Source organism: Notothenia rossii (genome assembly GCF_949606895.1).
Source record: "Notothenia rossii genome assembly, chromosome: 7".
In the NCBI taxonomy this organism is placed as follows: domain Eukaryota; kingdom Metazoa; phylum Chordata; class Actinopteri; order Perciformes; family Nototheniidae; genus Notothenia; species Notothenia rossii.
Genome location: NC_136905.1, coordinates 71753888 through 71818483, shown reverse-complemented (window position 1 = coordinate 71818483; position 64596 = coordinate 71753888). Strand labels below are relative to the sequence as shown.

Below are 64596 nucleotides of genomic sequence, written 5' to 3'. Positions count from 1 at the left end.
CCGTGAAGTTGTTTGCGGCCTGCCATTAAACCCAAAGCAGAAGAAGAAGAAGTGACGTCAGCGGCTTCATTTGCCTAATCCACCCCCAGGGATTTATTCCGGTGTGAACGCGATCTGTACTTAGTTCACCAAAACTAAAGAGTTCTGATGAACTAAATTCTCATGAACCTTTGTGGGAAAAGTACTGCGGTGTGAATGCGCCTAATCTGTGACATGTGGATTTTTCAACTTTATGTACATCCACTCTGACCGTATCACAATGTTTACCTAACACATTTAGCTTTCAGGGTTCATTTTTAACACAGGAGTTTAGCAAATAGTTTCCTTTGTGTGGTTATGAAGTTGTAAAATTGTTCTGCATGCAGTTTTAAAGTGAATGGCCTTCAACTTTGGAAAAAGCATTGGAAATACCAGAGGCAGAGTACACTGCATCATGATCTTTAAAACACAAGTCTGTCTTCCTCATTATTCTCATGAAAGCCAAGAGCACCCTGTTCACCCAAATACTGTCAAATACCTCTTCTTTATTCGACAGAAAAAAACAATGTTTACCAAACAGTAGATATGTAAACTGCTGCAATATGTTTAGTGTTCACAGCTAAATGAGCCTGTGTCTCTCCACAAACACAACACATTTCAATTGTTTCAGAAATAGCGAGACAATTTCTAGAATGTAAAAACAGCTTTTTTGTGTGTTTGTCTGCGTGTTGAGTTTGAGTGTCATTTCCCATGTTGTATCGTAGCAACAACTAGCTAAAGGAGTGGATGACAAGGGTCTGGGGGAAGACAAGCGATGCATCTGCTGCTCCCACTGACCCTCCCCCAGTGTCACCCACGCATCCTCCCGCGTCACCAAGACACAAAACTAACACTTATGACTCACAACAGGAACAGCTACACAAGAGCGGCTGCAGCTCCACCCGGTTGTTTCTATTTCTGGGCCTTTGTAGTGTTTCTGTCTATAAGTAGGTTGCCCTCTCCCCATGATTGCTTTGTGATGCAAAGTAAATTGCGTCGATAAGTGGAAGTGTTGAGGGCACTTGATGGCAGGAAACACAAGAGTGGTACCTTCTCATCTAACCATCGGTGTGAGAGTGGCCAAAAATGTTGCTCTGAAATGTCAAAATACAGTATTTTCTGCAAGTGCAAGTAGGATAGGAGAAGAAGTAATTGTATAAAGGAAGTCATTAAGATGTCACTTATGACGAGGGATTACAGATTAACCTGATGGGATCTTCATTAGGACTCCACAGCACCGAAGTATCTGGACTGTGTTCAAATCCATCATTTCATTCTGTTAATTGGAGCAAGTCATCGTCATGGCCTTGTTTCAGACTGCCAGCTTCTTTTTTAATATACGGTAAATTGAGGGAAAGAACAATTATCGTAGGTTCCCAGGGAAAGCAACACATAGCAAAGATTCCCTTTCTCCTTTTCTCTTCTTTTTCTCTTCTCTCAGCTCAGAGTCACTTTTGATATTAAATTGATAAGAGCCTAATTGTGAGTCCAGATGGTAGCCCAGTATTATGGCCTGTGTGGTGGCTATTCATAAATGATGCCGTTTCTGTTGGAGAAAATTCAATGACAAACGCCAAAATACTCTCCAACTACTCTACATACATTTGTGAAACACTATTAAGGCATTTATAGAATTTTTCACGTTCCCAGGAGATTGAATAAACAACTACACAAGCTGATAATTCATAGTTTATCTAAATATTTTAACGTTTACGGCCAATTAACAAAAATATGACCAAAGATCTTGAGAGCCATGAGCAAAATGTCTCCAGGTCAAGATTAACCTGATGGAGGGCCCAAGGGAAGAATTAGCATCTTTTGTGAAACATTCAACATTTCAGTTTATTATGCTTAAGCTTTAAATATTAACATCCAAATCTGTTGAATGAACATAATTGCTAAAAGACATCATGAGGCCTTCAGGGCCGATGCCCTCTTTGCCTTCGAATAAAAGCCTTTCTAAATGTTATGGTATGGAAGGTGGTGCTTAAAAGGCAGCAACCAGAAATTAAACAACTGGTTCAAGATATGTGATTAAAGAGATATGGTTAAAGGGAAAACCAGAATATGAAAAATAGTATGTCATCATTAGCGAATTTCCATTTAAGGACTGGTTATGGGTATTGCCTCCCTATTGCATCTGATTGGCAGCACTGAAATAGAGATGTCTTCAGGCACATGATGAGTATCTCCAGAAAAGTGTAAATACGTGTGAATCAAAGGCAGCTGAGAAACAGGCTGCTAACTAGCTCCCTTGATACCACAGGAGTTGCATAGCAGCCAGTAAAGCCTGGCTAGCCACGTTTTATGGGGATTAACAGCACGGTTGGATCCCGTCTTCATTAAATCAGATTGTTTGGCTGAACCGACCGGTGGTATAAATAAAACATCTCACTTCAGGCAAACCATGTGAAGAAAAGACTGGTGGTTCTGCATGAATTGCATGTGTGATGAAGTGTGAAGCCATTGATCAAACTTTAGTTAAATTACAACAGTCAGCTGAAGGCTTTTGATCCAATATTCTCGAAAACAAGAATTAATCCTGTGTAGCTTGTTACTCTGTGCAAAAGACCAAAATCTTTAATGCACATCAATGTTACACAATGCACAGGCAGTTAGATCCACAGCATTGAAGCCAATGGGATGGGGGACACAAGTCCTTATTACATTTACTACTGTTTGTGTAGCATTTTTGTGTAACAAGTATTTTTACATCTTCAGAAATAAACAGGCTGAAAACCCCAGACAGGAAACTCACATCAGAAAGACGGTCTTACAAATTATTTTTCTTCCTTTTATGGGGCTCGATAACAATAAAAAAAAGCCAGAGTTATGTCAGCCCTCTCCTCTAAAATGGTGGCGATGATTTAAAGTGTTATGAAGCACATTGTCTGCCATACATTTACATACATTTATAAATACAGATAAACAGTGTTGTTTCTCGGGCATACATTTTTTGATTTGTTAACTAATTGATTCATCGAGACAAAATGTTATCTAATAACGAAACAGGACTTACGTGAGGCAATGATTCATGAAGCAAATTCCTATTGTGTCACCCAAATAATTAACTGATCTTGATTCGTGAAGGCACTTTAGAAAAACATGTTGAGCCCACAGTTGCCAATTATCTCAATTTACAGTTTACAACATATATAGAAAACATGTTCAGGAATAAAACTTACAAAGGCAAACCCTCTGTAGCTCTGACATAAGGTCAACCTGCCGGGGATGTGATGCTCTCATGAGGAGGAGGATCAGCTGTGCTGTTTTTAGCCTCTGCTGTCTCATTTGCTGTGAACAGCTGGAGACCAGTCACACATGGGGGGTCAGCACTGCAGCATCCAGAGCAAATACACTAATGATGGTACGATCCACCAATCTGAACACTCGATTTAATAAGTGTCATGTGAGGGAAATGCTTTGCATTTCAGTTCACACCTTTAAAGTGCTAATAAATCAGTAAAGACATGCTGAGAAAAAGTTTGTTTAAAAGCCTTTAGTGTTAATATCAACCTGCCACTCATATCTACTTTCGTTCCGAGGGTTTGATGAGATGATCATCACAGACAAACACGAGGGTAGTGTTGATCATTGCGAACAATCTTTACAATGTGGTGATGCTATTGTTAATCGAGCAAATGCAACATCAGTGGAAATGGTTTATTTCAAGGATTTGTTGAAGTTTTGGAATAAAAGAAAATCAGATCATTTTAAAAACATTTTCGACGATTATATTTTGGCTGTTTTGGCTTTAAATTACATCTCACCATGCAAATGAACACACAAAAAATGGATACGCCATAATATGACTTTTTAACCATACAAACATTTTTGAAAGCTCTGACTCTCTCTCTTTCTCTCTCTCTCCCTCCCTGTCTCTCTCTCTCTCACACACACACACACACACACACACACACACACACACACACACACACACACACACACACACACACACACACACACACACACACACACACAGCCATGGCCATAGACTATGTATACTCTCTCATTACTTGTCGTGCTCCCTGCAGAGGCTATTTCTAGGATGTCTCATAATAAAATGAGCTAATTAGCTTTGGTTCCTAGGGAATCAATTTGCCCATTACTGTAAGAATAGAGTGTGTGTGTGTGTGTGTGTGTGTGTGTGTGTGTGTGTGTGTGTGTGTGTGTGTGTGTGTGTGTGTGTGTGTGTGTGTGTGTGTGTGTGTGTGTGTGTGTGTTTAATGTCAGGCTCTGTCACTGGTAATTGCTAACATTTTCAGGTTTGCTTGGCGCTGGGAATAATGAGAATACATTGATGGTGTAGAGTTTTAGATGACAGAGGTTAAAGAGCCGCATGTTTTTACAATTTTATATACTTTTAGGCCACTTTTAGACGGAGACGAAACAGGCTTTATCCGCTACAGTCTCTATCGTCCACACGAGGCCGTAACGGAACCGCGGAAACGGAGCCCTCAAACGATGACGGCTCCCAAGGTGGGTAGATCTGCGGACGAAACGCTCTGGGCGGCCAAACGGCTCCGTGTGTATGTTCAATACGATCATTTCCCGATAACGATGACATCATAGCCCCGCCTCTCCCCACCTCTGCTGCTCACCCCCGTGTCACCCGCGTTATTGCTGATGTGTTTCGCCAACAACAACAACAACAATGGCGGATCACAGGGTTGCTTTCGTGCTCCAGATGCTACAGATGTTAGTGCAAAATCTACAGCTCCTCTACCACAACCATCAGCAACAAGTGGACATGGAGAACTACATGAACTACATGTTACTAAATCCGCCGTAGAGAACAGAAGGGGGCAACCAGGCAACCATGGCAACCATGCTCGGGGGGTCTTCTTCGCTGCTTTTGGTGTATTTTGTGGCGGAAGTACAGCACCACTTACAGGCCCGGCATATATACTACAGCGTCTCCAGCGGGTCGAGCGGTCTCGTGTGAACAGACAATGTTCTTGAGCCGATTCCGTGTGGACAGAAGACTTTCTTGATATCGACTAAGGTTCGTTTTCGTTTTTGTCTCCGTTTCGTCTCCGTGTAAACGTGGCCTTATTCTCTATATGCCTCCATTCATTTTCAGTAAATACAATCAAATTAGAGTTTACATTATTTTTGCTTCACATTTTGCTCTGAAATTATTCTATTGATAAACCTTTGCAAAAAATGTTTTGCAATGCCTTATGATCCATATTAATTATCCTATATCTGCTGGAAACTTTAAAGTATGGTTTAGCTGAAAGAAGAGAAATAATGAGTCTAAAAAGGGGCTAACGGCTAAAAATGATCATTATTATGATGACTACAATCATACGTTAGCTTGACTCCTGCCATGACTGGGATAATGTTGTTTCAAACACATCATGTTTTCTTGGAAACTGACACGAACACAATGTGCGTGTGCAGAAAACTTCACACCAATAGCTGGCTGCCATGTTGAGTCTCCCAGAGTAGCTGAGAACAAACCAGAAAGAGGCAAATATGTGGAGTTTGGAGTGAGACAAAGCTTGAGGGGGGGTTTCATAACCTCATGAGACATAGATGAGCGGATATGGCATGGATGGATCAGGCAGTGTTTACAACAAAAAATAACCTCTTCCAACCCAACTGTTGGGATTGGATTAGATATGTTAATCACACATTACCTTATCACTGACACCTAAAGAGTTCCAGTCAGATAATCTGCAAAAATAAAATCTGCAATAAATCAATGAGGATCAGTTTTTTTGATTGATCTGCGTTGTTGATTATTTAGTCCAGACTGAAATACAGTAACAACTTTTTAATTGATTATGATTACATATTGTACAGAGATTTATGATTTCCAAATGATAACTTTTACTGACTTTGGTAATTCCCTGAATTTTCATTCTAATGCCACCGTATGGGTAAACAGTCAATAGTCCCACACTGTTTTATGATAAATTACGTACCAAACGACATTCCCATCAACCTTTACTTTGTGTTAAGTACTAATCAGCCAATGTTTTGCAGGCTTAAATATTAAAAATATTTGTTTTACAATATCCCTTCATAGTGCTCATAAACTTTAACAAATAGCTAGCAGTGGAAGATGGAAGGTGCTGTATCCAGTTTCAGTCCAACCAGCATAAACTCAGACAGCTTGGGATCCTTGTAATCCTCCAAAGGCAGAATTTAGCTGCAGTGACGTGTTTTTGTAACCAATGCAACACATTCATGTGTGAAATCATTACATATGCAGCGAGGAACGGCAACAACCACTTACAACTCTGTGGAATCAACCTGCCAACAGCTTGAAGTATCTGCAGAGAATCAATCGCACACATTCAGCACATTTAAAAATACATATCAACGTGTCTTCAATACACACATTGAAATGTGATTCTGACAAAGTCACGGTTTATTGCGCAAATTACATTGTGGTTTGGTTTCTTTATTTGTTACGTATGTACATTTTAAAAGTATGGTGATGGATCATTAATTCAGCTTTTGCATAAGTATGCAAATGTAGTGGGTAATACTCAATACCCAGAAAAGTGCAGTGCTCTTGAATGCAGCACAGGGCCTGACTCCTCCCCCAACCACTCCCCTCATTAGGGCAGGTATAAAATGCACCTGTTGGCCTTTTGTGGTTCCGTTTGACTCTATCTGTCATGGACGGTGGTACAGGTAGGCAGTCTATTTTAAAATGGATGAATTTGTCTCCTTAGTGTCTGCTATGTTATTCTGTATGTATACCAGTGATTGGTTAAACCCCAGACCTGTGAGTGGGCCACAACATCTAAATGAATTGTTTATTCTAATTTTTCCCTGTTTTATCCGTTTTTGTAGGTTCACCTGCTGCTGTTTTCGCTTATGGTTTTTGTTTATGTTTTGAGTATAATGGATTTGCTTCGAGTAATTTTGTTTAGCTTTAGCTTCGGTTAGCTTTTAGCCTTCACTTTACTGTTGCTTTGATTTATAGTTTGGCTCACTTCAGTCTCACTTACACCTTCTGTTTTGCTTTTGTATTTTGCCCCTGTCCACAAGGTAATTAAAGCTCTGGGATCTGTTTGTTTGAACGCTGTCCTTTGCTTTTGTTGGAGTTGAATTTGGACTGGGCGGACATAATGATCAGACATCAAAACAGACCTGCAGAGTTTACGCACATGTGGAATCATCATATTCCCTGAGGAGTGTGGATACAGTTTTTAAAAATGCATGAAAATTACAAGAGCAGGTTATAAAAACAAATCTGAAAAACAGTTTCTGGAAAGTTTGACTGTGATCCTCCAAGCGGAAATGTCTGCTGGGATGGAATGTACTTTCTGATATAATCTACTAAACATTTCATGTGTATTTTACAAGCTGTCCTCTGGTGGCAGCAGGTAAACAGAGGGAAATGCCTCAAGGTCAGAACAAAGGAAGTAACTCTGATGTCTTTAATAACTAGTCTTAACAGGAAATCTCATAAATTGTTAAATAACCAGTGCCATGAAATTGCATGACTTAACATTTCCTCGCTGAAACCCTGTTAAACCCCTATCGCTCAGTCTTCCTCCCATCTCTTCACGCCACCCTTCCTCTACCATGGTCTGGAACATTTGGTCCCCTCTGGCTTACTGGCGCAACTGGTGGTCATGCATTTGGCTATTTGTGCTGACATGATTCACAGAAACCACAGACACCACATGGACACACACGCTCAAATACAACATTGAGTCATGTTCTGATTGTCTGACTCAACCGGTGGACCGTTGTGCAATCTCCTGGTTATGTGTTGTGGTGAGCTATCAGCGAAAGCAGACCACTTCATCTTGTGGTCTCAAATGTGTTTTCATCTTAACACCATCCTTCCTACACTACACTGAAGAAACAACAACTTTTGCAGGTCTCCCTTGTAAATGAGATCGATGATCTCAAGGGACCAATCTGTCTAAATAAAGGTTTTAAATGAAATGAAAACAAATATATCCTTCCTTCATAAAGTCACGCAAAGTGGCTAAAATAATTTGGACAACATTTTCAACAGGTAAGCATCACTGCTCAGTAGGTTGGAGAATAGATCCACAATAAAGATCCACTACATGGTGTTTCAACCCTGAAGGCATTATCACTGGATGAGTTTCCTCTGTTATCATAGTTGGATTGACATGCAAACTCGGAAACAAATTCTTCGAGGACTGTAGACATGTCATATTTAATGGCTTCTCTAGAAGTTTGACAAAGGATGCCCAGCTCAAAACTGCTAAATGTAAGAGAATGACAAATAAAACTTAACAAGCTGCCTTTGCTCATGAAAACCATGTTTAATGGTTATAGTAATAGGTCAAATGACTTCCATTTGGGATTATTGGATTGCAACAGTGTTTAGTGGGGGGTTCACCTTGATGTAAATGTTTAGAGCTTTAAGGCAAACTGCGGAGCCATTGATCTCCCCGGATACATTTGAAATGCATTACATTATTTTGGAATAGCATTTCAGCATTGATCCAGAAACCTCTCAGCTGTGGATTAATAACCCCTTATGTTCATGTTTTAAACTTAATAAGCACATGACAAACAACCTGTATCTTTAACTCTATTACCCATTTACCGTAGATATAATTATACACAGCATCATCCAGAGAGGTATTAACTGTCATTATGCACAGTTTCTCTGATGCCTGGCTCTAAAACACTAGATGAATCATCTGTCCCTGAAACCTTGTCATTTAGATGGTGCTTTTTTGATGATAAATTGTAGAGCGCTTGTTAATAACAAGTGGCTGAGCAGTGTTTTTAAATGACACAACCAAATGTTTGGCAAACTGTAATCTGACAACGTGATAACTAGCCTCATAAAACAAAAGAGCATCATCAGGGGGTGTAGCTGACATTTTGATGAAGGAATCCCCTCTAAACTCCAGCAGAAAGTGAGCTGGATATGAAGCCTCAGCACCTGGGATGTGTTGGTGTTTGCTTTCCTGTCAGAGTGAGGAGGCTGCAGTCTGGCGCCTACCTCCTTTCGTCCCATAACTTCAAGGACATCACATCACAGGGGAGCCAGGATGGAGGCAGCGTGATGTATCACTACAGTGAGCCCGACACCTATCCTATCTGAAGCGGCTATAGGACGCCTCATATTTCAGTGTAGAAGCTTAAGTGTCATAATGTTGTTTACTTCCCAAAGAATGGTTAATTGATTTGATAATAGTTTATAACAGTGTTGTTCTTTTCTTGGCTGAGTCTTGAATGTATTCTCTTAGAAAAGTGAATTTCAAAGAGACGCTTTCCAGCAGGGGCGTATCATAACAAATGACATGTAATGCCTAGGCAAACATATTAAACAAGGGCACAGGATGCATTCGGTGGTTTACAAGCGTGTAGAAGTCTTTTAAAGCATATGGCAGCCTAAATGGCACGGTTTACTTAATTTGAAGGCCACACTAGTATATTACTCACGTTCTATCTACCAAATAATCATCCGAAGATACATAGTTGTTCAAGAATCAAGAAAAAGAAACACAAAATATGAAGGAATTGAACGTTCTGAGAGGAAAGGTAAGACTGTTAACAAACTCAAATGTTTGAAATTCAAAAGAAAAGCTAGATATTTGGAGAAAAAAAGAATGATTGACTTTCTCTGCAACGTTAGAGAAGATTGATATGTTATGACAAACAATTACCAGTAGCTTTTGTACTGACTAAAATTGATATCTTCCAACATCATCATATCATTCCTTTTACAATTCAGTATAATTTGTTGACAAAAAATGTTGTTCTTAATAGTGATTCTTAATACTTGGATGGAGTGAAAATCCCTTGCCCTTTCAAAAAACGATCATTTGTCTCAGTAACATCCATATCAAGTAGTGGATTTCCCCTTGAAACGCGTGAAACAATTACGCTACCCTGTTCCTTATCTTTTTCTTATTTTGCAGTGATTCATTTTGACCATATGGTTGTTTCTCTTTTTCCCTCTGACTGTGTCTTCCGTCTACATTTTGGCATGATGCAGTCAGTGCTTGTGTACTTTTCCTCGTCCTTCCCGATCCTTCCCTCCCTCTGCTCGCTCTCCGCCCCTCTGAGTACAGGCAGTGTGTTCCGCGCAGCGTGGACACACTTGGAGATGTCTCGGCAGCATTACGCACGACGACACGATACACGCTAGAGCCTCCGTTAGAAGGACAGGACACTTTCAATGCGTAACCGGACTAAGTCTTAACTTTTGTCTCGGAAAGCCTTTTATTTCCAGGGCCTCATCACGTCTTTCTGATATTTTCCTGCCGGCAGGTGAAACTCGGATCCCCCTTTAACAACTGCAGCAGTATTGGGTCTGGATGACTTTCCTCCTCGTGTCCTCGAGTCACTTTGACTGTTGTGGATTGGAAACGATGTAAACAGTTTGGGGAGGAAACAAACTCCGCCGAGCAACAGTTCTTTCTAGTGATCTCAAAAAGAGAGGATGATCCCACCGGCCAACATGATTCAGGACGAAAGTGGGGGCAACGAGGAAGATCATGACCAGATTGAGACACCAAAAGCCCAGACAACGGACTCCAGCCAGCAGGAAACCAAGGTAAGACTGTCTGTCCTCTTATTATTTACTATAACCACCATCCCCCGGGATAGATAGACTGTGGGATCAGCATCAGTCCAAGTCTTATTAATAGAGCAGGGCAAACAAACTTCTTTCAACAGGACAATAAAACGGACTCAACAGGCAGCTAACACAAACCTCAACATGCTTGTCACTTTTGATCACTAACTGGCACGCCGATCTGCCTTTTAAACACATCCAACAGCCTTAACTGTTTAAATTTAAAGAGGATACCATACCGATGACTTCAAAAATAATCAGCAGCTGCACAAATAGGACAGCAAACACATTTAAAGTGGCACGAAGAGTCACCACAGACTCATTATGAGGTAAACAGACCTCCTCAGGGTGTTACAGCATCATTCAAATACGATCATGATGTTGTACAATCATTAAAAAAAAAAAACTTTAGATCTATATTAGACTACTTTATAAACACATATGACTTACATAAATAGAGTTTATTATTATTATTATTATTATTATTATTATTATTATTATTATTATTATGGTATTAACATTCATTTTTGCTAGATAATTGATGATGGTAAGGCTATTTCAAGCCCCATGTCAGCCTAAAAATAGGTTCATTGTGTTGTGGTAAAAGAAGCAATGCAATAGTATTATTTGTACACTGTACAGTAAGGGCCATTTGGGTTTGTTCCTTCTACTTGTGGCTGATTTAGGAAAGTAGGCTGTGTGATAGATATCCACAGCTGCCTCAGGCGTTTTGCCATCTATTTGGGTCACATGATGCCCAGACTACTACAATTAGCATTACAATATTGGACAAGTTATCATGTTAGTGGATGGCTATCAGCTCCCTATGCTGTCCCCAAAACGCCTGCACAGGACAGATGAGATGTATAAGTCTCTTCATTATTTTCCATCAGTTTGTGAACGGAAACTGTTTTTTGGTGGTGTTTTTCCGGAATCATAGACATGCTTTCCTCTTTGACTATTGTGTCTCTTGAAGCGTGTGCATGTGAGCTCTTTTTTTGGCACAGCTGGTCACATTTTAAAAGAGTTCTTCTTCCTGGCTGACATTGCACATAAAGCCTCTGCCAAACCATAAAACTTCTTCTAACATCCAACGGTAGTAGAACTTCGGAAAGACAAACAAAAGTGAGAGGAACATGTTGAGTCTTCCTTACATGCAGTACAAGTAGGACGAGTTCCACTTTAAGCTGAAAACGTTTTCTACCTTTTTAAGTGAAGCTTTGTTTGTGTTTTTATTCTTCCTTAAAGAATACTGTGAGGCCTGAACATCAGAAGCGCAAGGTGAGCCTCCACTCTTGTGTAAACTGTAGCGATCTGCTGATTTAGTCCATCATACCTGCATGTACATAAAGATAAAAGTAGTTTTGCGTTACAACTTTTCCTGCTTCAGAAGATGGATCACTTAGTGACGTTAATGCCACATAGAAATTAGTTCACCATAGAGGGCAATCTTTGTTTATAGGCTGCATCCGTTAATGAGTTTATTTTAAATTATCTTAATGATCTCAAGCTATAACTGGAATGTTATTTTTATTTATTATTGAAAATATTTCTATCTATATTATTTTTCATAACCCATTCCAGCCCATATTAACTATTCCTGCTTTTTGATAAATCACAGCTCTTATAGATTTGAGGACATCAGTCACAGCATGAGCTCCTTGATGCATGTTCACTTTTCTGATTTAGAGATCTTTTATTTTTTACATGTTCATGTAAGGAACGATGTGTAGTATCTTTTCCATCACATCTTTTCTAAAAAACTACAATGTACGCAGAATTCCAACCTCAGGAAAGGTGATGAACAATTTAACTTAATTTATGCCTGACCACAGTTTTCCTTTTCAGGGTGTGAGAAAGCCATGTGAGAGAGGTTACAGTGTGTGTGCTCTATGTTCATGTCTGATGTTCATTCCTATGTGGGCGGTAATGGCTCTAAATTGATTGTTTCCTGACCCGTTGAATTATTGATCTTCACCACACCAAAGCTGCAATGGGAAGCTCTCTAAACAGTGTGTTCAGGCTTGTAAGTCAACAATAATGCAATAACAATGGCAGTTTTCAATTAATTGTATTGTAGTTAAAGTGTGCGATGGAATATGAGTCAACTCGGCTCAGAATCAGTTGATGTAAACTGTCTGTGTGTGCAAAGCTAATACTTTAAAACAAACGGTTTAACCCTTCTGCACACCGCAGAGAAACGTCACCTGTTTATCTGTTTAGTTATACATGGAGGCCTGTTCTGTGTGCTAGGGTATGATGTGCTTAAATAACATGTTTCTGCAATGAGAGACTTGCAGCCGCACCATCCAGAAATCATAACCATAACATCTCATTAGAGGAGCTTAAAGATTCTTTATTACGTGTTTAAGCCCAGAATTAAATGGGTTTCACAGAGGAGGAAGATCACACTGGGAGGTTAAATGAGGAGTTGTCAGTGTGGAGTGTTATGAATTGTGTTACTGTCATAAAGGGCCCTGAGGAGATTAATGAAGGCTGCTGACAGATATGAAAACACAGTGTGAGAGGAAAAGTGTTGATATGATGCATTGCTCTAACCAGAATATCACATTACCTTCCAGGTAGGAAACATTGAAGGTTTTCCACTCAGAGGTGATAAGTTGCACCTCCCAATAGTCTTTTATCAGCCATCAGACGCCGAGACATTTGCCTGGAGGTTTTACAGACTCAGCTCGTAATCTATTAGGGTTGTTATAGAAATGGATTTGCTTCACTCCCTTCTGCTGAATTCTTCTCTCTCCTCATTTATACTCTGTCTTTTTCTCTTCCTCGCTCCATTTGCATTGACATGTTTTTCTCTTTTTTTCAGCTGCAGAGACTAAAACGCTCCTTGTCCTTCAAGACCAAGACCATGCGCAGCAAGAGCGCGGACAACTTCTTCCGAAACAGCAACGACAACAAGACGGAGCTGCTCTCAGACGTGAGCAGCAGCACGGGACATCTCTGCAACATGGCCCCGCCGCACACCACCCACCTGCCCATCCCCCCCGTCCCTCCAGCCATCCCCTCCGCTCCCCCCCCCAACTCACGGTCCCAGATACGCAACCCGCTGCTGGTAGACTCGGCAGGACACTGCTTCATGGAGCACATCTTCAAGAAGCCCACGTTCTGTGACGTCTGCAACCACATGATCGTAGGTATGGTTACACCGCCTCCCTCCTTCATTAGTGGAAGCAGAGTCTCTAACTAAGATCGTAGGAGAAAAAGAATCCTGCACATCATCAGATGAACTTTGCAATCAAAGCATTGAGAATAACCTTTTCTTAATGAGGCCTTCATCAGATAACCTGATGAAGTTATACATAAAAAGGCTCCAACATCAGAATTACAATTAGAGAGTTATAAATATGCAATAATATGCACATACGGTTTGGACGCCAACCTTGGTTTTTTATCATCCTTAAAACATTTTGAACACAGAAGCCATATTCATAAAAACACTAATTAAGGCACCTGATACAGAGCATCCATCTCGACCAACAGACTTGGGACCATAGTATCTCCATCCTTTTCTTTTTGGCACGCTGAGCCAGGTTCCTCCATCTGTCGGCCGAGGTGTCAGATAGCCAGCTGCTCTACCTGTTCTCCCCCTGCCAGATGTTCTGTTTTCTCTGGCTGCCCCCCCCCCCCCCCCCCCCCCCCTCCTTGTTAACTATCGGTTCAGGGGGACCACTAGGACTTTGTGTCTCAGGGCATCTGCTGATTGATAATGATAGCTGCTCCCCGAACCATCTGCCCAACTAGCCCCTGATACCACAGCAGATAAAGGACGACAGACCAGTGTCAATGTGGGCAGGTTGAACAAATACATGAATATATATATATATATATATATATATATATATATATATATATATATATATATATATCACTGTATCAGTGTGCCAACAGTCTTTGCTTTTCGTTGCATAATTGAAACAATCTAGTTTTTGTCAGACTAATGGGGGTGTTGCCTGTGTGGGGTTTCCAGTGGCTGAGGCCTTGAATGGATAATGATAGTGAAAGGATGATGTAAGGTCCTGTGAAAGGTGCTGATCCCTCTGGTCCAATCATGAAGGAAGATGCAGCCTTCTTCTTAATTTGTCCTGTGTTAATTTAACACAATTTTTTAACATAACTATCTTGCATGTGTGTGTTCATGGTGCTGTCATAGTCCAACTCTTGACATCCAGAATCAAGGGCGGCTCACAGGACACATAGTTGTGTTAAAAGATACTTAAACTGTACAAGTACAAGCAAACTGTGATTAATTCATCCTAATGGCAATTCATTAGAAAGCTTACAGAGTTGAAGAAGTACAAGTGTATTATAATTATCGATGATTCGTAGATGTAGATAAGGTTCTCCGAAGTGAAATGCTTCTTGTAATTCAATGAATATAAGTGTACAGCAGACTAAATATAAATATAGGAATACATATAAATGTGTTAATTTGTCAGTTTAATGGTGTAGATAGAAACCCAAAAATAACTTTACCTATTCACCACCTTAATCTTAAATAATATAGTATATCGTTGGAAATGGAAGGGACATGTGGATCCTTAAATGGATTAACACTTCTTTTAACTCAAGGTTTAATCTTCATCAAGGTTACTGTTTCAATATTTATAATAAACCCTATATACAGCCACATGTAGATTAATAGCAGAATGGTAATATAGCAAAAGATAGCCTGGTACATTAAACACCCACCTTTTGTTTTTCCTGAAGGAGGATCTCTTAATATGAAAGCCTGTGCAAATTAAACACGTCATCCATAATAGAAATGGCTATTACTCTGACTCTGCTTTGTCACAAAAGGAGTCCCCTTTTGTGTATCTAGAAATGTACTCAAACCCAGTATAAAGAAGAGAGGTAAAGCCAGTATACACCCTCAGTCCATCACACAGGTGTTTTCAGTTTGATTAGATCTTGTGCTTGATTGACATCTCCCTCTCTTCCTCCTGTTAGATTTGTTACATCTGTAAGGGGCAGAACATCCACGCTGTTCTTTATTATTAGCTTATAAAAGAGTTAATCGTAGCTGCATTTAATTTGTAGTCTAATCAGCCAGGTTTATGGAAAACACCTTTGTGGGTGGGCTGAGCCTTAAACCCAGATGTGCCCTTAATCTGATATAATTAGGAGAAAATCACCAAAAAAGTGAAGATTGTTCAGAAACACTGATATGGAGAAGTATGTTACAGTATAACTTTTACATTTTGCCATCACATGAAATATAGACTTATATCATGTTTGTAGAATCAGAAAAACACAAAAATAGTGCTAAATATCCACTATTTTAGATATTGGTTGCACTGCACTGATCTGCACATCTATGATATTGAGTTCAAAGATTTTAAATATTTTAAATAAAGCCTATCATACTTAATGTAGACGTAGTGCATATTGGATTACTTGTGTCCAAAGGCTAAATATACTATGGTAAGAAAAAGTCACAGGTAAATAGTTTGTGTCTTTAGATTTGTTTTTAGGCAAGCTCAGAGAAGACTTGTTTTTAAAAAAGCAGTTTCAGTAACAAAGAAGTGTCTTTAGTTTGCATGTTCTATCACTTCTTCCCGTATTTATCCCAAGGTGACCTCGCTATTTTTGTGTCTCATCCAATGTAGTTTTCCTAATCATTACACGGGTTAAATGCTATGTTCAGTGTGCAGCCTTTTTTCCATGAAAGCTAGCGTTTTGTTTTTAGGCTCACAATGAGTTGAGGTCCACCGGTATATAAAACTGCTCTGATCGAGTACAGCCTTATGCTGAGATATTGATTGCGGATCCTTGCAGAAAAAAAGCGTATTAAATCAATGTCTACATGAGTTAACGGGATAGTTACTTGTGCCTGATGGAGCGTCAAAATAATTTACTGCGAAGGCTTAAAAAATGTATTTATAGATTTTAGATTATAAAATCGTAACACATTCCAAACAAGGAGCCGGTTGAACAATACTTGTGCAGAAACTTTCTAAAAGTACATACTGTACTGTCTGAGAGTAATACGCAGATGAACATTTCGGATATTCTTTTTGAACATTTATTAGAACAAGTTCCTTGACAGTGAGTCTCACACAACATGGTACAGTTACAATATAATACAGTTATATAATAAATGTATTATATAATCAAGAAATACAACGTAAAAAAGCAATTATCAGTACAAAAGTAAAAGACATACAGAGAGTCCAATTAAATGTTTACAATATGTTTACTTTGCTAAATACCTTTTATAAAAGTTGACCATTTCTCGAAATACACTTCCATCTTGAGTTGTAGTTTCACTTTTATATTTTCCATACAGTGTACATGTCTTTTTGTCCATTGGTCCAAGGTAGGGTTTAAGCCAGTTTATTGTAATTATTGTATTGGCTATTAATACCAGAACTCTGAACATATACATTTGTCCTTCGAAATCTCTGATATTTTTATATTACAAAAAATCACCCGTCGGTCAATAATTACTGATATACTTCATACACTTTAAGGGGCTAGGCAGTAATATACTTACAAGATGCTTCAAATGCCTCAAAGCAAGGCATCTCAATTCCTGGATTTATTAATAAAACGAGTTGATATAATCTACCATGAGGGACAGTAATCTCACTTGAATAACCTACATAAATCTATGCTCGGAAATCCCTGAGATGACAGGTTTGTTTGACTGCAGAGAAATTAATCTGTGGTCAGAGATTGGGTTGTAGACATGAATGAATGTGAGGCTTTACTTCTTCTCCCTGCATTAACACATATCAGACACACACACATATGCTGCTGTGTAAGAAGTGTGTACTAGTATTCAACATTCTAGAGAGATTTAGTTTTAAGATGAGGAAATAGTTTTTGTTCAGTGTCGACAGCTTTTCCAATGACTGTTTGAGAAACAAATTAAATCTGCAAGTGAACCAAAGAAAGCTGCCCCGGTCAGTGTTTTCGCAGAGCTTATGAAGATCAGGAGGTGGAGGAGTTATTGCCACGATGCAGGTTAGGAAATCAGGAGGCGTGAAGTAACAACAGTGGCTTAATGGATCAATGTTGGGCTATTGTAAGGAGGGTGTGCAGTGAGAGACGCTGTGGGGAGGAAGAGTGGGAAATTGAGGGGGGGGGGAAAGACTGTGTGGAAAAAAAAAGAGAAACAAGATGTAGAAGGTATGTACAATCTGGCAGGACCTCTACAGCATAAATGAAGTATTAGCTTTAAAAGCAGAGTAGCCAAGTAAGAGCAAATGCCAGAGAGAGCAGCGCTGTGACTCTCTTTCTCTGCAGCTGCACTGCTTTAAGGACCCTCTCTGAGCCTGGAGGAAAACGTAACTAAACACACACTTACGTCATTACCCAGCCATTACTGAAGGTGGACAATGTCAGCAACTAACCCACTGTGGTTTGTTACCTTATTAGCTGTTATGAGTTAACATGGAGGCGTCTCATTATTCCTCCATGTTGGAACGACTCAGCCCAAACAAGCCAATCAACAACTCCTTGTCAAGAGCTTCTTCATTTGCTTCCTGTCCCTGAGCATCCAGAAAGACGGACAGGAAGTCAATCCAGGGTTTCCTAAAGATGAACATTTTACAGACATGAGGGAGAAAGAAACTCCAAGTGTTCGTTAAACATAATCAGTTGACCTTTAATAGTGTGAACGGAAAATTGGTGTAGGTTGTACTTATTGCTCGTACTGTTTTTGTTTTGTTGTTGTTGTGAATTGCAGCTAACCCATGTGAGGTTCAGTCTGGGATCACATTTCTCGCGGTTTCTGTCTCAGGTTCACTAACTCCGGCAGCTCTGCAGCAGGGAGGCTCACCCGGGCGACACCAGAGATTTAAATGGAGAATACAGATAGAGTTTTCCACCCATTACTGAGATCTTGTCACTGCTGCCCAGCTCCAGATACTAGCTGTGACACCGGTTCACATAACAGCACAGATTTATTTCCCTCTGTGTTGGCTCAGTAAACTGCACAAGGGGCTTTGTACCTTAGGTTGCCTTGACAGTCTGTTGGGTTTTTTCTTGTGTTTTCTGCTCGGTTACATCTTTACAGTGTTCTTGCTCAATGACCCTCTTAACCCTGCTCGTCAAACTGAGAAAGTATTTTTCTTGCTTCAATGCCCATTCACTCACATCACATCATGGACAAAGTTGACAACCTTTCAGAGATGAAACGTATATTCTCCCTGCACTCTCACCGACACTGAATGAGGTCAATGAATCCTTATGTCCATATTTTTTTACACACGCATGCAGACAGTATACCAGAGCAGGGCTCATTGATTGATCAATAAAGAGCTGGAGGTGCATAGCTGCCGGACTGTAACTTATAACTGCACTGGGACTCTCAGTACTGTGTACAGTAGTAACACTGTCCTCTCCTGCCAACATCCATCAAACGATAAACTGCTGACTACAAGTGGTATTTATTGTCCTATAATCGTGTAACATAAATATACATAGTTTATGATAATTAGCTTTTTTAGTAACCCCTCTCTCCTTATATGATTTTGTGGGGAGGTATCATTTGACAGTTTTTATATGTGTGTCGTAAACCTGGATGCTTTGGATTATGAAATGATATATGATTATCTTTTTTTTGTACAGCCAACCCCAATCATCATTATTTTTAATGGCCCTGAGCAGGGATATAGTCTTCAATGTTTCATGGTCAAAACTGTAGTTTCACAATGTTTTAGTGAGCCTATGTGTCATTTAAACTGCCAATACCTTTTTAAAGAGTAAACTTGAGCTACGTGACTCTTAATTCTGGTGACAAACGTATTTTAATGAAATCTGTAAGATGAACAGTGAAAGTTTGATTCCCTGCGGTGACATTGCACTTCACTTTCACTCCTCAAACATGCCAACTTACACATACATGTACCTACCTACTGTATGCAGCTCTTTCTCTTTTGTTGTATGTCTTTCTCACAAACACACACAATAACAGAGCCCCAGCCCAGTGATCCCTTTTTAAAGACAACTTTGATACCATCTGATGATGTTGACATCATGTGATTTACTTTATTCTATGCTTTCACCTTTCTCTACAATCTCCACTCTGAACAAGACTATCTTTCTCATTAGTATTACTTTATTTTTCTCTCTCTGCATATTCATTTGTTACTCATTCACACACCTCTTTACAAACGCACATACAAATATTTTTCCAGTAAATTCAGATTAATCTTCATTTATTGTAGCGACTGTGAGTCAGGTATTAATAAGAGAGGGTAAACTGCACACAGGCAGCAATTTAAAAAGTGTTCTCATGGGGCAGATACCACTCAGTCACAGTCTGTTTTGTTAAAATTGTTTTGCTAAAATTGCACATCACGTTTTGTATCACTGTTAAAATATTCCACATGTCTCTTCCCAGTTTTCCCCTAGTGCACCCCGGGAAAAACTCCAGAAATTCTAAGCTTGCAACAAGTGTGACGATGAATAAATGAATGTGAAGGATATCTGAACAACATTTTCCATGCCTCTGCCTTTCTGTTTGGGATTTACTGTTCACTTAGGAGCCCCATTCGAGTCCAGCTCCTGACAGATCCTGTCTTAACCTCTTAAACCTCTTGTGTGTGCATCAGGTACAACAGCCAAGCATGTGGTGTTCCTGGCGGGAAACACAGCAAAGCACGGCCTCCGCTGCAAAGCCTGCAAGATGAGCCTCCACCACAAGTGTGAAAACGGAGTGGGACAGCAGCGCTGCATGGGCAAACTGGTGAGATGCATGACACAGAAAAGTAAAAGACACCAGGTCACAATGTACCACTTTTGCCACTTTACTGTCAACAGTTTGGGAGACTGAGCTTTTAGTTACTGATGTCTTTTTGACAGAAACCAAAACAGACATATTATAATTGGCCGTGTGTCTTTCCCACCAGAATGTGCTTATTCAGAAATCACACTTTGTGTGAGCTTGCTGTTACATCTGTCCATCCTCTTCGCTGATCATCGTTATATCATCACTCTGAGTCTTAGATAATATCAACGAAGCAAAATAACTGCTGACGTCCGTTAAGTTCTGCTGCCAGCATTAGACCATTGAAACAGGATCAATCACCCAAAAGTAGGTTTATAACAGCTATTGAAGAGTTCACACGTAACAGTTTTATGATATGTTTTGGCATTTCACAATCTCACCTTTGCCTTGATGTGTTTTTTAATATGTAAGTCAAGCCCTGGTTGTCAAATTAGGGGTTGTAAAATAATATTTGGAATATTTATCACATCATTTATTCAACTTGAGCCTTTACATTTTCTATAAGACACAATGAGATTCTAGTTCAATATCACAACAATGTGGAAGTTGGCGGTATTTATTAGTGATCAGTGATTGGTTTCAAACATACTGAAAGCTGCCTTTGATTTGTCCCTGAAAAGCTGATAAGAGAAAAGGTTAACATCATTCACCTTTCATGCAATGTTATCTAACAAAATGCATCTACGCTGATATAATTCCAGCAATTTACTTCCCAGAGTTGTTTGATATTAATTACTCTGTTAATGAGCAATAAACATGAGCAAAAGCAGAGGCAAACTGTTTGGATAGAGCTTATAGGTTGAATTTAAATGTGCCTACTTGTTGACATAAAGAACTAGAGCAAAACTGCCTCATAAAATATTTGATTTAATAGTTGGTACAGTCAATACGTCAGCTTTTCAGTGCTGTTACATCACAAGTCAGAGGCATTGACCCTGAACTGTAATAACCTCACAGCTGTAAAACCACACACTCGTACCAGCATAGTTATTATAATTAAGTGATATGTAATTATATGAGAGATTTAAAGCTCTAATGTGATCACTCATCATCTGTGAACCTGCATTAAAAGGCAAACCAGGCGTTGGTCTGTGAGTGTTTTTACTGGAAAAAAAAAAAAAAATTGAAAAAAATTGCTCTCACTTCCATTGCCGTGGAGCAAACTGGCAGTGTGGACTGGGACTCTTTAGTCATCCGCACTCATCCCACACTGAGAAGAAAGGGAGACTGTCAGATCAAATGAAGTGTGATTTCATACCTTTCATACTCTGTTCCCCACAGTATTTGGATAATCCCTTCCCTACAATTGAACTGGAATCATTTGAGGCGATTTGGAATAAGCAAATGTCAATCAGCAAGAATAAAGTACGTCATATGGAAATTATATAGAGGAAATAGTCACAGTACAGGCAGTCTTTTCCCCTTCCTGTTGTGATGTCTTTCCACTAGATGCTTAAGGGATGAGGCATTTACACATGATCGACTCTGAGGAGTGGAAAATGAGGTTGAGAGATCAAGCATAAAAAAGGAAGTTTTCCCAGTGGAGCACGGCTCTAATTTCGATTTATTCTAAACTTGGACACTTCAGCAGCCATGCTTGTTTCTCTTGGCTTGAGAATAGTTTAGCAAAGAAGTAAAATTACCTCATGCTCTGAATCTTTATTAACCATGAAACCAGTGTGTCGCTTTTCTTTCATAGAGTTCCTTACTGATACAGTCACAATTAATTCATATCAAATGAAGTTTTTTTTAAATAAATGTAGTATTCAACAGCACTTGTGTGTCAACAATTTGGTAACGCAACCTTCCTGAACTTCACCTTCAGCTTCGTCAAATTCATAATCTCCCCCTGTTTTTATTGTTGTGTATACAGGTTCTTTTCTAATAAGAAAGGCGTCTATGACTTTTTTCAAGATCTCCCTAGAATCAGTTTTCGAGATGGGCTTTAAAGCTCGAGGCCGGCTTTTTTCTGTGTTTCACATCAGAAGTGTCAAAAGAATAATTCATGACAACTGATGATTAGCAATGAATATTTTACCGCCTGCCACTTGAATACATAAAATGTAAACAAACTGAAAAAAGGCAGTGCTGTGAGATGTAGGTGTCCAACACTAATGCTCACATCCACTCAAGAATAAATGGATGAAAATGAAATCACAAAGAGAAAAAAAAACCTGAACATATATACATGAATCATTACCCAGTGTGCTCAGATCTTATGGAACAAGAAGATTTCCATTGTCTTTCTTCTTTATCTACCCAGGATTTTAAACTGTTGGGTAGTATTTACTGGATGGATAATGGATTTATAAATGATAAATGTTTGAGTGCCTTTGGAGATTGGATGAGGACGTGACAGGCAGATAAATGCTGACCATGAATTTCTGAAATGTTTTTCTAGTCAGGTTCATTTCGGTGGACAACTTGACATATGACACATAGTCTTCTCTTGCATTTTTTCAAATCTGTTTGTCATAAATATACAACTAAAACTTAAATTCAAGGCTTTGCTGATGGATTTAATTCTCAAGTTGTGTTCAAAGGCTGCTAGAGACACCATGCTATTGGTGCAATGTTGTTTACTGATAAGAAAAGTAATGCAATAATCATTTAAATGACTGTCTGTTTGTTATCAAAACGGGTTCATAAGTGTTCAAAATTATTATATTATTCAATTATACTTTTTAAAATATTCTCTCCTAATCATTGAAAACAGTTTAGAAATATACACTAAATTACTCAATACACATTTTATTTCAGTAACCTACCTACTGATCCTAAACCAATTTGGATTTATGAATGAATTAGTCATTATAAATTGCTGTGGATTAAGTCACCATTATTTAATTACTTGCATCAAATAGTATTAGTATTTATTTAAAGAGATATTTCAGGTATTGATTGTTTCTCAGTCTGCAGTGAAAAACAGTTGCTTTGACTCATCAGTGACGTCTGACATTCAGTGCGGCAGAGCTTTATCCCCGTCAGATGTTCTCACAAACGACAGCAGAGTTACGTGCAGTATTTCAGTGTCAGGCCGCTGAGCTGCCTGCGGAGCTGCATATTGATTTGTCTCTAATGTCTGTCGCCTGTCCCTCTCCTTTTTCCCTTTCTGTGTTTCAGCCAAAAGGCTTTCGGCGTTACTACAGCTCTCCATTACTGATCCAGGAACAGTATGGCTGCATCAAAGAAGTCATGCCCATCGGTGAGCAGCTTAAATCTCCATGATACATTCACATGCTGCAAAGCAAAAATACTTTTCTCAACTCTTTTGGAGCCGTTTTTGCACTTCCTGTTTTAAAGATTTTCTAACTCGTTGTGATAGAATTGTAAATCACAACAATCAATTAAATGTATTATGTCAACAAATTTCACATAACTGTATTAGGGTAGTTGAAAGTGAGTTGTAATAATATATAAAATGTTAGGCTCGTCTTGTGTCTGAAATGTGCTATATAAATATACTAACCTTAACTTAATATGTTTGGTTTCAACTAAGCCAATACAGTAATGTAACATTTGTTGACATAATACATTTAATTAAAGTCAACGTTTCAGTTTTTTAGTGCACCTCTTAGCCAATCAGAAAGCTTAACATTTGTTTGCCATTAGCTCTAATGTTGTCTTATTTTCTAAAGCCTGTGGAAACAAAGTGGACCCTGTGTACGAGGCCTTGAGGTTTGGCACGTCGCTGGCACAAAAAGCCAAGAGGCCCAGTGGCTCTGAGTCTCCTCAAAGAAACTCGGTAAGAAAAAGGATCATTCATCATGTTAGTGTATTTTCTTAACGGTGTCAAACAAACAATACAGATCACTAACACTTCCATTTTTATTTAAGTTAAAACCCAATGTACATACAGTTCAGTTAAGGTAATGTATCTTTCTATATATTTTCTTCTCACTGCGACAGACATACTGTTACTGATTGTCTGAATAGATACTGCCCCTGCAGGGCTGTAAACACTACCAATAAAGGCATTCTGGTCCAGGCACTGATGAAGGGAGATGTGGGTGCAAAGGCTCATGTTACAGCTCTGAAGATGGCCTGGATGATTGTAGTGTACGGCTACACTCTCCAGCCTCCTCTCATCTCTGTAATACACAAGGAACCCTGTTTTTCATTGCTTATCACTTTTTAGTGTAAGCTAAAATGTCTGGATACGTGCCTCCGTAAGATGACATCTGAAAGCTGTTGGCCATCCTGTCCTGTCCACTGCAGCTGTTAGTGAATGTGTGTGTGTGTGTGTGTGTGTGTGTGTGTGTGTGTGTGTGTGTGTGTGTGTGTGTGTGTGTGTGTGTGTGTGTGTGTGTGTGTGTGTGTGTGTGTGTGTGTGTGTGTGTGTGTGTGTGTGTGTGTGTGTGTGTGTGTGTGTGTGTGTGTGTGTGTGTGTGTGTGTGTGTGTGTGTGTGTGTGTGTGTGTGTGTGTGTGTGTGTGTGTGTGTGTGTGTGTGTGTGTGTGTGTGGTTCTCAGAGACAATGTGATCTCCACAGGGGTTATGATAATAGTTTCCAAATGCGGACTAGGAAACAGCATGTTTGCTACACGACAGTTTTCTCGCAGTTAGCGGGTTACACTGTGAAAGTGGATTCATTTTTAGCTAGTTTTCTCCTCCTAGTCTTCTGTTAATATATCTCCTTATCTTTAATCTGTTTTATCTTTTCTTTCTGCAGACCAGTGACTTGGATAATGTTCCAGAGGAAGTGGTGGCTCACAGCAGCAGGCAGGAGTTGTCGAGAAAACACAGCGATGATGGTGAGTATCTGTTGCGGTACACCGATTACGTCTGAATTACAGCCATGCAGTGACACAGGGTAAACACACGCTCACCCACCAAGAGAGTCTGAGAAGGTTGCGACATCAAATTGTCCTCCGTTGAACCATTAAATAAGCTTTTCTTTGCTCCTTTTGTTGTGTTTCCTAACTCTGACCCGGCTATAGAGTATCCTGTAGAAAACATTAGGACCTCTCTTTTTCTTGGTCTGCATTGTGTGTAGCTCTTTATTTAAAAGTTCCTGGTTTTTTCAGCTGCACAATAGTCTATGCAGTGAAGGTCAAGGCACTGACCCGTTACAATCTGGAGCGTTCACTGGGTAGGGAAGGAAAGGACGACAAGGTAAATGCTCAAGCCAACCAAGGTAGTACCTACCTGGCCCTTTCCTTTGGAGATTACCACCTGACCCTACTAAAGAATAAATTATGTTCTGAGCCAGGGCCACCTTTGGGCCATGACACTGCTCTGCTTTCTTGAACGTGCTTTAGTGCATGGAAAAATAAAACTATAAACTATCTTTAAATAGATAGTTTGAAAATGTATGAACCACAGAAGAAAACACAAGGCAGACACAGTCACAATTTCTCATCATTAAAGTTAATAATATCTTCCATGTATCTGGTAAGGTTTTAAACTATTCCTAGTATGTATTTTTGGTGTCCAACATATCATCTTTTAGACATTGCAGCCTTTACTAGCATTGTAGAATTCAATCTAACTTCTTGGATTCATTTGATTTAATTTAGTCTTTATTTTTTTATACAGTTTTCACAGTAATCGAGAACGGAAATGAGCATTACCTCCAGCCAGAGAGAAGTCCTGACGACTTGCCGGTAAGAAACAACTCCATTTAATCTTTGTACATACTGTATTACAGATTTAATGCACAATACGTATTTAGGGGAATTGCAAGCGAAGCAGTCTGGTCATCACAGTGATTGCTATTCTGGGACTCACAGTCAGTACAGTAATGAGTATTATTGGTGCAGTCTGACAACCTCTGAGAACAGACTTTGTTACTGACCAGTGCCTGAACTCTTCATGGTCACTCTGAGAACTGATACCCAGCCAGTCGGTTCTGCCTCCAATAAGCTCGCTGCTCTTTGCCCCTCGCCTCCTAGTCACTGCTCGATTTCCCAGGACTCTGAGTGAAAACTTCTCTTCCTGCTGTAACAAATCAAACCGGAGCTGACAAGAGCACTGGCCTGAACTGATGGAGAGAAGCTTTGAAGTCATGTAACGTCTCAATCTGCAGCTCTGGTGTTTCTGGTATTGTTTTCTACACCGTAGATGCAGTGATGATGTTGCACAATTCATGCTGGTGGTGGGAGAAAAAGGTTAAACCTCTCTGAATATCTTGGCACCTCCTGCAGAGTAATCATGAATATTTCATGGGCAGATTTCTAAGCAGCTCTTTTCCTGTCTATCTTTCAAAGTGTTTTGGAGAGGTGCTTTCAGTATCAATGTTCTTTGTGCACTTTTTCTATGTGCAGCAATCTATCATGTTTACTTTTATAGTTTAACATGTTTATCTCTGTTGTCAACAATGGAAAAAGCCACACAGATACTTGGACAAACACAAAAATGAACAAATAACCATATATGGGAAATAAAACAGTACACATGCAGACACCTATCCTCTCTGCAATACAATATGCCAGCCGTCCATTTTCGGGGAAGAGACTTGAAATACATCGTGCTGTGTTATCAGACTGGACCGAGCACAGCTGGCAGCCGGCTGTGTGTCCGTCCGCAGACCGCTCCATTAGCTCGGGCTGGAGGACGGACAGATGGAGGCTCTGCAGGGTAATGAGCAGGGAAAAACGCTCAAACTGCCTCTCCGCCAGCGATGAAACCTCCAATTTGAGATGAGAGACTCACACAAGATCCCCATCTGTTCACACTTTCCAGGTTTTGTGTTAAACTACCCAAGATCACTTGACATTCAAATTGCCATGGCTCATTTTTGCGTGGATTCTTTGTTTGGGAAGTTTGCTTGTGTTGTAGGTGGAGCTTTTTCTGTTTATTTGAGGCAGCTTTTGTTAATTAAAGTGTAACACGTTTTACCTCCAATAGCTGTTAAGAATGTCACAAGGCTCAGGACCCAAACGCACAACACCAGAAACAGGTCAGGATTAACAAGGTATTTTAATTAAGGTCAAAACACAAAACGCTCACTTGGAGGATCAAAACTCTAAACAAAAACATCTACATGGACTATCAAAAATGATACCAAAAGAGTCTATCAAAAATATACTTAACACGATCAAGGAATGACTGGCAGGCTTGACGAGACAAGACGAACTGGCACAGGACAAAGGGAGACGCAGACTATACACACTAGGTAAAGGGACACAGGTGGCAACAATTAAGGGAGGGGCTGACAATCACACTGGAGGGAAAAACACACAAGGGCAGGAATGCTCTGAAACGAGAGGGAAAGGTTACTACAAAATAAAACAGGAAATCACAAGACAAAGCAAAAGACAAAAGGACTGAACTAAATAAATTAACTTAACACAAATGTCTAGACACCACAGTACCCCCTCCTTTACGGACGGCTCCGGACGGCCCAGAGAGTTCAGGATGGCTCTTGTAAAAATCCTTTATCAGGTTCTGGTCCACTATGAAGCTAGATGGGATCCACTCCCGCTCTTCCGGTCCATAACCCACAGTCCACTAAAAACTGCTGACCCCTTCCTCATTTTCTGACATTCTGCAGACGCTTGATGGTGTAGACCAGACCTCCGTCAATGATCCTGGGAGGAGGGGGGGGCTTGGAAGCGGGAACCATCTTGCTTTCCTTGACCGGCTTGAGTTTGCTTACATGGAATATTGGATGGAATCTGAGTGATCTAGGCAGGCGCAAACAAACAGACAGGGTTAATACACTTGGACACAGTGAATGGGCCTACAAATCTTGGTGCCAGCTTCCTAGAGGCTACGTTCAAGGTCAAGTCTCTGGTCGATAACCACACTTTCTGACCCGGTCTGTAAACAGGTGCAGGACGGCAATGCCGATCAGTCGCTTTCTTCATGCGGGCCGAAGTCCTCAGGAGGACCCGACGTGCTGAAGTCCAAATGCTATGACAGCGCCTGTCCAGTGCGTGTGCCGAGGGAACCATGACTTCTTTCTCTGTCTCGGAGAACATGGGAGGTTGGTAACGGTAGACACACTGGAACGGGGTCAAACCGGTGGCAGAGGTAGGCAATGATTTGTGGGCGTATTCTACCCACGTGAGGTGTTTACTCCAAGAAGCTGGGTTTTGGGACTCCAGGCACCGGAGGCAGGTTTCCAGTTCTTGATTAAGTCTCTCCATTTGTCCATTTGATTGGGGATGGTAGCCAGAAGAGAGGCTGGCAGAGGCCCTGATGAGGCTGCAAAACTCCCTCCAGAAAAGGGAGACAAACTGAGGGCCCCGGTCCGACACAATGTACCTGGGAAAGCCATGGAGACAAAAAACATGGTGCAACAAAACTTCAGCCGTTCCTTTGGCCGATGGCAGTAAGAGCAAAGCAATAAAATGTGTCATTTTAGAGAATCTATCCACCACCGTGAGGACGGTGGTGTTACCTTTGGATTCTGGCAGTCCGGTGACAAAATCCACTGAGATGTCGGACTAGGGCCGACTGGGGATAGGCAGCGGCCTGAGCAGACCCATCTGGGGCCTGGAAGAGGTTTTATTCCTGGCGCAGATGGTGCAGGCGGCCACATACTCCTTGACATCCCTTTCCATAGATGTCCACCAGAACCGTTGCTTGATGAATTACATGTTTTTTTTAACCCCAGGATGGCAGGTGAGCAGCGAGGTGTGAGCCCATTGAATGACCTTAGGACGCACAGATTGAAGAACAAACAACCTATTTGGGGGGCAACCCCTAGGTGTCGGGCTCTCACGTTAACTCGTTTCACCTCCGTTTGTATTGGCCAAGTTACCGCTCCAACCACACAGTTTAGTGGAAGAATGGGCTTTGGTTCCTTGGCCGAGGGTTCAGGATCAAAAACAGGAGAAAGTGCATCTGGCTTGGCATTTTGTGAACCAGGTCTAAATGACAAGGAAAAGTTAAAACGGGTGAACAACAAAGCCCATCTTGCCTGACGTGAGTTCAGTCTCTTAGCTTTTCGGATGTACTCAAGATGTTTATGATCCGTCCAGACTATGAATGGTTGCTCTGACCCCTCCAGAAAGTGTCTCCATTCCTCAAGCGCTTTTTTTAACTGCCAAAAGTTCTCTGTTGCCTACATCATAGTTGCGTTCAGCAGGTGTTAACTTACGTGACAGAAATGCACATGGGTGAAGTTTGCTGTCCTTGGCTGAACGTTGTGACAACACAGCCCCAACTCCATCATTGGATGCATCCACCTCCACCACGAACTGCCGTAGTGGATCAGGAGTGATGAGAACAGGAGCAGAGGTAAACAGTCTTTTCAATTCCTGGAAAGCTTTGTCGGCCTGTAGAGTCCACAAAAACTGAACATCGGTTGAGGTGAGTGAGTGGAGAGGTGCAGCTATGGAGCTAAAATGTCTTATGTCTGTAGAAGTTAGCAAAACCGAGAAATTGCTGTACCTTCTTCCTGTTGGTGGGTGTGGGCCAATTTGCAACAGCACTGACCTTGCTTAGATCCATCTTGACCTGGTCCGGAGCAATGATGAAGCCCAGGAATGAGACGCAGGTTTTGTGAAAATCACATTTCTCAGCCTTCACAAATAGTTGGTTTTCCAGAAGGCGTTGGAGGACCTGGCGGACATGCTGAACATGGGACTCTTCATCAGGAGAGAATATCAATATATCAATCAGGTAGACAAACACAAAATGATTCAAATATTGTCTGAGCACGTCATTCACAAGAGCCTGAAATACAGCAGGAGCATTAGTTAGCCCAAACGGCATTACTAAGTATTCATAGTGGCCACTTGGGGTATTGAATCCAGTCTTCCATTCGTCCCCCTCCCTTATCCTGACCAAGTGATAGGCATTCCTCAAGTCAAGTTTAGTGAATATCTTAGCTCCTTTTAACGTTTCAAAAGCAGTGGAAATGAGGGGGAGAGGGTCGCTGTTCTTTACGTTATATCATTCAGGAGGGGAGAGTAGTCTATGCAGGGTCGGAGGGATCCGTCTTTTTTACCCACGAAAAAGGATCCGGCGCCAGCAGGAGATGACGATGGACGAATGAGGTCTGCCTTCAGAGATGAGTCAATGTAATCCGTCATAGATTGTCTTTCAGGACCAGAAATTGAGTATAGACGTCCCTTGGGAATGGGGGCACCCGGTAGTAAGTCAATTGCACAATCATAAGGTCGATGAGGAGGCAACGTAGAGGCCCGAGTCTTACTGAAGACCTCCCTCAGGTTGTGGTAACAGGAGGGAACATTGGGCAGGTCTGGTAAGTCAGAGGCATGGTCATGAGTTACTTCCTTAGTCTCTACCTCACTACCTGAAGTAACCCTTCCTACAGCCAGCCCTTCAACTTCTCCTGATGAAACCAAACATGTATGATTACATTCTCTTCCCCAACCCTTCACCCTACCGGAACGCCAGTCAATGTGAGGATTATGTCTTTTCAACCGTGGGAAGCCTGAAATCATAGGGTGTTGGGCGGAGTCGAATAAATGGAATGTCATGAATTCTGTGTGGTTGTGATTTATGATAACCTGGACGGTTTCTGTGTGGTGAGTGACTTGAAACAATAATCTTCCATCAAGGGCGCTGGCATTTTAAAGTTTGAGCTAAGGGCATGGTGACAATGTTCAAGCTTTTGGCAAGACTCCAGTCCATTAAACTTTCGTCTGCTCCTGAATCAATGAGAACATTCTATGTTAATGTCTGCTTACTTAATTTTACTTGGATAGGAGTCAGCGTACGAGGAGAGTGGTTAGTCGGCTCACCGAGCGCCCTCCTCTTGCCTGGGGAGCCCCGTCTTTTAGTGAGCAAGCGGCCATCAGGTGTCCACGATGCCCGCAGTAGAAACACAGGCCCTGGCGGAGGCGCCGTTCACGCTCCTCCAGTGAAAGTCTTGCTCGGCCAAGTTGCATGGGTTCATCTGATGTGGTGGATGGCGTTGTCAAAGGAAGCTTGATCCAGACCCCTGAAGAAGAATCCTGCCCCATCCGGATGCCACGAGGAGGCCCCCTGGAGCTTGGTGAGCGAACTGCAGGATGTTCTTTCTTTTTGTCTATCACAGAGTCTATTATCTATTCGTATAGCCAGAGCAATCACAGAGTCTAAATCTTCTAGAAGATCTAATGGGGCTAAGTGATCTTTGACAAGGCCTGAAAGTCCATTTACAAAGGCGTCCAGCAAGGCCAGATCATTCCAGCCACTGTCTGCTGCTATTGTCCTAAACTCTATGGCATAATCAGACACTCTTTGATTTCTTTGCTTGAGTTGAACTAGAGCTTTAGCCGCTTCTCTCCCTGGTGCTGTACGATCAAAAATCTTTTTCAGGGAATCAGTAAACAGTCTGAGTGATCTGCAAAGGGGAGAGTCTCTGGCCCATTCTGCTGTAGCCCAGGCTGCTGCTCTACCAGTCAAGTGTGTGATCATGAAAGCTATCCTAGACTGGTCTGTTGGAAAAGCAGAAGGCTGATGTTGACAATGCAGTTCGCATTGGACTAAAAAAGGACGACAGTCACCTGAGTCACCGGAGAATTTCTCTGGAGATGCGAGGCGAGAGCATGAAGAAGGAGTAGGTCCTTGGATCACAGGATTCACAGCCTCAGGCAGGGGCGCAGCATCGGAAAAAGTTTGAGATCCAGCTTCCAGGTGAGCAAGGACACGGACAAGCTGATCTGCCAGGTGGTTTTCTTGGCTGTTCACAGATGTTTGGAAGCTTTCTTGACGACCACTCAAGTCTCTCACTCCCTGGTCAATTGATTTCAGCTGATCGTCATGCTGAGACAAAAGCGTGCCTTGTGAGCGCAGAGCTGCTCTGAACCTGTCTGAGTCGGCTGGGTCCATTCTTTGGCCAGTTCATACTGTTAAGAATGTCACAAGGCTCAGGACCCAAACGCACAACACCAGAAACAGGTCAGGATTAACAAGGTCTTTTAATTCAGGTCAAAACACAAAATGCTCACTTGGAAGATCAGAACTCTAAACAAAAACATCTACATCAAAAATATACTTAACACGATCAAGGAATGACTGGCAGGCTTGACGAGACAAGACGAACTGGCACAGGACAAAGGGAGACGCAGACTGTATATACACACTAGGTAAGGGGACACAGGTGGCAACAATTAAGGGAGGGGCTGACAATCACACTGGAGGGAAAAACACACAAGGGCAGGAATGCTCTGAAACGAGAGGGAAAGGTTACTACAAAATAAAAAAGGAAATCACAAGACAAAGCAAAAGGCAAAAGGACTGAACTAAATAAATTAACTTTACACAAATGTCTAGACACCACAATAGCCAAACGTATCTTAACTATCTTTATCCTTAAAGCTGCGCATATCGATATTTTTATAAAACAATGGATCAAATAAACATCTGTAGCAACTAGTAAGTACATCATGGAGCATTTAGGTACTATACTGTATAGCAGTGTTTCTCAAACTTTTTCATACCAAGGACCACTTAAACAATAAGAAAACACTCGCGGACCACCTAACTCCACAAATATCCAGAAACACATCGTTTTTCTAGAACAGATTACAAATCGCCTTAAAATGGTACAAACAAGTGGCAACATGTGTGATGAAGGTGTTGCACTGGGCTATATGATGCAATCAAAAGTGAAAGTTAAACTCACTCCATTGCGAAAATATTAGCGCGAGAGTGCGGAAAACTTTAATTAATTAATTAATTTCAAATGTGAAATTTTACCAATATACTCACGGACCACTACGGGCCGCTCACGGACCACCAGCGGTCCGCGGGCCACATTTTGAGAGGCACTGCTGTATAGCAACATGTTCGAGCAAAACAGTGCAAGATGGAGAGTAAATGTTGCTGTGTTTGCTAGACATGTAAACAGGCAGCTGTTGGCTGACATGTGCAACATAAAAAGTTTATAAGGTGATAATATGTTAAAGTTGTATTCACAGGTTGTTAAACTACAATCAATTGGCTAAAAAACAATCAGTAACCGTCGATCTAAAGAAATTCCTGCTGTTCTTCCATTTCATTTTTTTTATTTTTCCTAAATGCAGCCTTTCTGTCTATAACTCAGTTTCAAAGGAGGCTTTATTTCAACCTGCTCAACCCGATGCACTGTTCCCGGCTCCCAAAGCATCGAGAGCCTCTCAAGGCCAGTGAGCGGCTCTTATTTAGCTGTAATGGATCGCCACTACTTGACGCTGTTGTTTTCACCCAGAGGCCAAGGAGGCAATTTGCCTTGTGGCTTCAGTTAACTCGACTCATCCATCACACACATTGCCACTCCTCATGGACGATGCTCGAGGAGCCCCAAAAGACCAGGAACACTTCTCCTCATTAAAGACACAGCGCCACAAAGATGGCAAATTCTTCCACTGTCTTTCAAAAACAGCCATTAGTGTGTCTTAAAAAGTCATTCTCATTTATTTTGGCTAAGTTTCCCTGTGGAAATTATGCAGTAGCTAGTTATCATTTGGAAGGATTTCAGGGACACAGCACGCCGGATAGGTATTGGTGATGAATCAAGAAGACGCCCACCAGGAGCAGGTGTGAAGAGCACCAGTGTGGCGCCGCGTCTCCCCGCTAATTGTGCTAACACTTCTCTGACAACTTCCTCTCCACCCACAACCCTCTCCTGTTTTAACTTCCTGAGTGTTCATGGAAACGTGATCCTGCTTCGCCCACTCGTGTTGACGGTGGATTAAAGGAACAGATTGCAGAACAACATAAGCGGCTCCCCAGTCTATCAGTGTTCAGTAAACAAGGGCTTCTCCTGCCTATGTGAATGCCAAAATACTATTTTAAGAAGCGAGTAAAGTGACAATAGAAAATATGGTGTTGCGTTGTATTTTTGTGACTATGAGCTTTGTTTAACTTGTCAGCTATGTTTTCCTTTTTCCTCAGACTTCTTGACAACCAAATCTGTTTTTGTTTTTCTGTGTGTGTGTCTGTGTTATTTAGTTGGAGCAGATCCACCTACAACAAGATGTCCTTAAGCTCAACACCTATGTGGCCTTGTTCAGCTTTACTCCCCAAGACAGCCATGACCTGGAGATGAGGTTAGTTTACTAAGTCACTCGCTGTCAGTAGATGAAATATAGCTGGCTTACTCTGACATGCTCACAGTGATATTTTTTAAAACATGTTTTGCTCTTCAATATGTCCTTAACTAAGGAGAAAACAAAGTATACAGAAAAGCTGAGACATTTCCTGTGTTATCAAATCATACATTTGATGAAACCTTCTGAAGGAGAAAGATTAAATCTACCTCCGTTTCATTCATACACACGCGTATATCCTGATGATTCATTAGGCAGGATGTACAACACTACAAGATTAGGCTCCTCATTTCACCTTTAAGCAAACACATCTGTACAAATTACAAAATATAGATATCATGTCATCTTTTATATATCTTTTTCGATTTTGAATGAACAGTATAACCATATTTTATTATGTGTATGTATGCCATACTATACATACTTCATCAATGAAAGAGATCTCTTTCAGATTGATTTATTGACTACTGTTGCCTTTTGTATGTTGAGAAACATAATTGTGGCACACATACTGCCATGTGAGTCAGTAAAATAAACAAAAAACAGTGACATGCAATCGTAGCGTACTGTATGCCTGAAGGCAGTCGTACAGTGCAAGGACTTGACACACGATCACAAACACAAAGTACACTGTTGTCTGCTGCATGTCAATATTCATCAGTCTTTTCATGCCAGGACATTCAATGTTCTGTATATTAGTGTGTCTGTGTTTCTTCCCTGTATCTTATATAATCACTCCATTGAGAGCAATAGGAGTACAAAAACACAAGAATAGATTCAGAAAATAAACTGATTAGCTTCCTTTCTGAAGGTAAGGATCCTCAAAGATTTCTTTCTCTGGAGTGGCCTCATTAATAAAACATGTGTTTTTGCCATGAGGGTCTATTAATATCAGTCAATCTCATGTCTTCATGGATTTATCCTGAGTGTCTTTTGAAATGTCATTTTTATTATATTATACACCAAGAAGTTCATCCAGATTTCTCCCAGAACTGTAGTAGTCAAAACCAATACTATTAGTTGAAATCAGTCCTATTCCATACCAAGGTAGAAAACAGAAAAACAAATATATGATTTAAAAAAAATGCTTTAGTAATTTCATTTTTGTAGTATAAGCTGTTTTACATTGCTGTGAAAACATATATTTTAAACATCTTTATTGACAGTATGATCTACTTTACCATGACTTGTTCATGACATACTACACTATCACTTGTTTTTATCATAATTTTTTCCTCAATTCTCAATAAAAATATTGTATCATATATTTACATTTTAAATGTTTGCATTTTTATTGATTGCAGTAACACGTTAAATAAAAACAACTAGGGTCAAATCAAACCCATATCAATGTTACAGGGCTGACACATACTAAAACATTAACATTCACACCTAAGGACAATTTCATATCACTAATTGTTTTTTTTTGCATAATCATTATATAGCGGGAGTAAACCGGAGTTCCAGAGAAAACCCATATAAATGTTACAGAGCTGACACATACTAAAACATTAACAATCACACCTAAGGGCAATCTCACATCACCAATTAATGTTTTTTTTGCATAATCATTATATAGCGGGAGTAAACCGGAGTTCCGGAGAAAACCCTGGTTGCACAGGCTGAAGTATTTGAAGGTCCTGTGGTTATCCTGCATGCTTGGTGGTTGTTTCTGAAGGCTGCTGATTTTATGTGACCCCAATATCAGTCTCACCATTCTCGGATGGGTCGCTGAGAGGATCACACATTGCATCTGAAAGATCCCGGGTCCAGATGTCCATCATTTTAAAGGCCTCTGATGCATGAGGGTTGGAATACATGTTATCTTCTAGGTGAACCATTGTTACAAAGCCGTGTTCTAGGGCTTGTCCGGGCGTAATCCTAGTCTGTCCATCCAGATTGAGCAACCTATTTAAGAGGTCTAAGAATGCCATCTTGTCTTCACACATAACCTCTAACAATGTAATCTTGTCTTCAGTCGTATCATAGTCATGTTCCTCTGTCTTCTCCATTACTGCAACTGTCAAATCTTTAACATCATCAAAATACAAACTTGGAAAATCTGGCTGGACACCAGACACCATCTTGTACTGAGATGGCATCATTAGCTCCCATCCTGGAGTCAAGCTGTTTCCCTTGATAAAATACTGCCAAGTGTTTATCCCAGCATCTAGCAGGTGTTTTTTTGGCTGACCAAGGAGCTGGCAAATAGCTCTCATCTGGTCGTATGTAGATTTTGGAGGGAAAAAGTTGGCATTAAAATACAATGAACCCAGGAGACATCCCAGTGACCACATGTCGATGGCTTCAGTTATAGGGAGACCCAAGGTCCCCTCTGGAGCTCTCAAAGAAATAGGTTGCACTTCGATACCAACCTCTGCTACGGAAGCTGGGAGGGCCAAACCGAAGTCAAATAATTTAATCCTGAAGGGCTCAGACTTGTGTTTAACAAGCATGACATTGTCCGGTTTCAGGTCCGTATGAATAATGCCAATTCCCTTCAGGGCTTCAAAAGCAACAAGTAGCTGTTGTGTGACAGGGCGGATTTCGTTCAGGGAAAATGGTTCCTGCATTTGCGAATAAAGATCCCAAATGCTCATGTCCAGCATTTCTAAGGCTAAGCAATACTTGTCCTGGAACATGAAACTATCCAGGAATCTCACTAAGTTATTCTTATCTGGGTCAAGTCCCTTAATTTTTTCAACCATTCTCAATTCATCATTTGCATATCTTCCGTCTTCGAGGATTTTGATTGCCGTTGTTTCAGATGTTTTCAAATTAACATACTTGGCAACTTTTCCAAAACACCCTTCTCCTACAAAGTCCAATAAAATGAAGCGTGTGGAACTACTGTAAAGTATAGTGGGATTTTTTGCCTGAAGTGGTGCGGGTGCTGACTCGTTGTTGTGGGGTTCAGGATTGCAGGGGTCTGCCTGAGAGGTTGTGTCATTGGTAGGTCTCTCAGTGTTTGTATTGGCAGCACATCGGGAACTCTCAGGGGATGAGTCACCGTCAGTTGCCTTCATGTCAGTTTCAGGGTCGCTGAGAGGATCACACATTGCATCTGAAAGGTCCAGGGTGCAGATGTCCATCATCTCAAAGGCTTCTGATGCATGAGGGTTGGAATACATGTTATCTTCTAGGTGAACCATTGTTACAAAGCTGTGTTCTAGGGCTTGTCCGGGCGTAATCCTAGTCTGACCATCCAGATTGAACAACGCATTTAAGAGGTCTGAGAATGCCATCTTGTCTTCACGCATAACCTCTGACAATGTAATCTTGTCTTCAGACGTATCATAGTCATGTTCCTCTGGCTTCTCCATTACTGCACCTGTCAAATCTTTAACATCATCAAAATACCAACTTGGACATTCTGGCTGGACACCAGACACCATCTTGTACTGAGATGGCGTCATTAGCTCCCATCCTGGAGTCAAGCCGTTTCCCTTGATAAAATACTGCCAAGTGTTTATCCCAGCATCTAGCAGGTGTTTTTTTGGCTGACCAAGGAGCTGGCAAATAGCTCTCATCTGGTCGTATGTAGATTTTGGAGGGAAAAAGTTGGTATTAAAATACAATGAACCCAGGAGACATCCCAGTGACCACATGTCGATGGCTTCAGTTATAGGGAGACCCAAGGTCACCTCTGGAGCTCTATAAGAAATAGGTTGCATTTCCATACCAACCTCTGCTACGGAAGCTGGGAGGGCCAAACCGAAGTCAATTAATTTAATCCTGAAGGGCTGAGACTTGTGGTTTACAAGCATGACATTGTCCGGTTTCAGGTCCGTATGAATAATGCCAATTCCCTTCAGGGCTTCAAAAGCTACAAGTAGCTGTTGTGTGACAGGGCGGATTTCGTTCAGGGAAAATGGTTCCTGCATTTGCGAATAAAGGTCCCAAATGCTCATGTCTAGCATTTCAAAGGCTAGGCAATACTTGTCATGGAACATGAAATTATCCATGTATCTCACTAAGTTATTCTTATCTGGGTCAAGACCCTTGATTTTATGAAGCATTCTCACTTCATCATTTGCATCTCTTCCGTCTTCGAGGATCTTGATTGCCGTTGTTTCAGATGTTTTCAAATTAACATACTTGGCAACTTTTCCAAAACACCCTTCTCCTACAAAGTCCATTAAAATGAAGCGTGTGGAACTACTGTAAAGTATTGTGGGATTTTTTTCCTGAAGTGGTGCGGGTGCTGACTCGTTGTTTTGGGGTTCAGGATTGCAGGGGTCTGCCTGAGAGGTTGTGTCATTGGTAGGTCTCTCAGTGTTTGAATTGGCAGCACATCGGGAACTCTCAGGGGATGAGTCACCGTCAGTTGCCTTCATGTCAGTTTCAGGGTCGCTGAGAGGATCACACATTGCATCTGAAAGGTCCAGGGTGCAGATGTCCATCATCTCAAAGGCTTCTGATGCATGAGGGTTGGAATACATGTTATCTTCTAGGTGAACCATTGTTACAAAGCTGTGTTCTAGGGCTTGTCCGGGCGTAATCCTAGTCTGACCATCCAGATTGAACAACGCATTTAAGAGGTCTGAGAATGCCATCTTGTCTTCACGCATAACCTCTGACAATGTAATCTTGTCTTGAGACGTATCATAGTCATGTTCCTCTGGCTTCTCCATTACTGCACCTGTCAAATCTTTAACGTCATCAAAATACCAACTTGGACATTCTGGCTGGACACCAGACACCATCTTGTACTGAGATGGCGTCATTAGCTCCCATCCTGGAGTCAAGCCGTTTCCCTTGATAAAATACTGCCCAGTGTTTATCCCAGCATCTAGCAGGTGTTGTTTTGGCTGACCAAGGAGCTGGCAAATAGCTCTCATCTGGTCGTATGTAGATTTTGGAGGGAAAAAGTTGGTATTAAAATACAATGAACCCAGGAGACATCCCAGTGACCACATGTCGATGGCTTCAGTTATAGGGAGACCCAAGGTCACCTCTGGAGCTCTATAAGAAATAGGTTGCATTTCCATACCAACCTCTGCTACGGAAGCTGGGAGGGCCAAACCGAAGTCAATTAATTTAATCCTGAAGGGCTGAGACTTGTGGTTTACAAGCATGACATTGTCCGGTTTCAGGTCCGTATGAATAATGCCAATTCCCTTCAGGGCTTCAAAAGCTACAAGTAGCTGTTGTGTGACAGGGCGGATTTCGTTCAGGGAAAATGGTTCCTGCATTTGCGAATAAAGATCCCAAATGCTCATGTCCAGCATTTCAAAGGCTAGGCAATACTTGTCATGGAACATGAAATTATCCATGTATCTCACTAAGTTATTCTTATCTGGGTCAAGCCCCTTGATTTTTTGAAGCATTCTCACTTCCTCATTTGCATCTCTTCGGTCTTCGAGGATCTTGATTGCCGTTGTTTCAGATGTTTTCAAATTAACACACTTGGCAACTTTTCCAAAACACCCTTCTCCTACAAAGTCCAATAAAATGAAGCGTGTGGAACTACTGTAAAGTATTGTAGGATTTTTTGCCTGAAGTGGTGCGGGTGCTGACTCGTTGTTTTGGGGTTCAGGATTGCAGGGGTCTGCCTGAGAGGTTGTGTCATTGGTAGGTCTCTCAGGGTTTGAATTGGCAGCACATCGGGAACTCTCAGGGGGTGAGTCACCGTCAGTTGCCTTCATGTCAGTTTCAGGGTCGCTGAGAGGATCACACATTGCATCTGAAAGGTCCAGGGTGCAGATGTCCATCATCTCAAAGGCTTCTGATGCATGAGGGTTGGAATACATGTTATCTTCTAGGTGAACCATTGTTACAAAGCTGTGTTCTAGGGCTTGTCCGGGCGTAATCCTAGTCTGACCATCCAGATTGAACAACGCATTTAAGAGGTCTGAGAATGCCATCTTGTCTTCATGCATAACCTCTGACAATGTAATCTTGTCTTGAGACGTATCATAGTCATGTTCCTCTGGCTTCTCCATTACTGCACCTGTCAAATCTTTAACATCATCAAAATACCAACTTGGACATTCTGGCTGGACACCAGACACCATCTTGTACTGAGATGGCGTCATTAGCTCCCATCCTGGATTCAAGCCGTTTCCCTTGATAAAATACTGCCAAGTGTTTATCCCAGCATCTAGCAGGTGTTTTTTTGGCTGACCAAGGAGCTGGCAAATAGCTCTCATCTGGTCGTATGTAGATTTTGGAGGGAAAAAGTTGGTATTAAAATACAATGAACCCAGGAGACATCCCAGTGACCACATGTCGATGGCTTCAGTTATAGGGAGACCCAAGGTCACCTCTGGAGCTCTATAAGAAATAGGTTGCATTTCCATACCAACCTCTGCTACGGAAGCTGGGAGGGCCAAACCAAAGTCAATTAATTTAATCCTGAAGGGCTGAGACTTGTGGTTTACAAGCATGACATTGTCCGGTTTCAGGTCCGTATGAATAATGCCAATTCCCTTCAGGGCTTCAAAAGCTACAAGTAGCTGTTGTGTGACAGGGCGGATTTCGTTCAGGGAAAATGGTTCCTGCATTTGCGAATAAAGGTCCCAAATGCTCATGTCCAGCATTTCAAAGGCTAGGCAATACTTGTCATGGAACATGAAATTATCCATGTATCTCACTAAGTTATTCTTATCTGGGTCAAGTCCCTTGATTTTTTGAAGCATTCTCACTTCATAATTTGCATCTCGTCCGTCTTCGAGGATCTTGATTGCCGTTGTTTCAGATGTTTTCAAATTAACACACTTGGCAACTTTTCCAAAACACCCTTCTCCTACAAAGTCCAATAAAATGAAGCGTGTGGAACTACTGTAAAGTATTGTGGGATTTTTTGCCTGAAGTGGTGCGGGTGCTGACTCGTTGTTTTGGGGTTCAGGATTGCAGGGGTCTGCCTGAGAGGTTGTGTCATTGGTAGGTCTCTCAGCGTTTGAATTGGCAGCACATCGGGAACTCTCAGGGGGTGAGTCACCGTCAGTTGCCTTCATGTCATTTTCAGGGTCGCTGAGAGGATCACACATTGCATCTGAAAGGTCCAGGGTGCAGATGTCCATCATCTCAAAGGCCTCTGATGCATGAGGGTTGGAATACATGTTATCTTCTAGGTGAACCATTGTTACAAAGCTGTGTTCTAGGGCTTGTCCGGGCGTAATCCTAGTCTGACCATCCAGATTGAACAACGCATTTAAGAGGTCTGAGAATGCCATCTTGTCTTCACGCATAACATCTGACAATGTGATCTTGTCTTGAGACGTATCATAGTCATGTTCCTCTGGCTTCTCCATTACTGCACCTGTCAAATCTTTAACATCATCAAAATACAAACTTGGATATTCTGGCTCAACATCATACACCATCTTGTACTGAGATGGCGTCATTAGCTCCCATCCTGGAGTCAACCCCCTTCCCTTGATAAAATACTGCCATGTGTTTATCCCAGCATCTAGCAGGTGTTTTTTTGGCTGTCCAAGGAGCTGGCAAATAGCTCTCATCTGGTCGTATGTAGATGCTCCAGGGAAAAACCAGATTCCAAAATACATTGTTGCCAGGAGACATCCCAGTGACCACATGTCGATGGCTTCAGTAATAGGGAGACCCAAGGTCACCTCTGGAGCTCTATAAGAAATAGGTTGCATTTCCATACCAACCTCTGCTACGGAAGCTGGGAGGGCCAAACCGAAGTCAATTAATTTAATCCTGAAGGGCTGAGACTTGTGGTTTACAAGCATGACATTGTCCGGTTTCAGGTCCGTATGAATAATGCCAATTCCCTTCAGGGCTTCAAAAGCTACAAGTAGCTGTTGTGTGACAGGGCGGATTTCGTTCAGGGTAAATGTTTCCTGCTTCTGCTTATAAAGGTCCCAAATGCTCATGTCCAGCATTTCAAAGGCTAAGCAATACTTGTCTTGGTAATGGAAATCATCCAGGAATCTCACTAAGTTATTCTTATCTGGGTCAAGTCCCTTGATGTTTTTAAGCATTCTCAATTCATTGTTGTCATCTCCTCCGTCTTTTAGGATCTTGATTGCCGTAGTTTCAGATGTTTTCAAATTAACACACATGGCAACTTTTCCAAAACACCCTTCTCCTACAAAATCCAATAAGATGTAGTGTGTGGAACTGCTGTGGAGTATTGTGGGATCAGGCCCATCCTTATCTGATTTTGAGCAACTCATTTTTCCTGTAAGATGTCCCAGCAGAGCAGATTTAAAGTTGGACAGTCTTCTTCCTGAGGTTATAACAATATGAAAGTGTCTGAATCCCTGAGTTCTTACTAAGGTTTGATGATGTCATCTTCAAAGTGAATGTTGACATCATACAGTTCCATAATCGAGCCACAAGTTCATGATTTCATCGTAAGGATATCAGCATGCTTTGCTGATGTCATCATTCTAAATTCTAAATCAAAATCTTTCACTTGTTTTTGCTCCAAGCTTTTTGTTTTGCCATTCATCTCTTTCACTGTGATGTTATCAATGACTAATTCTGATCTGTTTGTTTGACTTCCTATGGCATTAGCAACTTATTAACCAATTAGCTTAATGACAGTCCATACTCTAACCTTATGACAAACTATACTGAATTTCATGATATGCCTACTGTATGACATTCTGTACTATGAAATTGTTATTGTGACATACAATGACAATTTGTATGACATAATATTACTTGTTACACTATATGGCTTTGTATATAAGATACTATGATGTGGTGTTTATTTTTATAAAATATTATACTATGAGGTTTTTTATAACAAACTATGCCCTTTTATGCCTTTGTACTTTAGTATGAAGTTTGCCATATGCTCTGACATTTTTGATGACATACTGATATACTCTATGGTTCGTCATATTATGGTATGTCATGAAAGAAACCTTATCAAAATGAAAAAACATATGTTAAGGAAAGTTTCACAACCTGCGATGCACGTCCACTGTCTAATGTTGCAGATCAGCCTTACATCTCTCTCTCTCTCTCGTCACAACAAATAAACACACGATATGAACCGAGAATTTGGAAAATCGTTACACCGCACAAACAATATTTGTCTTGTACAGGGACTTAATTTATTCCATTATAGTACTTATACATATACTAGTGCGTATTTGAATTCATACTAGTGAAATATTTACATTCATATTAATGCAAGTAAGTACTCAAGTAAGCACAATTACATTTATTCATTAATTTCACTAAGATTCATACAGAAGAACCCATGTGTGTGCAATGACAATAAAGGCTTTAAGTTTTCTTCAAAAATGATGACATTTGTAATGGCCAAAATGTATAATTTAACACATATATTGGAGAGAAAACAACACAAATTGCTTTTCAGACAAACCAATGAAAAGGATAGACCTTTAAAATAAAAATGTTGAATTTCATCCACTGACCTGCATGTAATATCTCCCGACTATAACACACCTGATTCAAATTACCTGCTCGTTATCAAGCAGCTGAAGCTTGTCAAGGTGTTTAATAACGAGCAGATCATTCATATCAGGTTTGCTTCATGATCACAGTTTGTATCCACTTTACAAGTATAAAATAATGGTAAAATACAGCTGGCAAAATGGCTGCAAACCTAACTGGCACATCACTGGCAGTTACATAAAAAATAAATAAAAAAACTCACAAGTTATATACATGCTAATTTCAACTATTTAGTAGTCTGGTGTCCAGAGAAATATTGTATACACTTTGTTTGTAGCATGAACTTGGGAAACGTTGATGTGTGTTCCAACATTTAACCACGTTTAACTGCTGAAAACACCATTAGGAGCGTTTATAACAGCAAACATTATAACTTGTGACAGTAGGAAAAGCACAGGTGTTAGGAACAATACTGACAATGCCCCTGCTTTGTTCATGTCGCAGTGAAAGTTGAGTCAAAGCAGCTAAGTTCAGCCTTCAATTGCATTATTCACAGTTGTGCATTTTTCTACTGTGACAAGTCAAGATGTCTGCTGTGAAAAAGGCCTATTTAAAAGTCACATTGGGTGTTTTGGCTTGGCAGTTAATTGAAAACACCTGATCATTGTCAGTGAAGTGTTTTAAGCTGTTGAAAGTTCTGCAGCTGCAGTTCTCCATCCTCCGTGATTCAGTCGGATTACTCTGAATGACAATAACATAAAATCATAAATGTGAAAGGAGTCGCTCATAGTGACAAACCTACACAGAATTATAAGCTGGATCTGCAGCCGCTCTTGGCTTTACAGAGCTTTATAGTGACTTTTGAACTTATTGTTTAACTCTCCTCAACTTAACTTTTTTTCCACTGTACTGCACGTTTTTGGACTAACAATCATTATGTGAACATAAACATGACTCCAAAATAAATTAAAATGTTGCTCTGAAACTGCGGGATGTGTAAATTAAAAACCTTGCTAACAATTTAGTCGTAACTTGTTTCCATTGCCCACGAGTGGCTAAAGAACTGTTGATGCAGGTTTAAAGTAGAAACAGCTGAATACCGGTATGTGGCGTCCGTCTAATGATCTCGAATACAATCTGAAACACAGGCTCCAGATTATATCTCATTTCCTAACCATGATTGATAGGGCCTCGTCGGTGACATACTTTGTAAAGACCCTCAGGAAGAGAGCATTTATCAGTCCTTCAGTCTAAAGTATTCCATTTGCTCTTGATCCCCACAGGTATTCTGTTAGGATTCAAGAGGTGCACTTGTTCTCTCTCACACACATTGAGAAAATACTTGATTTAAAATTAATTGGAAATAAAATGATCTTGCACTCCCTGTCCCCCATTGGCAAGCTTTGTTTTAAATGTATTCTCTTATGAGAGCCTATTTCTCCTCTGGGTTTAGCTGCAGACAGTAATCAATAAATCAAAGTTAAAATGGAGGAAAAAGTGGAATATTTAATCAGAAGATTCAGTTTTCATTTTAAGTGAGAAAATGAGGTTTGTGACTATTTTCAGTTGGCCCCACATGCTCTGATTACATGATTACCTTCCACTGTGTGGTGATTGTAATCATGCACATTTATACATTGATAGAATACAGAATTAGATAACCCACTCCTCAGTCTTTATGTTATTTAAAGGACAATGATCTCAGCAAACCTTTATTTTAAGTGGTTTTGAAGCACAGCACTCAAAAGAGATGCTCACAAGGTACATTTCCTGTTATTCTTTAAGAAACAACAGGTGTACTTTGTTTTCACCCTAGAAGGTTTTATGACACAGGGTGCTATGCTGTTTCTCACCTGCAATAAACTGTGTTTTTCTGAGTCATGGCGAGCGTTACAGAGCACAGCCAGTGTTGTAACTGAACCACAAGGAGAAGAAAATGGGGAAATTACGTAAGCCAACATTTGGCTCAACTGTGCTGGCCCTTTTGATTTTTATTGATCAAATTTAGCCAACGGCTTGGAACATATGTTTGTAATTATGGCACATGCGGTAAATGATTAATGTGTTTACTGGACAAAGAACAATTACTTACAGCAAACTGGATCTAAGGTGCACCCGGAAAAACCCCACAAACACCTTCATCTGCTTGACTATACAAGAGGGCCAGAGTCAGAGAGATCAAGTGAAGAGGTGCAGCTATTCTCATTGTTGACAGATACAATAAGTTGTAGGTGCTATCTGATTCACCCTGTTGCACTGTACAGCAGATATGAAGTGTGTCATGACAACAGTGGAAGATTCACTTCTAAACAATCACAAAACTTATTATACAAAGAGCCAACAATTTCTCATAGAAATAAAATAGAACGGGATTCTCCTTTCTAGCCAATTCACTTTTATACTGTTAGCTAAATGACTACTGATGTGGTTATTATGACTTACTTTGTAAAGGGGATTTCTGTCACTATACATAGATTCATCAAACCATGAAGATAAGAGGAGGAAAACGTTCCCTTTTTCAGTATCTTTGTCTTTTGTGCTCTATATTGCAGCGCAGGAGACAGAATCTTAGTGGCTGACGACTCGAATGATGACTGGTGGAAGGTAGGTTCAAAACCAACTCATAACACCATTATGAATAGTGACAAGTCATCTTAAACATTTTCTTTGTTTATATTATAATTAACCTTCAAAGATTAAAAGTTACAAGATAACAGAGGCAGTTTGGAACGGTTTACATGAAATGTGGATTTTCCACAAAGCAGCAAAATGCCCAAATAAGAAGTGGAGCTCTAAATTATAGGAGCGAGGCAACAGGCGAGACACAACTGCACGACAGATACATTGGGTAGACAAAAGGGTGAAAACGTGACTGTACAGAGGCAGCCTGCTACCACCAGACCATGAAGAAACTCATCACGCATTTGAACTCTGCTGCTGTTTTCTACCGGCTGTAGATAAACAGAGACATCTGGTCAGTTTGATATGGATACTGTTGTTACACATGCACAGTACAATGTTTAGGTACTGAAGGTGAGCGTAGCGTAACCTGTTTATATCTATGAAACAGGTGTATAGGTAGAAAGTTATGTACTGTACTGTGTTTTAAGTATTTTATCAAACCATTGGTTTATTTTCCATATATTTCTTCAGGGGGTTATCGAGGACAGGATCGGTTACTTCCCGGCGGCCTATGTTCATCAGACTGGGATTGAGGAACAAGTGTTCAGGTGTAACAGGACGTTCATCGGCTGTAAGGAACAAGGACAGATCACCTTAAAGGAGGGACAGGTACTGTACACACCTACTGTATAAACCTTATGATGATGATGATGATGATGATGATGATGATGATGATGATGATGATGATGATGATGAGTATAGGCTGATTATCGACATGTTAAGTGTAAAGTCTTAACATAAATACAGGCTGTAGGATGTCCCTTCTAAAATAGTGTTTATTTATATCCTTCATTATCCTGCCCTGTAATTATGGCCTGCTTTATCTTCTGCATCTGCAACTCTCCGTGTTATATTTATTCTATTTTCTTATTCTGGGTTTTGACATATTAGCAGATAGTGCTTCACGACAGCAAAATAAAACAAAATGAAAGAATGATAGTAAAAATATGATAATTATAAATAAACATCTTGCAAAAGGAATGCACAAAAATAAGATAATAAATGAATAGCATTGATTATAAGCCAAACACAAATGTTTTATTATGTGGAGGTACATTCTTAAAACTGCCAGATAAATACCCATCAATCAAACGTATAACAGGCTAGATAGCTCAGTTTATATGTATTTTTTTGGGGGAAAAACCCATTTACAAACTGTAACAGTGGGATTGTTGTTAAGGTCAATTGCCTGCCTTTAGAGCCACAATAACACAAAACACATTATTAATTAATGAAACATCAGCAGTCTTGATCACATGAACGTCCTTGTCATTATGGGTTAGGGGAGCAATGACCTTCAAGGTGAATATTTAAACTTTCACATTCTACCTGGGTGTAATTCATGATCACAATCTTGCCATTAGAGCTCATCAGATTTACATCATCCAGCAGCTCTTTAGCCATCTTATTACCCTCCTGCAGCCCCCACGTTGCCCCTTACTCTTCCCTCGCATTCACCTATAACCTGAAGAGCTTGACTGGAGTTTGCTGAAAGGATCCTTCGTCGGAGCAACCATTAGATTATCATTTTGGTATAATGGCTCTACTTAGGTCATGCCCCTTTTTTCCCACAATGCTTTCCAGGACATGTTGGGATTTTAAGAAAAGAACCCCCAGTGGAGATGAAACCGCCGATTAAACGAGTAGAGTCTGTGACCCGCTGCCTTTCTTTTCCGTTGACACAAAACCCGGGGGAAGGTTTTGGAGCGTACTAAAAGCCAGTATGCAGATACAATGTGTTCTAATCTATCAAGAGGGTCATTCAGGGCATCTAATAATCATAGCAATATTATAAACAACCACAACTACATCATCATCATCATCATCTTTAAAAATAGGTTGCGTTTGTAAATTGTCCCTTTGAGTTGGACCATACATCATACAGATTGAGTGATATGAGACATAAAAACAGAGATGAGAGAGACAAAGATAAAATGAAAATTAAAGTTTTGTTGATTATGTTTAGACTAGACGACATGTGGGCGCTTTATGGTTCATACATACAAATCTTTATTGACTATTAGATTTGCAAAAGACCATAAAGCATGTAGTTGTAGAAGAGTTCAACATGAAAACTGACAGGTTATCAAAGTAGATGCATGCCTAACCTAAAACATGAGAAACAGCCTAGGAGCCAAAAAAGACAACAGGGCTATCTGTACACTTTTTGCCATAATATGTATTTCTAGTCTTGCCCCAGTGTGTTTTTATTTAGTATGAACTTGGCACTTCCACTTTAAAGTCTATATCGACCTCATGTCAGTATCAGATATTGTGTCCTTCCATCTGTTACTAACATTGATCAAATGTTTTATTGTATGTTTGACTGCACTGGTTATTTTCAATTTCTATTAAAGTACATTTTCATTATTTGCCTCAGATCTGTGTGAGCAGTGAGGGCGAACACAGCGGCTTCATCAGAGTGGCGAGTGGAAAGAAGAGAGGCTTCGTGCCCTGCGATGTTCTGGAAATCATATGAGACAAGCACTCAGAGACAGAAAGAGAGAGACTGAGAAAACCAAGAGGAGGAGGAAACTAAAACTGCAAAATGGCTCAGAGAAACCAGGGAGAGACTTTGCCTCGTCAGAAGTGTTGATGTTAAAGTGATACTGGTTTTGTGAATGAAGACTCTGCTTTGTTGTGGGTCCGAGTCTCCGTACCTTCTTCCCTCTAAAACAGAGCTAGATGCTAAAGTAGACATTATAGTGTGTTTGCTAAACAGAAGCCCTCTGTTTCACTGGATTTGATTTAATTTATAAAGCTGATCGAAGTGTTTCTGTTCCCCTTAGTTTGATTTTGCCACAAACTGTTTGTTTTTAAAAATGGAAACTCCCGTCTGCTTTTCAAAGAAAAGGAAACTAACACAAAGCACATCCAATGGCATTCCTCTTACAAATAGTTTAGTTGACATGCTTTGACATCATGTTGCCGGCAAAGGTTTAGCTTTTAATCCAAGGATTTGAAGTTTGTAATAAATGGGTTATTATTTTGGATGACAAAATGCCAGATCTCAGAAGGCAATGGAAGATTGTATCACAGTAAGCCTACTTTCTACTTAAAATATTTAAAGGTGGGGTAGGTAAGTTTGAGAAACCGGCTCGAGATACACTTTTTGTTATATTCCATGGAATGCTCTTAACATCCCGATAGTGGCAGATTTTTTTTTTTTGTTCCGGCTGTGTATTTTCAAATTCTAGCGCACTCGAGCTGGTTTCTCCAAAATTACCTTCCCCACCTTTAAGTAGGAACATTTTTTTTAAACTTGCCATAACTTCCAAACTACAGTGACAGTCCTAAGGTAGAAGGCCATTCACAACTAAGAGATTTGAGGGAGTATTTTCAGAGGAATTTGTCAAAATCAAAGACTTCAGAAATGCTCAGTGGTCTTTTCAAAATATCGCCCCTCATATTCCCCAGATTTCAAATCTGACTCATTGCATTTCCTGAATTACTCAATGGTGACGGTAATATGCATTTTTCTTTATCGTTAAAATCAGAACCCTTATTTAAAATCTGTTTTCCACTAGAAAACAAACTTGTTATTTACGAATGTTTACCTTTTAAATTGTTTCCATGCTTTGGGATCCATTTGACTGATCTTTTAAGGTTTGTCTTTAATTAAATTATTTCTCTTTTTGGTGATTCTGAGAGGTTTTACATCATAGTAGATATAGTATATCTCTTAAAGGTTGTTCTACACTAAAACGTGGCTTTATTGAATGTCCTGTAAATACTGTACATACCAAATAAAAAAATATTCTTTATCACAACAAACCAAAAGTGGATTCTGATAATGTTGTGGTGTCTTACATGTATGACTTCTTTCTGTACTCAAGAGTTATATTACATTGAATTCCCTATAAAAACATAAGCCTAATATTTGACATATTTAAAAAATGTCCGTCATGCTTCAAATATCTCTCTTGTCCATGAATAAGAATCGGTAAAAGGCCAATTTGCTCAAGTGGGCCCAAAGAAATTATGCAACATGCAAATATGTATTTTATGATGTGATCTTTGTCAGTGAAAACAACTGGATTGTGACTCAGTTATTCACAGAGTGCAAAGAACCAAATTCATTTTCACAGCGCGAGAAGCAGTAAACTAGATGATTACATTTTTTTTTATTTTAACTAATAACTTTTCCTGCCAACATTGATGAAAAGTCAACCTTGTGAGTCGCAGTAATGTGTTTTATATTTTTCTATATTTGTATTGGTTAAAGTTGGGGTAGGTAAGTTTGAGAAACTGGCTCGACAGGAGCCGGCCCGACCCATTAAGCGACATAAGCGGCCGCTTAGGGCCCCGCAGCCACTACGGGGCCCGCTAGCAAAAAAAAAAAAAGATTAAAAAAAAAAATTATAAAAAAGAAAAATTACAATCTCAGTACACCGTTGCCGTGATAAGTAGCCTATGTTTAATTAATTTAGTTAATATGCCTAGATTGCCTACTCTCAAAGTCATGTATTATATTATTGAGTCAATCATATAATACATTCACTGTGCTTTACCTGAACCTCATCATGACACTAGAGAGGACGGCAGGATTGTAATTTGCCGTGTTCAGTAAATGCAACAGAGGCAAGACACCAGATCAACCAGAGAGTTGAATGGAAATACACATCTGTCTTATTGTCTGACAGGTACCTATCCTGTGAGCTGTGACAATGTTTAAAATAAACTGTCAGTCGGACTCAGAGTTTTTGAAGATGGACATAAGAACATATTTTCTTAAAAAAGACGACAATTCTCAAGTGGTTGCTCACACAACAACCCCAGAGCCACCACTTGAGCCAGGTAAACAAGGTATGTAAATGTCAGTAAACTTCCAAGATATGCGAACATGTAAGCAAAGCATAAATTACAGCTACGTTGACGTTACTTTGAATCGCGGGGGTAAGCTAAACCGTTAGCAAGTAGCTATAGCTAGCCAGATATATTAAATAAACACTTTGTCATACAATCTAAATGTTATGTTTTTTAGTGCTACCTGGTGATTTCAAAGAAAGCTTTCTGGAAAATGTTGACTTACTGTTCGACATGAAGCTAGAAGCTACCTTACAGTACACAGTTGATCCGGAGTCCTGTCGGTTAAAGTGTTTCATAGTTAGTTTAACTAAGCATCAACCTAGCAATGAAATATATGGATGTTATGTGACAGTATTTCTGAGAAAAAGTCAGCTGAAATGGTGGCATAGTTGCCACTGCTTTACGTGTCGACAGCATGTTTGAACGTATTTGCAGCAGTAAATGTGGCTGTTTGGCCACTGACGTTGCCATAACAACACCTGAATTTAAATGTGCAACCTCTTTTTGTAACAGATTTTTACACGAAGTTTTAATTCTTCTGAATGATATTCCTATTGACAGCTAGTTTCTATGTGAATATTATGAGATGTATAGCCAGAGAGAATAAATGAAAAACAGTTGTGAAATACTATATGAAAAAACAAGAATATAGTTTAAAAGGGGAGTGATTTGTAAAATATAAGAAAAATAAAATCTGTTACAGTTCTGTTTCCTATGGGTGTTGAGAGATGTATCCATAGATCTCTTAATTTTGCTCTCAAAGTGCACCAGATTGATGATTTTAACTTCAATATAAAAAAAAAAATCTTCCCGGGGGAGCATGACCCCGGACCCCCCTGGCGGAGATGAGGACGCCCCTAGAGGATTTTCGGTCCACAGTGTTTACATGCTTATTTACACAATATGTGTGCTTATGCTAACATCATAAGACAAAGGTTGGTTATGTGTAGTGAGAATGCGGTAGAGTGAGGGGGGCTCCCAAGCCAAAGCTCGCTTAGGGCCCCCAAAAGTCTAGGGCCGGCCCTGCAGCTCGAGATACACTTTTTGTTATATTCCATGGAATCCTCGTAACATCCCGATAGCAATGAATATCTGAAGTGCTTTGACAAAAAAATCCATACAAAAATGTCCTCTCTGGAAGCCGTATTACTGTAAAAAGCATGACCAATAATTTTAGCCGGCCTGGCTAAAATAACTGGATGGCCTACCTGCCTGTCAGCCTTCTATCTGTGCACAAACTTATATCGTGCCCTCATTGGTCATGTGCGTGTTTGTGTGTGTTGGAGGAGGGGCTCTGTAAGGAAGTGGCATATTTTTTCCGGCTGTGTATTTTCCAATTCTAGCGCACTCGAGCTGGTTTCTCCAAAATGACCTACCCCACCTTTAAGTTCAATTGTGAGTCCACATTTCAAAGAAAACATTTCACAATTGTATACAAATTCTAATTCCCTCCGCTGCTAAATACTGTGATAAGGCTAAAAGTGATATAAAAAAAAGAAGTAGATAATTAGAGATTGTTTGGCCACTATATTTAAGCTGTATAGTTGTAGCTCATTGTAAGAGTGTCACAGTGGGCTATGCAGTGAAAACAGAGTATTTGGCTTAGTTTTTTTACTTCATTAAGTAAAACATGTATTACTAACAAACCTTAACTGTAAACTGATGTTTCATTTGATCATGATTTACCCCCATTTGATGTGCCGGACCATCTGACAAGACAATCTGCACGGTCCACCATGAGGGACTGCTTCAGACGTCAGACCTCAGAGGCTTCAGCAGCTCCATTTAGCATCTGCCTGCATTTTTAAATTGTCTCTGGAAGCCTAAGTATAGAAGTGGAGACACTCACAGACACTTAATGACTGCCTATTTTCCTGTAGTGTGTCCGTGTGATGACACAACCGGCGTCACTGCAGAATAACGACGAGACTCTAGCTCCATCTGTTGGTTTGTTAGAGTAGCAGCAGCATCCACCAACTGGGTTTAACTGACTGAGCTGTATTCACACTGTGTCTCAAATGAGTGGCACACTTTTACCTTGGTCCACCATTCATATTAAGCTCTCTCACAAAAAACAAATCAGAAAATGCTCAACTTAAAGAACTATGTTAATGTTTTGAGCAATGGTTTAAAGAAATATGTTTGAGTGTAAGGATATTATGATTGTATGTTAAAAATGGATTATTATCACACAACGCAGTTTCGCTGGGCTCTACAGAGCTTTATGGCATCACTTTGTTTAGTTTTTTTGCTACCGTTTGGTTCACTTTCTCAACTCTTGTGTCATTTTGAGATGCAGCAAAGAACAGATTTCAGTAAAAAAAAAAAAAAAACCTGTAGCCTACAATACCTGCTCATCACCAAACACCAGAACGACACAGTTAACAACTCTGGTTTAGTATAGCCATTACCCTTCAGGAGTAGGAGAGACCAAAGCAAGAGTCCAATGTTGCCCTGTGGATGCACAACAAAATTTACAATAAAGCACATCAAAAATTAATAAATGCCAAATTAAGTAACATGATGAAGGAACTTTGGGGGTTTATACGTTTTTAAGGTACATGGGTTACATTCCCATATAAAAAGACTCACAGTACATATCTATCTACCTATTCAAACAATTAGGTCCTACTTTATTTTTTTACATTTTTAATGTTGTGTGTGCAAAGGAGTTGGCAGATGAACTGCGGGTGTTAAATATGGTCTCAGTAGTTGTGAAGCAGGAAGGGGATAGGGCTCGATTCAGTCTCACAATAAGAAAGGTGTAAAAACAGGTCACATATTATTGGAAGGGTTAACACTCATTCGACATAGTGTTCTTTATATTGCAGATTCTTGGGTTTTTAGTTACATTGGAACTTGATGAATGTCGTTTTTTTTTCTCAAATTAGTGTCATAGTGTTTTCCATAAGGCTGCAACACTATGACACACTTTTGCCAGTATGGGAAGTCTTTATGTCAAGGAAAAAAACAATACTAATACTGTATGTGAAAACAAGAAGGGGAAAATAAATATTGAGTCATTAAAGTTGAAGCCCATTGCATGTTCATTATGCAATAAATCTTCAGTATCTTCAATCTTTTTTAAATCTCTCTAAAAAGGGAACAATAAAAACAATATATTTGAAACAAATATAACTTGATGAATTTATCGATATATTAAATGGTAAATCAATAAATGGTCATTACAGCTCAGACACTTTCTTTAAACTTGGTGTCTACATATCCCTGAAACAGCTGCCAGGCCCCTGCAGCAATTACATAAATATTAGGACTGAACTAAATACATTAAGTTAATAAATGTTTGTTCTGTAGGTTAACTGGTTTATTGTGTTGTAAAATAAAAAATATCTGCGCTTGTTTCTTTTAAGAAGTACATTTGAAATACTTTCACGTGTTTTGTAAGACATTCTTTTTAAATTCAGTGTCTGACTTTAGCAGGGGAAATGCCACGTGCGGTGCTAATATGTGCGTTTGAGAGGCATGCAAATTATAAAAACCCACAGAAGATGAAGCTGATGATCAATGACTCATCAGCAATCAGCAATGTGCATCTCATGCTCGTAAGAATGTAACATACATTTTCCCTTTTTGTTTTAAACATTTATGACACATATTTCATTTCAGCGGTTGTTTAACTTGTGTACGTTTCTCCAGACCCCAGACTGAGGAGGAGGATTTCCATTCTAGTTCAAATAAGAGTTGAGGCGGAGCACTGACCATCATACAGAGGAGGTGAGAAGCTGTGAATTACACCTACACACCCCCCCCCCATAATTAGAAACGCTGTATGCTATTGTTTTACTGACTGTTATCTATCCTATTTAGTAATAAGTAACACACCTCTCTTTTATTTTATTTGTAATAGACCATGTAAAATATTAAACTTAAATGTTACCATTTATTGTAATGTAACATTTTGTAAAGACTGAATGAACACAAGTGGAGGTCTCAATAGCAGAGGATTAGGATACAAAAAAGGTCTTTATATCCAAGGTTCGGTACACGGGAGATCAGTCAATAAGGCTAACAAAACAGACGAGGAGTACACAGGGACCGGGTCAGGACACGAAGCTGGGTCAGGTACACGTGGAATCAGATACTAATAAAAACACTGCTGGAACAATAGGAATAACTAAGACAAACTGGCACTGAAGGGAATGTGGATGCAGACTAAGTAGACAGAGGGAGAGATGATAATGGGGCACAGGTGAGGCTAATTAGGGAAGGGAAGCAGGTGGAGTTCAATCAAGGGCAGGAAAGCTGAGACTGAAATGAGAGAAACAACAATGAAAACAGGAACAATAACAAAAACATCAACATGCTGACTAGGCCCTTACACATTTAGTTTGGAAGGAATTTTCATCTACAGTCCATTGGGTGGTCACCAGGTGGTCACACATTTAAAGAGGCCCTATTAGGCTTTTTGGTGTTTCTCCTTTCTTGTTGTGTGTTATAGGTTTTAGTGCATGTAAATGGTCAGCAAAGTTTAAAATCACCAAATTCCCTCCAGCTGGAGTTTCTCTCCCACAACCCTGCCTGAACTGCTCAATTGGACGCCTTTGTACACTTCAGTAACATAATGACATCACTATGTAACGCTTGCTCTATTGGCTAGGCAAGGAGAGTTTATTTATACAGCTCCTTTCAACACAAGGCAATTCATAGTGTTTTACAAAAATGAACAACATTTAAAGCATTAAGAAATAGTGCTAGCGCTCCAACACCTTGTATGTGATAGGCTAAGCGGCGGGACATCTCTAAGCGGTTGACCACTCACAACAGAGCCAGCTAACCAATCAGAGCAGACTGGGCTCTGGTTTCAGACAGAGGGTGAAAAGAGGTGCTGCAGGCAGTATGAGAAAAATAAAGACCTTTTTGAATAATAAAGCATGGAGACATGTCAGAGTAGAGACACAAAATACAAATATGAACCTGAAAATGGGCTGGAATAAAAAAAAGTCCTCTTTTAAATAAATAAAAATAGAAAAGATCCAAATACCCTTATCTTTTTTACAACCAAATAATTCAAGGCTTCAAGCTCAACATCACCTTTCTGCATTGAGGGCAGCACGCATGAACTGCTCAGTGATTATTGCCTCAATTTGAAAGATAAAAAACGTCTTCACACTCATGACACATTTAATGTCGGTCTTTTTTGTCTTTGGGGTGCGAGTGAGTAGTGAGTGCATTACCTGGAAACTCTGCGTCTCGACGAGTGGGAGGTGTGAAAATGTTTTTTTTGTGATGGTGGTCTCAACAAAACCACCACCTCGTGGGACCAGCCTTGATGTGGTTTAAATGTCCTTCTGTGGGGGTGCTGTTAAATGTATAAAAGACACACACAGAGATCTGCACTCACTGGCAGTCATGGACACCTCTTCGATCCTCATCGTGTGCATTCTGGTGACATGTTCAGGTGTGCTGATGTTTATTTGATTGTGTAACGTTGTCTTTATCATCATGTCCATTGCTTTTCAACATGTTTTGTATTGTCTCTTCAGTATGGACAATCCACGGCAGAAGCATCGAGGTCAACATTGATGATCAGGAGCCGGGGGAAATGGAAATCTCTGTGGAGGCTGGAAAGGTAAGATAACTGCTTTACAAACCTTCTGCTAGTCAACAATTCATCTACTATCAGATGACAAAATGTTAGATAATGTACAATGACTCAAATACCCATCTGCTGTGTCTCTGTAGATTATGTAGCTCTAAATTTCACTTTAACCCTGATTTTATATTTTAGCCTACTCAAGCCTTAATAAAGTTAGTTTTATCATTAGAGTGGGGGAGGATAATCTAAACAAGTAAAAATACAGAAGTACTTAAAGTATAAAAACTAAAGGTACTCCTGCAAAAAATACCCCCTGTAAAAATACCCCCTGTAACTCCCATATTATTATATATCACAGCATAGGATGGTTAATACTGATGCATCACTGTGTAAGTAATATACAACCGTTGTGAAAATTAAACAGTTAATGGGGTTTGCACAATTACAATGATTTCATATTACATTGACTGCATGTTGAAGTGACCAACTCCACTTATAAACATTATAATGCTTCAATGCATCCGTGCATCTAATGGGTTATTTTAACATTTTTCCATTCACTAAGTTCTGTTTTAAGCACTCATTCCTTTGCTTAGTATCACAACAATGTGTAATTTTTAGTTCCGGCTTCCAGGTGTGTGCTGGGCGTGCAAGTGGGCTTTAAATAAGGTGAAGAAAGCGGTCGGACGTAACGACACAGAAGAGGTAAAACACTAAAACACTGACACTTTGGTGATGATTTAGTCGGTGCATTGAAGGTATGAGCATTAATAATCTGCATTCTTCTAGAAACTGAAGTCAAAGCTGACGGCCGTCTGCAACGAAATTGGACGCTTAAAATCGTTGTGCCGCAAATTTGTCAAGTCACACCTCCCAGAGTTAATCGAGGAGCTCACGACCACGGATGATGTGCGGACCATCTGTGTCAACGTCAAAGCCTGCAAGTGAGTTTCCAGCCCGCCATTATACAATATTTTTAATACATATATTTTTCAGATATTATAACAACTCTTTAAGGATAAATTGTATTTCTGTCATTCACTCATGTAAGGTCTCTATAGATACAAATGTTGGGAAGTAAAGAGGACAACACTGCTCAGTATAAATTACCATAAATAAAATACTGAAAATATTTCAGCTAAATAATCAATTTTTACATCTACTGAAATATTTTCAGTATTTTATTAACTTTATACTGAGCAGCGTTGTCCTCTTTACTTCACAACATTTGTCTGAGAGCTTCATTGTAGAACACTCTTGAGATTTGAGACACAAAACATAACATAATACGTTTATCGAACGTGATAAATTTGCTCTACGATGAGCTAAAATCATAGGCTAGAACATTAAACTGCTTACATGTAACAACATATTAACAATATAACACATTGTTTATAATGAGTGCTTTTGATAAATACATTTGAATGCAGGGATTTTAGCTGTAATGGATTAATGGAGTAATTGTGTTTTTGCTAATTATTTAATATTTTTTCATGTTTTCTTGTCTTGCTCTCTTTAGGCCAAAGGAGTTGTTGCACCAAGTTTATCAAAATGACGATGGGGGTGTTAAAATACAAATTAATGAATATCCCGAGGGTCGCATGCATGGATGAATGAAACAATCCAGAAGTGCTTGTGGTAGTGACCGAATCACCACACAGTGCATTAAGAATATGATAAATTAGCTTTCAGCTTTATTTCTCTCACTGCATTTACTTTCTCTTGTACCTTTACTTTTTCTTTGAAATGCCTGTAATGTGATTTGCAATTTCTGTATCTGTGCGCAAATGATTCAAATAAATGTTTGCATTTCAAATGTTATGAATATTCCTTTTTAAACCTTGTTGAAAACGTGATAACCTTCACCTCTATGGTTTCAGAAATGTCACAAAAAAAAGCGCTTTTTTATCCTGAAAACATTTCTTAAAAGTAAGACGGTGATAGTATGGAAACAATATCAGGAGTGTGGCTACACCGCTGACACCATCAGGTTTTTGACGAGTCAAATCAAGCATATGAAGAGCTTCTCAGAAACCGGTGATCATTACTACACCCAAACGCCACTTTTACAAACAGCAATAGCAACTATAAATGGATTCAGCACTTCTAGAGAAATATATTGCATTTCATATTTATATGCTAAAAAAAAAGAAGGGGAAAATTGAAACACCCCGTTGAGGCATCTAGTTTGTGGGTCTAGCATTTACTGATAGACAGCTGGCATAAAGAAAGAAGCCCCGCCCACAGTGGAGATGTTAAACAGTGTTTTCTGACAGCACCATCAACGGGTCAAAATGTTTCCTTTCTCCTTCAGGTTACTTTGTGCGCATACGGTACAGCCAGTTTTATCTGCATTTGATTTGTATTCCCTTCTAGAGATGAAAAATGTGCGCGCGCACACACACACACACACACACACACACACACACACACACACACACACACACACACACACACACACACACACACACACACACACACACACACACACACACACACACACACACACACACACACACACACACACACACACACACACACACACACACACACACACACACACACACACACACACACACACACACACACACAGCCAAAGTGGCTACATTGCTGTCTGTCAACCCGTTTGCTGCCAGACTCAGGTGGGTCAGGGAACATTCCATACGAGGAAAGACAAATGCTTTGATTTGTTTGTACTGTACTCAAATATAGAGTTGCACTGGAGCTTTTAAATAATATCAGTTCTGAAAGATATTTCTTTACTAGATTCTGCGTGTGTACAGAACATGATTTATGTGTGTGTACCTGCGACAGGATTTTAGCGAGGGGTTCCAGCGCCGGGGAATCTGCCGGACCCCTGCGGACGGCTGACAGGTGAAAGTGTGTGAGAGAGCCAGTGGAGCCCAGTGCATTGTGGGAAAGACACACAGATTTCAGGTGGCCCGTTCCTAAAAAGAAAACCATACATATTCATTTTTAAATGATTTTCAGGTAAACAAAAATGCTAGAAAGAAATATTTTCTTCTTGGTTGCTCTTAGCTTGTTTATGTAAGTTGAACCTCTGGGAAAATACAAGGGTTTTTTAGATCTTTGAGACCGTTCTTGAAGCTGCTTCTCATTGATCACTATCAGCTCAATCACAATCACAACTTATTAACTAATGCATCTGAACATCCAGAGGTCATTTGATTCACCCTGTAGAGACAGCCTGGCTAACAGAGGACAACAGGACAGCAGGCAGGACAGAGACTCGGACACCCTGTCCCCAAGCTGGTTCAGACTGAGGTCTAGCTCCTCCAGGCACTGCGACAGGAAACAACCAAAGACAGCACTTTCATAAGAGAGACTTCTCTTTCAAGCCTCATTTATAATAAACTGGTTCATCTCAGTTGTGGTGAAACATGTGCACGACGGTTTGCTTCCAGCCTGCTGTTTGTGGCAACCCCTCCCACAGGGGGGAAGGGGTTGTGATTTCCTTGTGAATCATTAACCAAGTTTGATGTGATGCACCGATATAGGCTATGCAATGAAAAATAATATAGACATATCTTTTGGAATTGTTAATCGAAACTGAAATTCATTTGTTTCACACGTTAGTCATCCAAATAGTAATACAAAAAATGTACCAGCCACTTCGGTTACAAACTGAAGTCATTTTCCTAAGAACCCTGCCACAATGAAATTAAGCAGACTAGTATTTTGTTTGTGGTACTTTATTCAATACCAATAGGCTATATCTTTTTAATATTTTTCTAAAATGTCAGTGCTATGATGGAGGCAACATTTCTGCACATGTTTTTTTGTGATTTAGGGTAAGTGCACTATAATATTGTATAATTTAAAGTAAAAATATCACCACTATCCAAATAGTGACAGATATGAAAATAATGCTCCTAACAAGGAAACACTGAAGAATTAAACCAGCTGTTTACCGGAAACGCAGGATGACACTGTCCCTTTAAAGCAGTGGTCGCCAACCTTTTTAAGCCCAAGATCACCGACCTCGGCCTAGGTGACAGGCGAGATCTACCTATTGCAGAATTGAGTGGAAAAGACGGCCCAGACAATGCTTCCAATTTGAGGCCTTTTATATAGGCTAATTGCATCTGAATTACTGTTACAATGAAGGCTCCATAATCAGCTCACGGCATATAGGCAGGGGTAAAGTGCTATTTGGGGGGCAGACCTCCCCTCCTCAAGGGGGGTCCGGGGGGATGCTCCCCCGGGAAGATTTTTTTTTAAATATTGAAGTTGAAAGCATCAATCTGGTGCACTTTGAGAGCAACATGAAGAAATCTATGGATACCTCTCTCAGCACCCATATGAAACAGAACTGTAAACAGATTTTATTTTTCTTTATGGATATTTTACAAATCACATTAAACTGTATTCTTGTTTTACTGCCATATAGTAGGCTATTTCATACCTGTTTTTCATTTATTCTCTTATTGTTTGTATAACTATAATGATCATATGAAGGTGTGCCGCGGAAATAATCTTTTGAATAATTTGTGACAAAACTGTTCTAAACACTCAAGAGTCCTTTAGCTCACCTGAGCCCCTCAGTCTGACAGGAGAGGACTCTCCTCCAGCTTGTTGTGGAAACAGCTCCTTATGTCCGTTAGTGCAGCTAGCTAACCAGATGCTAACATCACGGTCCCCACTAGCATCGCTCCCTCTCTCTCCCTCACTCCCTCTCTATCACACTAAATGCGCTATCGCCACACACACACAGAGCCGAGCTTGAATGACACAAGCACACTTGTATTTCCATGCAACTCTCTGATTGGTCTGGTGTGTTGCCTCGGTTGCGTTCACTGAACACGGGAAATTACAGTCCTGCCGTCGTCTCTTGTGTCATGATGAGGTTCATGTAAAGCATGGTTAATGTATTATATTATTGAGGTGTCTCAAATATACGTCAATCAAGTGGCACCTGCTAACGGGGTGGTGGATGATAGGTTTACATCCAAAAACGTATTTTTCGAAAATTATTATTTTAATTTTATTTTGTTACTTTTTTTTTTACGGTCCGCGATCTACCCGCACCACACTCGCGATCGACCGGTCGATCGCGATCAACTGGTTGGCGACCACTGCTTTAAAGCATTCACCGCCTTCTCAAGCCCTTCCCCTGTAATGCCGTTGACAGAAATGTCCAGCAGGCGAAGGCGAGGCATGGTGATTGTTGTTGCAATTCTGGCAACCAGCTCAGGAAGAAGGTTGTCATGGAGACGGTTGCCGGAAATGCGCAGCTCTGTGAGGCTGGCCTACAGTTTGAGGGCGCGGAGCAGCGGGTTGAGGGAGGGAGGGGCCAGGCTAGGGCCGCACGCCAATAGAGAGCCGCAGTGACGCGTCCTTAAACCCGGAAGTAAACTTCTTCCGGTTCCTTCGTCTAAAACGCAATGCAATTTCTCCATAGGATTTTGGAAAATAGCTCGAAATAAGGTCTGTGGTTGACACATATTTAAGAGATGGATCACGTTTTGTTCAGCCGGATAATATCCACATGTCAACCCTACTTTTATAATTTTTGAATAATAAATCTTGTCGGCAGAAGCAAAATGCTAACGTTATGCTATAAACAAACTACAAGCCAGTACAGCAGCAGGGTCGCACGACTTCAACGTCACGCCAACTTAAGATCGTTTCAACTGACTTGCACTGAAACTGCACTTTGAAAACTTTAAATATATTAACATTTTAAACTGTATACCCCGGTTATCTAGGCCCGTTTTGTTTAATGTATACCACGTTTATCTAGGCCCTTTTTGTTTTATGTATACATGTCACACTGTGGGAAACGATATTTCGATATTTCTGGATGTATAACACATGTAGAATTTTTGACAATAAAGCTGAATTTGACTTTCGCGTGCTTGCATATTTTAACAAAGCTTTTCATTTTAGCCACACTGAATTTAACTAGAAGTCATGGCTGTGTCAATTACCAGTCTGATATCGTTTTACAAAGATGACAAGAAGAGTGTAGATAGAGGAGAGAACCACTACAAGTCAGGACACGTTACAGTGCAGCCTAGATGAAGGTGTGCTTACCGGTGTTGTCAGGGCTAGCATGAGGGACAAGGTTTATAGTGTCGGTGAGTAGTGATAGCAAGAGTACCGTTAACCTTTTAAGACCGAGTTAATTTATTCACATTAATTCCCATCAACAAATCAATTTTATGTGTCACATGAAATCTTTATTAGGCAAGGCAAGTTTATTTATATAGCACTTTTCAACACAAGGCAATTCAAAGTGCTTTACAAAAAATGAAAGACATTAAGAAAATGGCATTTAAAATCAGTCATTAAAAAGAAAAGCTAATAAAATAAACATTAAAAGAAAAAATACATGGATAAAAGTTACAGTGCAGTCTAAGATATTAATAGTTCAATTAAGAGCAGCGACAAAAAGAAAAGTCTTCAGCCTGGATTTAAAAGTAGTAAGTTGCAGCGGACCTGCAAGTTTCTGGGAGTTTGTTCCAGATATTTGGAGCATAATAACTGAACGCTGCTTTACCATGTTTAGTTCTGACTCTGGGGACAGAAAGCTGACCAGTCCCTGAAGACCTGAGAGATCTGGATGGTTCATCATTTAGCAGGAGGTCAGAAATGCATTTTGGTCCTAAACCATTCAGTGCTTTATAAACAGCAGCAGTATTTTGAAATCTATTCTTTGACACACAGGAAGCCAGTGTAAAGACTTCAGAACAGGAGTGATGTGATCCACTTTCTTAGTGTTAGTGAGGACTCGAGCAGCGGTGTTCTGAATCAGCTGCAGCTTTCTAATAGATGTTTTAGTGAGACCTGTGAAGACACCATTGCAGTAGTCCAGTCTACTAAAGATAGAAGCATGGACACGTTTTTCCAAATCCTGCTGTGACTTTAGTCTTTCAATCCTAGATATGTTCTTTAGGTGATAGTAAGCTGATTTAGTAACTGTTTTAATGTGACTGTTGAAACCAATAACTAATTTAACCCGCTGACAAGAGAGCCTACCTCCGAAGATCGTGACTGGCTGAGGGACAGACTCGGGGGCAGGTTCTCAGGAATTTATTGGCTTCTCTCCCCCGAGCCAGAAAAGGAACACTACAGCTTGGAAACACTTACTGTTCCTGAAACTATCAAATCTGTTGGGCATCAGGGACCTGAGGCAATTGTGGCAAGCATGGCATTGTCTGAAGAGCAACAGAGGGCAATTCAGGTGGCTACCACTGGTCAGCGAACCAGCCCAAACTGGCATTTGTTCAGGAAAGGAAGGTTGACTGCCAGCAACTTTGGAGCTGTCCTGAGGTCAAAGCGTGTGACTGCTTCCTTTATTGCCAGGGTGCTAAGGCAACAACAGGCCCTTGATGGTGTTTTGTCTGTACAGTGGGGGACTATGAATGAATGTGAGGGCGTCAGGGCATTCACCACTGCAACTCAGATGCAGGTCCATGAGTCAGATTTGTGGCTCTCCCAATCAGGAATGTTGGGGGCATCTCCAGATGGTCAGGTAGGGTCTTCCGCTGTGCTTGAGGTAAAGTGTCCCTACGGAGCAAGGGAAATGACAATTAGTGAAGCATTGCAAATCAAGGGCTTCTTTGTCAGTAAGGAAGGAGAAACATTCAGCCTGCGTGAGGAACATCCTTACTGGCACCAAGTGCAAGGTCAGCTTCACCTCACTGCAAGAAAGAAGAAGAAATAATAAAATTGTGAATTGTTTTTAATTTACATTTACTCGCCTTTTCAATGTTGTGGTTGTTAGAGTGTTAGGTTTTCTGTCAGCTCGTCTGTTGGGAAGATATAAAATATAGTTTCATGGAAGTCACACGGTCACATATACTGTAAGAGCATTAAGACATACAGTACATAGGCTAAAACAAAACATCTAAAGATATAACCTTGCACTTTGATAAGTCTCGTGAACATTTTCACTATTTTGACATTTTTATAGATGAAAATTG

The 64596-nt window shown here is 40.2% G+C and overlaps 2 protein-coding genes and 1 long non-coding RNA gene across 8 annotated transcripts; 2 read left to right on the top strand and 1 right to left on the bottom strand.

Moving 5' to 3' along the window:
- The first annotated feature begins 4883 nt into the window (after nt 1-4883).
- stac (SH3 and cysteine rich domain) lies at nt 4884-50078 on the top strand. 6 transcript variants are annotated; one of them, XM_079694782.1, is made up of 13 exons: nt 4884-5023; nt 10255-10540; nt 11810-11842; nt 13392-13719; nt 20146-20279; nt 23445-23526; nt 23960-24066; nt 24993-25074; nt 25859-25926; nt 34157-34254; nt 46152-46203; nt 46753-46890; nt 48662-50078. In XM_079694782.1, exons 2-13 carry the CDS (start codon nt 10427-10429, stop codon nt 48758-48760), a joined length of 1335 nt encoding a protein of 444 aa, XP_079550908.1. In that variant the 5' UTR covers nt 4884-5023; nt 10255-10426; the 3' UTR covers nt 48761-50078. The 6 variants fall into 6 exon arrangements, with proteins under 6 accessions (XP_079550908.1, XP_079550909.1, XP_079550910.1 ...); XM_079694783.1 differs by lacking the exon at nt 4884-5023 and adding an exon at nt 9038-9056; XM_079694784.1 differs by lacking the exon at nt 4884-5023 and adding an exon at nt 9447-9522.
- LOC307047676 lies at nt 27222-32416 on the bottom strand. Its single transcript, XR_013810522.1, has 2 exons — nt 31729-32416; nt 27222-27948 (listed from the first exon to the last, which is right to left on the bottom strand). It is a non-coding gene; the product is annotated as an uncharacterized lncRNA (long non-coding RNA).
- Nucleotides 50079-56398: 6320 nt separating the features above from the next.
- LOC307013212 (uncharacterized protein) lies at nt 56399-58468 on the top strand. The gene is made up of 5 exons (XM_079640502.1): nt 56399-56509; nt 56595-56680; nt 57269-57352; nt 57437-57591; nt 58167-58468. The coding sequence occupies exons 1-5, from the start codon at nt 56461-56463 to the stop codon at nt 58258-58260; spliced, it is 468 nt and encodes a 155-aa protein (XP_079496628.1). The 5' UTR covers nt 56399-56460; the 3' UTR covers nt 58261-58468.
- Nucleotides 58469-64596: the final 6128 nt, after the last annotated feature.

Excerpts from the sequence above, each read along its gene's own strand:
- stac (XM_079694782.1), top strand. The coding sequence starts at position 10,427 with ATGATCCCACCGGCCAACATGATTCAGGACGAAAGTGGGGGCAACGAG. Across the intron at positions 20,280-23,444 it reads AGCGCTGCATGGGCAAACTG|CCAAAAGGCTTTCGGCGTTA; the intron begins GTGAGATGCATG and ends TCTGTGTTTCAG. Across the intron at positions 25,927-34,156 it reads GAAGTCCTGACGACTTGCCG|TTGGAGCAGATCCACCTACA; the intron begins GTAAGAAACAAC and ends TGTGTTATTTAG.
- LOC307013212 (XM_079640502.1), top strand. The coding sequence starts at position 56,461 with ATGGACACCTCTTCGATCCTCATCGTGTGCATTCTGGTGACATGTTCA. Across the intron at positions 56,510-56,594 it reads CATTCTGGTGACATGTTCAG|TATGGACAATCCACGGCAGA; the intron begins GTGTGCTGATGT and ends TTGTCTCTTCAG. Across the intron at positions 56,681-57,268 it reads TCTCTGTGGAGGCTGGAAAG|TTCCGGCTTCCAGGTGTGTG; the intron begins GTAAGATAACTG and ends TGTAATTTTTAG.